Genomic DNA, 69945 nt, shown 5'->3' on the forward strand with positions numbered 1-69945 from the left:
CATCATTCCAGGCTGCATGGCTTCCAAGTGACCCTCTAGCGTGTCCCACCCCTGCCCCCAGTGATGTGAGCCTCTACCCGTTGCCTTTGGTGCAGATCCGCCTGGTTCCTCTTGTCTCTAAGCGCTCTGTGTGCCCAGGAGCAGGGAGAGACTGCGTTTGTTTATTCAAACAACGGTCCATCACATACTTCCTTTGTGCCAGGCACCGTGTCAGTCTCAATAATGTGACCTCATTCGTTTTGGCTTCCATGAATTGCTAAAAAAAAATCCTCCCACAAACCCTGGAATGAAAAAAGTGTCTCTCAAGGAAGGAAAAGGTTACCCCTCACTTTCTGATTCACTCCGGTCTGGGAAGAGAACAGAGCTCGGTGTCCGGAAGGGCGGCCAGCCGCCACCCACGCAGTCTCGGCCCACGGGGGCCCCTGCCTATTTCTGGCCACAGGTAACTCTGGGTCTGGCTCCCTCCTCGACACCCTCGAGGTTTGTGACCGGCGGCATTTAGGACGATGGTGCCTATTTATAGGGCGAGAACAACAGGACATGCTTGCTCACTGTCACCCTGACGAGGGGGCTGGTCCCTTCCTCAGCCCCAGAGCACCCTTCCCCCACATCTCTGGAATGCTTTTGTGAGCCATCAAAACACACAGAGATCCACTTCTCCTTGGCAGGGTGACAAAGGAAGAGCCCAGAGGGAAGGCTCTGTTTCCCCAGGGGGCACGGAGGGGCCTCTGCCCCTGAGGTGGCCTCTGCCCCCCGCCCCCCGCCCCCGTGCTCTCCCACAGACCCTCGGGAATCCAGGCTCCCACTGTGCCCGCCCCGGAGCCCAAGGCGGGGGGCGTCCTCTTGCCCATCTCCTTCCTGCCTCTCCCAAGCGGCCTTTCTCAGAGAGTGCTGGGTGCCCCGTGGGGACTGGGTGCCCCGCACCGTCGTCAGCTCCCGCTCTCCCTGGGCAGGTCTCTTCCCTTCTCTTGACAATTCTAATGTCACTTAGCTCACAGGGCTGTGAGGAGGCGGCCACGTGAGTCCTCTCCCGCCTCGGAAGGGCACAGAATGGGAAGGGGCTCTTAACCTTGACCATGAGAAGGCAGGGGCCAGCCCTACCAGGCTCTGTGAGCCTTGGGCCAGCTCACGGAGCACAGCCGGCCTCGGTGAGTGTTTGATGGACAGATGGACAGATAAGTGAGATGTCTGCGGAAGCCACAAGGCTAATGGAAAAGGTGCCGATTGAGAGTCGGACAGCAACGGGGTTCGCGGCCATCTGCAGCCGTCCTTCATCCATTCAGCGAGCGCTTATTGAGCACCAAGTGTGTGCCTGCCTGTGGGCTCGCGGAGGGTGTACACGTGGCCCCGGCCCTCGTGGAATGACAAGTTCACAACGGACATAGAAGACAGAAAGGGGACAAATGCACAGCATCGCAGATGGCGGGTGTCGCGCAAGCCCCCAGGTGACACAGATAACGGGCTGGGCAGAGGTACCTTCTTAGCCAGGATGGCTAAGTCCCCGAGGAGGACTCACTGAGGCCGTGACTGGGGGAGCAGAGGAGCTGGCTGTGGGCGCGGGGGGAAGACCCCTCCCAGGGGAGACGGCCTGCAGCCGGGTTGGATGTTAGACACGGGAGAAACTGCAGAGGGCGGTTTGCCGTCTTAAAAACCCCTCCAGACAGAAAACAGATCGGTAGTTGCCGGGAGAGGGGCGACCAGGGAGGCTCGACCGCAAAAGGGGTACACTGCGCCGTGCGGGGTGCCGAACTACTCTGTGACACTGGGGTGTCGGATGCACAGTCCGGCACCTGTCAAAACCCACAAGGGTGAGCTTCACTGCGTGCAAATTTTGTTAATTAAAAAACAGGATCCCTCAGGCAGCAGTGAGGAGGGGCTGGGAGGGGAAAGGGGCGTCGGAAGGCAGCTGGGGCCACCGTGACGCCCTCGGTGAGAGAGGTCGGGTCTGGTTGGGTGGTGGCCGCGGGGACATGTGCGTGAGCTCGGGTTGCTGACCTCCGGGAGCCTCGGTTCCCTTCCTAGGGACGCGGTGCAGCCACTCCCCTCTGTCACCTGCCGGGCAGGGCCCGGCGGGAGCACGTGCTGGGCACTGAGGCGCATGCTTGGTCAGGTTGCCGGGGCGTGGCCGCGGCGGGACCTCAGCGCCTGGGCGAGCTCCGGGCCAGGGAGCCGCTGCGGGCTGCATTCGGAAAACAGACCCACAGGTAAACGGAAGGGAAATTACTCAACGATGAAGGGCACCCGCTGGAGGTCCCCAGCCTGTGGATCGAGTGAGGTCACCGTGGCAGAGGAATGCGGCCCAGAGTGTTGTGTACTTAGAGCGTTTCTCTCTCCCAGGGGGGCCCAAGCAGTTGAGTTGGGCTAAATCGGGATCTAACTGAAGCGGAGAGGGACAGAGGGCAGAGAGTAAACAGAGAAAGCCTGACTCACCCTGGCGTCCACGGGGAGGGGAGACTCCGGCTGGAACTCCACGCCATGCAGGCCGGAGCGTGGGGATCAGGAGGCCTGAATTCTACTCCAGCTCAGCCACTCTAGCTGGGTGACCTTGGGCAGGGTACTCAGTCTCTCTGCCTCGTGATAAGAGTCACATGACTAGCACCTCAGTGAATGCAAAATACTCTACGCAACGATGGTGGTGAAAAGGATGCTGATGCTGACGGTGACGATCACCCCACCGAGTGGAAGTGTCCTTCCTTCCGCTCCCCCAGCCCCATCGTGGGGCTCAGGGTGTGAACCTGAGAGTGGGAACGAGCAGGAAGGAGGGCACTGCTGGTGCAGCCGCCTTGGGAAATGGTCTGGAGGCTCCTCAGAAAGTTAAACGTAGGGTTACCACATGACCCCGCAACTCCCCTTCTGGAGCCGAATTTCAAAAGAACTGGGTAAGCTTTTAAATGGTTAATATATGTCATATGAATTTCATCTCAATTTTTTTTAAAAAGGGGGTGAAAGGAGAGTTTTCACAGTCCAGACTGCCGAGAAGAGAGAATTAGTCTTGGGGGGATTAAGTGTCCCATGCATTCCCACTCAGCCATCCCCGCAGCTGGCCCTCTGGTGATGTGTTACTGTCCCTATTTTACCACGGGGGACCCAGGACTCCTGCCCGAGCTCTTGGAGCTGGTGGTGGCAGCTCTGAGCTGAAAGTCAAGGTCAGCACCTCTATTACTGACCCCTACTTTGTGCCCGTTGCTCTGCTAGTCACCACATATCGGCCATCTTCCCTGAGCCTCGCAACCCACAAGGCAGGAGTTATCACCTCTGTGTTTCATGCAGAAATTGGTGAACAAAGCAGTTACGGTTGTATGCATGGAGCCACCCCTGTGATAAGTGCGGGGGATATTCAGGAGGACCCTGGCCCCTTGGCCCTGAGGAAGACAAGTCATGGGGCACTTGGAGAGCACAGACAGAAAGTGAGGGGCAGTAGAGACGGAGCTCAGAGAGAAAGGGGGCTTCCGGAGCAAGTGCACCGCCCCGGGCTGGGGAGCGAAGGGTCTGGGTCTGGGAGAGGAGGAGGGTGAGGAGGGGGGAGCATGGCAGGGGAGGGGAGAGACCTGGGCACGGTGCCAGCCTGATGGGCTCCAGGCCGGTCAGTCAGGCCAGCGCCGACGCTGCGGGAGAGGGTCCCAGGTTTGGTGGGAGGTACAAGGACCCTGGAGGTTGAGCTGGCTCCCTGTCTCACTGGTCAGTCCTAGGAGAAGAGGGGTTGAGGGGTGCCAGGAAATGAGCCGTCACTCCTCACCCTGAGGATTTCCCAGCCTCCGGAGCCCCCAGCCGGCGCCCCACTAGCAGGAAGTGAGTAATCAGCTCTCAAGACCTACCGGAGGCCACAGCCCCAGAGCCAAGGTCAGAGTGAGGAAGGGTGGCCGGGCTGACTGGCTGACAGGCTGACCAAGGGCTCCTTCCTCCTAACCTGGGTGATGGATAATCTGCCATCCTTAACCGGTCTGACCCAGCCGTCCACCTCCCAGGGCGGCAGGGAGTCAGACAGAGGGACCAAGGAAGGACCGACCTCGCTGTGCCACCCCTCACCTCCCCCCGAGTCCCTCTCCCACCTTGCCTCTTCGCCAGGTGGCAAGGACTTCGTTCCCTCCCCGAATCCGAGGAAGGGGGTGGGAAAACCCAAGTGGGACGGGAATTGTGGGGGGAACCCTCATATCGAGAAGTTAGATAAAAACAGATGGGTTTGCTCCGTGCAGCGTCTCCACTGTTCCGGTGAGCATGGGATGCGCACGCAGTGCAGGCCGTGGAACGTCGATGGCATCGTCCCAGTGATTGCACGTGGGAGATGAGTGCACAGATGTTTGCACTTAAAACGCACCGAGTGATAGAAGGATGGATGGTAAGATGCATACCAATAAATCAAATTTTCAGTTTTTCTTTATGCAGAAAGATATTAAGTAGCCAATAGCTTATCACTGGGCAGTGGGCAGCCGCGGGGGATCGGAGCTGGGAAATGAGAGACGGCCTGTGCCCAAGGGCGATGCCTGCAGCAGGGCTGAGGTGCGGGGGTCTTCGGGATGGGGGTGGGGGCAGGAACGCAGAGGGCTGCACTTCAGCTGGGATGAGCTTGTGGGGTTCATGGCTGTGGGCCATGGAGCCAACCAATCAAAGCTTCAGGCCTTGCGCGTGCTTTGCTGTGAATCGGTCAGAGCTTGCCTTCCGGTGCCACCTTCCAGTTTTCCAAGACAGGTCTGTCTGAGGCGTGCGTAACAGATTTACCCTTGGCTGGGCGTCCCCAGATCAACAGGGAGTGGGTTGGGCTCTCTTGTCAGGACCGTAGGATTCTGGACAAGCACAGCCCACTCCCGGAGGCAGATGGAAAATGGCCTTCCTGGGGCGGGGGTCTGAGGACCTCGGTCTCACACACGGCCATTTAGAGAGAATGTTCTGGAACACTGGAATGGAGGAGCCGACATTCTTAAACACACATGTGTACATACGTGTCTACGGCCTTTACATTTTGCACGGTCTTTTCTTCACTCCGACAAGGTTGGGTTGGGGGGCTCTTCCCCAAAGACAGGATCGTGTCTTCATGCCATCAGCAGGTGTTCACGGGGTGCCTGTTCTGTGGGAGACCATAAACAGGAATAAATGAGACAGGAGTCCCTGACTGGTGGAGTTCACATCCAACGGGGCACGGAGGAAACCCCAGGGGCTGGTGGGAGACGGTCGGGCTGCTGAGCGCAGCCAGGATGCAGCAAATCCAAACCAGGCACATCCAGAAATACTGCGGAACAGCCTCCTGAGAGAAAGGCGGGAGCCACCAAGTGAGCCAAAGGCGGGGCGCTCCAGGCAGAGACGACAGCACAGGCAAAGGTCTGGAGTCAAGTGCCACCCTGCCACATTCGGAGCCTTAGGTGGTTGGTTCTGCGGGGCTAAAGTTTCGGGGCTGGATGTGAGGCCGGAGAGGCCGAGGGGCGGAGGGCAGGAGGGTAGGCTCTTAGCACGCCACACAAAAGGGCCCTGGCTTGGTGGGGAGCTTGTCACAGTTCTGTAGGAATAACTTGATCCCCCCCTCTGTCCTCTCTGAGCGCAGCTGGGCTGGCTGGAGCCGCAGGCCTGAGCCCCTGCAGGCCCCAGCGAGCAGACTGAATGGCAAGGGCTGTAAGTCAGTGGCTGCAGAGATTTGGGGGAAAAAAAGTTGAGCCGATTTTCCTCATAGCAATAATAAAGTATAAAAGGCGTGTTGATCCAGACATAAACCAGCGTGGGTTGTTACCAAGTCCATAAGGAGCTCCTTTGGAAATTATTCCCCACCCACACTCTGCCCCAAACAGGGAACCAGCCTCAGAGGTGGGCTCCCCGCAGTGGGAGTGTGCCTGATTCATTCATGTCTCCCTAACGATGCACAGCCTGCTATGTGGATGTCCAATAAAAGACTGAATGAATGGGTAGCTGAGTAGATGGGCGGGTAGGCGGGTAGGTGGAGGATGGATGGGTGGATGGATGGATGGATGGATGGATAAATGGGTAGATACGAGTGTAGGTGAATGGAAGAGTGCGTATTTTTTATAAGATTTCAAGATTCTTTGGATGGCAGGACACAACACAATGGCAGTTGGATGGAAGAAAAGCAGAGCTTTTTGTTACTATCGTTCCAAATGAGAGGAGTCCAGGCAGAGCCACAGGGCGCTGCACCCAAGGACAGGGTAAGAGCGAGCTGGGGCTGTAGGGCACAGCTCAGACACAGCTGCCCAGATTTCTCAGGCTCCCTGTGGATCGGCCAATCTGAATAATTTTGCAAGATCCAAGGCACAGAGACAATCCACAGTTGTTTGTAGCTGACTCCGAGGTCATCAGGGCCAGTGCCTAAAGGTCCAAAGTATGAGAGCCCAATAAAGAAGTGACTGGAGCGTGAACATGGCTGCTCAAGACCTGACTGGCCGCCAACCAGAACATCAAAACGGGGTCGAGGCATTTTCTAAACTATATTAGGCTGGTGGATGGAGAAATGTGTGTAGCTGGACGGACGCCTTTGGGGCTCTCTCAGTCGATAGAATTCACAGAAGTGTCAGCATGGGATCCAGCTCATAGATGTGGAACCCCAGAATGTGTGAGATGAAAGGGGCTTCACGAGGCCCATCTGTCCTGAGGGGTCTCAACACACATTGGATCACAGAAGACCCCCTTGGTGATTTGACGAAGGCTCCAGATCCTCTCTCCCAGAGAAAGCACATACGCACAGATCTGGGTACCACTTTAGAGGGCTGTGGACTCTGGGCAGCCTGTCTACAGAGCCCTGTCCCCCCCTGAGAAGACAGGACCCCCAGGTTAAGGAGCCGCAATGTGGCCGAACAGCCAGTGTGCAGAGCAGCTGAGCCAGGCACCCAGGACAGAAAAGCACTTGGCTCCAGTTTATGCGGACAGCTCATCACAGCCACGCCCGGCCTCGATCCCAGGCCTCCCCATCAACTCTCTGGGACTCAGTCTCCCCACCCACATGATGGAGTCGGACTGGTTCACTGGGTTCGTACTTGGTTCAGAGAAGTTACAGGGGAAGGGGAGATGGCAGGCGGGGTCTGACCCTCTTGCGTATTCCCCAGCTCGAGCTTTGTCTTCTCTCTGTTGAGGAAATCTTTGAAAGTTTATTTTTCAAAAAGTTCGAAAGCCCCTGCCCTTTCCAGCTCCTAAGCTTCCGGTAGTGTTAATGGATATGAATCGCTAATGAGTCTCCAGAGGGAAGCTGAGAAGTCAATCAGGGTAGAAATGAGAGGGAACCACAGCCAAACGTCCCAGAAGAAATGGCTGCGTCTCAGGGGACGCAGACCCTTAAGTGTCACCAGGAAACAGGACAGGGAAAGGGGTTCAGTCTCTGAAAACGCTTCTGATTTTCTGCTGTCATTGTCCCTTGAGAGACATCCATGGCATTCCCAAAAAAAAAAAAAGAACTCCCCCTGCCCACCTGGCCACGCTCTGTTTACACCTTCTGTGCAAACACCTAAACTCAGAAGCAAAACAAGCCCATAGAGTAAACAAATAATGATAAAGAACAAATGTTATGTTGGAAAAATCTATTCACTTATGGAGCGTGCCAGCCATCTACCTCAACGCCGGAAGGAAGAAAACTAATCTTTCAGGGTCACCTGCTGCGCTGTCAATATTCAAATCCATTATTTCGTGGAACTGAGAAAGGAGGTGGATCACAGACTGGGGAGCCAGGCAGCCCGGGTTCCCGAAAGAGCGAGCAGACGCGTTACTGCGTCTGTGTGCTCGGAGGAGAGCCTGGCAGCGTAGCGGTTACACACGTGTCAGGATCGTGTTGAATGGACTCGGAAGGAGCCTGGAGGCGGTGGCGAGAAGTCAGTGGCGAAGACCGATTCAAGGGTCTTCGGCCCTCGAGCCGCAGGCGCAGCGAGGCGACACCCAGCGTGCTCTGAAGAAGAGCGGACGGCGAAGAGTTCGGCGGGTGACCAGCCCGTCCTTGAGAAGACGCGGTCCTGCGTCCTTAGCCTCCGGGCGGGTGCGAGACGGTCACCCTCCGGACGCGCGGCGGTCTGCGTCCTGGACATCAGCGGGTCTGGACACGTGACCGTTCTTTCCTTAGCCCCTCAGGGGGTGACCGGAGGATGTTCTGGGGGCTGCTACGTGTCGGGGCGTGAGCACAGACAGGAGAGTTCAGACGTTTAAGTCCCCGGCTCATTAGAACAGGAGCAGAACCGGTCCCTCGGGCCTCGACCCACTTGCTTTGGGTCATTTAGCAGCTAGATTAGAGTGACACCCTTTCATTTCTTCACTGTATGCCTTAACTGTCACTAATCCTCAGCCCCGCCCCCTGAGATTTGTCTCCATCAGCTCCATTTCACAGGTTAGAGAGGTTAAGTCACTTGTCCCAGGCCCTTAGCCAGGGAAGTGACAAAGCTGGGACTGAAATCCAGGACGCGGCCGCGTCCGACACTCCCAGGCCCTACAGAGCGGCGGTCTACACAATAGAACATTCCCTGGGCCAATCTGGAAATCCTCTGTGAAACTTGCCGAGCTCTCGAAGCTTGGAGGTGCAGACAGAGACCTGGACAGTGGCAGCCGTCCCGCCCGGCCTCTGGGGTCCTGGGTTTTAGACACTGTAGCCAGCCTGGCTCAGAGTACTGGGCAGGAGCTGAGGACTAGGCTGGAGGTGGAGGGAGGAAGTGCCCAGGAGGGTGATGACATCACGGCCCAGCCCTTGAAAGATGAGCTGTTCCCGCCAGCACTCCAGCTCAGCTCAGCCAGCGGCTGCTCAGAGGGGAGGGGACCTCAGGCAGCCCTGCCAGACGCTGGATCCTGGAGGAGGGAGCAACAGAGGTGCCCGTGCAGCCACTCCGGTCAAGGTAGGTGCCGGGCAGGGGCTGGTCCTGCTCCCTCACCTGTGCTGGGAGGACAGGTGAGCCCAGCATGGAGCGAGGGCGGCAGGTGGGTGTCGCAGGGTTCCCTCGGGTCCCGGAGAGTTTGGGGAAAGTTCTCTTCCTTCCCTGGTCGTGACAAGTGACAGGAAGGGCTCCCAGCAGGAGGAATTGTTTGTTCTGGTTTGTTTTCTCACTGAATCAGGGCGACATACAGGCGTGCGTGTATTTGTGTGAGCCATTTAGTGATTTGTTTTCTATAGACTCTGGGTGGGCGCCCGGGACTAAAGCATCGAGGAGAGAGCAGGGTGTAGCAGGGGTGGGTGTGGGGTTTAGACTCCAGAATCTGGCTTTTCACTCAGCTACGCCGCTGCTCATGGGCCCCATGTGACCTTGGACATGCGACCTAACCTCTCTGAGCCTCAGTTTATCTGCAAAATAGCCTGCTGGGCTGCTCGCCGGGTAGCAGGGGTTAAATCAGGTCGCGGATGGAAGGGGCTTTGTAAACGCTGGCTGACGGGCACCGAGGTGGTGGCGATTTTAACTCAGATGGGCTTCTTGTCCTCCCAGCCCCAGTCTAAGACAGAGGGATAAAAGGGAGCCGTAGCTCAGAGCATGGGCTTCGCATCCAGTCCCAGCTCCGTTTCCATTCCCTGGGCGACACCGTTAACCAAATTTTTTCCCCCATTTCTCGAGCTGACCTGGCGGGGTGGTTGCAAAGACAAAAATGGACGCATGCCTGTGCAGTGCCACATATGCAGTTGGTGCTCAATAAATGGTAGCCATTATTAGAGCTGCTGAGGGCAGGTAGTTTCCTGAGCCGGGGTGGGGGAGGACAATGGGCGTCGCTCTGCTGGGCAGGTCAGAATGTGCCTCCCTGAGTCACGGGCCGCCTGTGGCTCCCGCCAGCCCACAGGAAGTGGGAGCTCTGGCACAGGTGTGGGGCAGCGGGAGACCCTGAGCCAACCCCACCCCTGAGCGACACTGCCCACCCCCCTTTCTCTGGAGGTAAACCATCTGTGTCCTTCTGGGCCCTGGTAGCCATGGAGGTGATGGGAACATTTTGTAATTGGGAGCCCCACAAGCTCGAAGAATTTACTATTTTCCTCCTGTCTGGGGAAATAATTGTGCCATGCGGTCTCTGCTAACACGGTGACTTAAAAGTTCAGAGGGGGTTGGACCTGTGCCACCACCCGGTCAGGGAGGGACACACCCGGGGCAGGGGAGAGTGCCCTGCGGACCCACCGGGGGACTCTGGTTTTCAGAATGAAAGCAGAGATCTTGTCTGTCCGTTCGCGGCTACTGAGAACTATGTCTAGCATAAAGCGGGCTCGGTCAGTCCTTGGTGAGTGACAGAATGTTTAAATGGGTGAGTGGATGGGGGGATACATGAGCATTGGTCACATAGCAGGCACTAAAAACACACGGAACATATTACCAAGTCAAAGAAGCCAAACCGAAAAGGCTGCATACCATAAGACTCCAACGATACAACATTCTGGAAAAGGAAAGGCTAAAAAGCCCGAGCTGGGCAGAGAGAGGGATGAGTAGCAGAGCGCAGAGGGTTTCGAAGGCACTGAAACTGCTCTGCACGATGCCATCATGATCATTACACATTTGTCCAAACTCACAGCATGTATGACACCGAGAGTGAATCCCAGTATCCACCGCAGACTCTGGCTGATGATGATGTAGGTTCGTCGATTGAAACGAACGTCGCACTCTGGTGGGGCATGTTGGTGTTCGGGGAGGCTGCGCTTGTGTGTGGGCAGGGGGCTTATGGGAAATCTCTGCACTTTCCACTCAATTTTTCTGTGAACCTAAAAGTGTTCTAAACAGTAAAGCCCGTATTTAAAAAAGAAAAAGGGAAAAGCACGCAGAGCCGGCCTGTGTGTCACTTTGAGGGTTCGGAGGCACGTGGAGTATCTCAGGGCCGTGAGTCAGAGGGTCAGAACGCGCGAAGACTGGGTCCTGGGGCGCTTCGCTTCCAAAGCCCACCCAGCCCAGTCCTTCCCCTGCAGCCAAAACCCTCTCCCACTGAGCAATGGTCCACTGTCTGTTTCTTAGATTTGGACTGATAATGCTGGTCTGTAACCTCTCTGAGCTAAATGTGCACAACTCCTATGTCAAAATACGCTTTCCGGAACAAACTCGAGGAGTCGGGTCTTTCTTTGGCTCTGTCATCAGAGTGGGATCTGTACAGTTCTGGAGGCTAGAAAAATGTGAACCCCCTAAAAAAAAAATCTTCACAGTGCAAAGCAGGCTGGAACTAACTAACACAGGCTCTGGGTTCAAATTCTGTTTATTGGCTAGAGACGCTCTCTGAGCCTCAGCTTTCTCAACTGTGCAAAGGGGCCAATCCTTCTTATTTCTGAGGACCGTGATGAGGGCTAACTGAGATGGTGCCGTCTGTGCCAGCAGGTGCCAGCCTCACTGCAGGGATGGCCTGCGGGGCCAGAAACAAGAGCCTGGGACTATGAAAGGTGTTGTCTTTGCCCTGCAGTGGCTTGGGGGTTCCCCAGGAAAAGGGCCCCCCAGCATGTGCACACTCACGTTCCTAGCTTATGCGTCTGTGGGCAGACCCGCTGGAGCCCTGACACACCTCCCCACCCCACCCCCAATACCTTGGGCCTCTCTGACCTCTGTGGCCAGTGGCACGCTAGGAGGTGGGGCACAGAGAACTGGCTTCCAGACCCTGATTTAAATTCACTAGCTGGCTGAGCGACCTCAAGCAAGTCTCTTTGCTTCTCTGAGCCCTACGGGTCCACATCTGAAAAGCAGCAGAACCTTTGTCAGGTAGCTCATGGGGAGCTGTAAACAGGAGCGCACCAGGCGCTGGCACCGCCCGTCGCTTCTGTGTTTGTTACTGTGCTGACTCGTACCCATGACGCCACATCCCCTCCTCTTTCCCGCGGGTTCCCAAGCGACCATGCTCCAGGCGGTGTAGCCCGTCAGGGAAGGACCAGCCATTTTCAAACTCTGTTGTGCATCAGAGTCACCCGAAGCTTGGTCCCCAGCGTAGATGCTAGGGCCCTCCCCTGGGACTGGGACTTGACGGTCCAGGTGCCCACGAACTTGCTCGCATCTCCAGGGACTTCGAAGCAAGTGGGCCTTCGTCCACCCTTTGAGACAAAGTATCTAAGCATTCCTGAGGGGAACAAACTCGAGAGGAGCTCAGACCCTGTCCTGCCCTGAAGCGTGAAACCACCCTCCCCACACCCCTGTCAGTCCCCACAGCCAAGCGATTTGGGGTCCCCAAAACCCTGGCACTGGGACTTCATCATTGCCCCCTCCCACTTCATCTCAGGACTGACAGATACCCTCTCCCTGAGAGCTCGGGGCACCTCCCAGCCCAGCTCCCCTGGAGATGGATTGGGGCTTCAGCGTTCTGGGGAGCATCAAGCTGTGTCCCACCTCCCCCACCCAGCTGGAAGCCCTTCGAGGGAAAAAACTGAACCCAGCCCAGCGTGTGGCACCCACTGTGCGCCTAGAACACGCCTGTGGGGGCAACCTCCTGACGTGGATGGGAAGCTGTCCAGGGTCTTCCGGAGCCTCTGAGATTACATCCCCCAGCCAAATGGAAAATCTGTCCCATCAAATAACAAGAAAAGTAAAGACGCGTTACAGAAAAAAAATCGTGTGGTCACAAAAACCAGTAAAATTCTGAGGTTCTCTGGCTAACAGACTGGTCTAATATGATTATGAAGCTTAATAACTGTTGAGAGAGGATGCTTAAAATAGAAAAGACATAAAAAATTAGGTAATAATCTGGAACTGAAATTTCTCATTATTAGACTTAAATCTGAAAGTGGAAAGGGGAAGGGAGGAGAGAAGAAAAAATGTGCTAAAGATTTTATCTTACACGGAAGAATAGTTGTTTTTCTACTCCTGAGGCTAATAGAAAGATATGAGTTTTAATGTTTGTTAAAGATTTAAAGAAAACCGTTAAAAGAGTAGAAGAGTATACATGTATATAACAATATGTTATATTTATTGTAAATTATAATAAGTTACATTATTTGTATTCTACAAAGAGTATACCTTCCAAGGAATATTTACAGAAATCGATTATGTCCTAGGCCCTAAAGAAAACCTCGACATAGCCTCAGAGGTAGAAGTCCAACAGGCTGCATTACCTACCTGATCATCCTATAGAAATTAACGTCAAACAGAGAAACTAAACATCACAAACCACTTGAAAATTTTTGAAAACACTCTTCCTCAGAACTCTTCCATCACAGGTCCTCAGGAATTAAATTATAGCTATTTGAGAAGTGACCAGCTGTGAGAACCCCGCTAATCAAATTGATGGGAGGCAGCCAAACCATACTCATAGGAGAACGCATCGATTCACTTTTATTAGTATTAAGCAATAAAGATTGCCGGTAAATGAATAGAGTGTTCAATTTAAGAAGCTAGATAATGGACCAAAAAATAGAAGAAAGAACAAAAGAAAGGAAAAAGGAGGTAGAAGAAAGAACGATGATGATAAAATAAAATAATTAATTAGAGAGAAAAAAGGCATCGACGTCAGTAATCCATCTACGGAAAAGCCAAGAGCTGGATCTTCGATGGGAGGGGAGGAGAAAGCGACATGTGTTATGCAGAGGATGAAGATAAGATGCCAAGATGCCGCGACAGAGTGATGAGCCGCTGCTTGACTTCTGGTCAAGTTCAGCCTGTGGCCACAGGATCTGCCTGGCTGAGAATTTCCATCTGCCCCAGAAAAGTCTCCTTTCCTCCTGGGTCCGTTCTTGGGCAGGGGCGGAGGAGGCGGAGGGGGGGTGGTCCTTCACCTTTGAGCAGAAGACATACATAAAGGTGGGGTACTGCGGAGCCAAAGGCCAGCCCAGGCCACGGCCTATCCTGGGGCTCCACCACGTCCGCTCCCACGCTCACCCAAGGTCTTGGTCAGAGCCTGCGAACAAACAGGCTCACGGATGTGCTACGTATTTGGCTATCGGTATTTTTAGAGTCAATATTTTAAAATCAGGATGTTTCATGTAAAAATGGAAATTCCTAGCTTCTCTGGAACTACAAGTGGCTCTGGCAAGGCTGAACCTGAACCCCCCCCAACCTGGTCACGTACAGTCCTTTAGGTGAGGCCTCGGCTGGCCGGGTGCGCATGGCATCCACCCCTCGCACAGCCCCAGCGTCCGTTCTTACCTCCAGCCCCTCTGCCTGCACAGGCCCTGTGGGCATTTGCATCTGAGGCCCTGCTCTGCAGCTGGAGGCCTCGAGAAGTGTGTGCCCGCGGACGAGCCGCCAAGGCAGAACTGGGCTGGTTGCAAGGGGGAGGAAGAACTCTCAGAGTGGACGTACGAGGGCTCGGAGAGGGCAGGGGGCACCCGTTTCCCCACACACCCACGTAAGGGAAGGAAAGGCAGCCCCCTCCCCAGCCTGGACTCTGGGGTTGGACTATAAAATGGGTCTATGGTAATGCCTTAAAGATGCAGCAGCTCCCCGGTCTGAAGCGGGAACACCCAACTGTGCATTGGAACCAGACTGAAGGGCCTGATGCGCCCGAATAAACAGGGGAGAAGCTGGCCTGACACTGAGGACAAACTGCACGGCCTGGGATGCCGGGATCACTGGGCCCTCTGGCGCCTCGGGCTCGTTCACGCTGGGCCCACGCCACAGAGCTTCCCTCACGCTCCGCCAGCCTCTTCACCGGCCTTATTCCTACTCGTCTCTTAAGATGAACCGGCCTCCCCTCCAGGAACCCTTCTATGCCCCTCGGTGCCCCCACAACTGCCTGTGGCCCCTCAGAGGCAGCACTAGTCATGCTGTGTTGTGGTCGTCTGTGTGTGTGTCCGTCTCTCCTGCCAGCCTGTGAGCCACCCCAACCCCCGCCCCGAAGGCCGGGGCCTCGTCTTAGCTGTCTGTCCATCCCCAGCCCCCAGCTCAGGGCCTATATAGACACATCCTATTGGTTCCGTTTCTCTGGGGAACCCCAATTCTCACACACACGCACGCACGCACGCACTGCCTCTCTGCCGCCTGCGTGTCCCCACGACCATCTTGCGACACGTCTAGAATGCCTGAGTTGTCTTTGTGAGCAGGTTTCAAGTTCTTTCTCTGGAGAGTCCTAGAGCCAGCTACAGTGGGGGGCGTGTCCAGATGGGGGTCAGGGACGCAGTGGGGTAGACAGGCCCGGAGACCGCCCATGACACATGGGAGTATGCGCCAGCCCCACCTCCAGGCACCTGTGCCACCCAATGAACCTGCTAGGCCGGTATGGCATCCCCACTCGAGAGTCAGGGAAATCGTCTCCAGAGGTGAGACAGCTGGTCAGGGGCTGAGCCGGGTGGGGACCTGGTCTGAGTCTTCCCGCGGGGGCCCTGTGCCTCCCTGGATGGGTAGAGGTGTCCAGATAGAAGCTCATGAGGGATGCTCAGGCCAGTGACGAAACCAGCCCTGTTGCTGCTGGGGAGGGAGAAGGGGGTCCAGAGCCGGAGACGCTGGTGGGAGCCTGAGCCCCCGCCTGGGCCCCCGCCTGGGCCCTAACTGCCCTGACCAGGATGCCCCGCACGCCCCCGGCAGCTGACACGTGTGTTTCCTGTGAGGGTAAATAGCATGGGGGTGCTCCCTGCCACCGGCCTGGGGAGTGTCTTCCAAGAGCCTATTTGCACTGAGGCAGCTGTGGCAGAAGGAGTGGAGCGGGGTGGCCGCGGCCGCCACAGCACAGAACAATCCGTGGGTTTGGGGACGGTGGAGGTGACTGCTAGTCCTGAGGCAGGAAAGGGAGCGAAGGGCTAATGAGATCCTGAGGGCCAGGGGTGACCTCTCTGGGTCCTCGCCACAACCTGCACACTGCAGATAATGCTCCGTGTCCTACAAGCAGGGGAGCCCAGGCTCAGAGAGGTGCCGCTCACTTAAAGTAACACTGTTAATAAATGGCAGAGTTGGAATCTGAATGCCACCAGCGTGACTCTATCACCCAGGCTCTTTTGTTGTTACACAGCAGGTTTGCTTCGCATGCCAGAGCCAGCCTTACAGGGCGGGGAGGTGAGGCAGCCAGATAGATCGGAGGTGGAGGACAGGAGAAAAGAGCGGATAACAAACAAAGGAAGAAAAATCAGGCTGCCTTCCGGTTTTCTGCAGCAGCGAATACATCAGATCCCAACAGAAAGGCATCTACAGACTTAGGAGAGGTACCAGGTGTGACACTGAATGGTCCTTCATGAGCGAGGGCAACAGAAACACGCTCACAGGTGAAAGGGCTCAGACACGCCACCCTTGCAACCATCAGGAGAAAATCACTCACAGACCTAACCCAGGTGGCAGAGGCATGAATCAAAATAAAGACCAGTTAATAAATACGTAAATATTTCCTTGGAAATGAAAGCATGATGGTGCAATTATTTACCAGTTTTTATGTAAGCAAGTCCTTGTGCAATTATTTACCAGTTTTTATTATGTAAGCAAGTTCTTTCCTTAGAGCACAAGCTGGCTGGTTATCTTTCTTACATAAGCTAACCCGTAATTCGTTCCCTATTTAAAAAAAAAAAAAAATAGGAGAAAACGCTTGCCTTACTTCAATATTTTTATTACAAAAGTAATGTATGTTCTTAATTTAAAAAATTAGAGTCTACCACGAAGAATAAAGAAAACACAAAAGCAGCCCAGGGTCCCAGCCTCAAAGGTGACCAATAATAGTAATAACTTGATATTTTACCTTCTGGATTTTTCCCTACTGTGTTATATGTATATAATTTGGTACCCGGCTTTTTTTCCACTTGACGTGATATTCTCTCTTTTTTTGGCGAACTCTTCGGAGCATTATTTTTCACATATTTAACTAGTTCCCTGGTCCCAAGCATTTTGGTTTTTCTAATTTTCTTCTTCTAAAGGATGACGAGCATCTCTTTGCTTGCAACTTTTCCTGTCCTGTTGATTATTTTCAAAAAACACCCAGCAGAAAGTGAAGGGCATTGTTTAGGTCCTTGATTTGCGTCACCAAATTAACCAAAGAGTGAATTTTCTGGAAATAGGTTGGGAGCCGTTCCACACTCCCTGCCCGATCCCATTCAGATGAGACATCAAGCTACCATCTGCCTGCCTCCTTTGGTCTGTGACTAGCCCCTTAAACACTTGCAAACCAGGTTACTTTTATATTGTCTTAGCTTCACAAGTTCCTGCAGGAATCGGGGCCAGGCAGGCAGAGGAGATGGGAGCAGCTGTCACATCCGCTGCAACCTCCTACTTATACTAATCCCTAATATTGATTGAGCACTTACTAATGACCAATCCCAATTCACTGATAGGACACTGAGGTTCAGAGAAGGTAAGGGGCCTAGCAGTAAGCAGAGATGTGGCTCCCTTTCCCCTGAGCCAGGCTTTGGAGCAGAGTTTGTAGGAGGGCGAGCAGCTTAGATGGCCTCTGCCTGGACAGATGCACAGTGGGCCGAGCAGGGCACCTCAGAGGCTTTTGTCGCTGGTTCCAAACTGCGAAATGCAAGGAGACCAGGTGAGCTCATGCATGCAGAAATTCTCCTCAATGCCAGCTCAGGAAGCGGGAATTTTCCACCTGCTTTAGCACCAGAAATGATCTACCCGGGGTGTACCCCACCCCCAGGCAGGGTCTGCCAGGTTAACAGAGATAACAGCCTCTTCCGTTTGTCCACAAGAAGGCAGCCTGCGGGTGGAGTGTGGAGTACGTGCAGAAGGTTGGTGGTCTGAGTCTGAACCCTGCACTTCATAACTCGGTGGCCTTCTGGGGGTTCATATTTTTCACCCTGAAATCAGATGGGGTCGCACACGGTGTAACCAACCGTCTTACAGGGTTGCTTGGGGAATGAAGGGAGATCAGGTCTGTGCATCTGTGGACATGCAGGCAGCACCCTCAGCACCTTCACATCATATGAATTTCAATATTTGCGTCCCAAACCAGAAGGCTGAGGGGCAAGAGATGGGGAGGCGTGATGGATGGGGCAGACACACAGAGTCCTAGGGCTTGAGTCCAGAGAGTTTAAGGAATCTTGGTCCAAATACACCGGAAACATTACCCAGACTTTACTTGAACACTTCCAGTGACAGGGAACTCACTACTGCAAAGAGCAAATGCAATCCAGCAAACATTCAATAAGCAGCTACTTTGGGCCAGGACTGGGGATTCAGGGAAGCAAAGACCCTGATCTACGCTCAAGGGACTGACAATGCGGCAGTCAGGATGGGTGTAAAACAATGGTGCACGTGTGTGTGCGCGTGTGTCTGTGTATGCATGCACGTGCAGACACCAACGACTGAAATACATTGTAGAAAGTCACTGCCACGGTGAGGCCCATCCTGGCGCCAGAACGAACGGCTTTGAAAAGTGCTCAGTCTCAGGCCGTCTTAGCTGCAAGGACCTTACGAAACAATCTGCGTGGTCTCCCTCCTCCTGACCCTTCCGATGAGGAAACCGAGGCCCAGGGAAGGAAAGTCACCTGCTCAGGGCACATGCTGAGTCAGTGGCCCAGGGTAGGTCTAATGACAATAACAACAACAATAGCAACTCCGATGCCAGCTGCCGTGAGTGGACGCCAGCTCCACGCCAGCCCCGGGCCAGGCATCCGTCAGCGCTGGCTCATCTCACCCTCACGCCACCCCCACGGGGCACGCTGTGGCCTCCCCCACCTTGCAGATGAAGAAGCGGGGTTTCAGAGAGAAGTGGGGAGCTTGGGGTCCAGCCAGATCCACTTGTCACCTCCCCAGCCTTCTGGCAACCCTGGCCCCAGACTGCCATTTGGCCACTAGGCCACCTCTCTGAGACCCCTGAGAAGGGAACAGACCTTGACGGTGAGGAGAAGGCTCTGGAAAGGCAGTCCCTTAGCTGGGGTGGGGGGATCTGAGCCTTTCCTGAGCCCCAAACTCCAGGCCCTTCCAGCGGGCTCTGCCCTAAACTCTCGGCCACAATCCACTTGGCTTTTTGTTACTCTGATGGCTTTGGGAGTGATCCCACTGGTCCCACTTATGAGTCTGTGGCCTTGGTAGGATAAATCACTTTGCTGACCCTTGGTCTGTAAAACAGACATAACAGGCCCCTGGCAGAACAGTTGCTTCACCCTCTAAAATACGTCTCCCTCCCTGCAGCTCTCCCTCCCTCCATCTCCCCTTTCTTAACAGGGGAGGTTATCCCCATTTTACCTAGAGGCTAAGTCACCTGCGCTGGTCATCCAGCTGGCCAAATCACGACAGGTCCAGGTTTGCCTGGCTCCCGAGTCCAGACATGATGTGAATAGCTGTGCTGGGGACTCTAGACCAACTTTGCCCATCCTCTCTGCTTGTCTAATCTTAGCAGATTCCTATCCTTCTGCAGAACAACTCTGCAGAAACATGCTCCTCTCCCGCTCTTTTCTGAAAAAGGTATAACTTTGGCCGAACCCGAGCTCTAGAATTCTGAAGGTCGACTCCCCGTATGTCAACAGGCCCCACCTCCCACAGTAGAATTAGGCGGTGGTCACATGGTGGCTTGGGCGAGGCTTGGACTTGACTGTGGCTTTGACTTAGGCAGGCCTGACAGGGTGGGGCCAGGACCCGGTATCCTTGGAGTCTTCAAGGAGCAGGGAAGGGAGGCAGGGAGACACCCCCACTGTGCCACACTGGTGATAGGGAACCTACTGGCCACCTCATTCCACCCATCTCTATGAGAGTCTGAGTGCCAGTGAGAAAGACAAACCCCTGAAAACACAGTGCCAATTCCATTGCCTCTGCTTGCATTCTTCTCAGAGTGGGGAGCTCACTGCTTCCTCCTCAGCAGCTTATTTCTTCCTTAGGGACATGATTATGCAAAGGTCTCCAGAATCATCTATTATCACTGCTCCTTTTTCCAATAAGGAAATGAAGGCCCAGAGATGTCAAAGCATTTATCCAAAGTCACCCCTGGTACTCAGTGACAGAGGCAGGACTAGAATCCAGGGCTCCGAGGCCCAGAGCATACTCCTTTGCTGCGGAGTCTCAGACAAGGAGGGATCTCTGCTGGCTGAGAGGTCAGGGAGGGCTTCTCGGAGGAAGCAACATTTGAGACTGTCCTTGAAGGATGGCACTAGGATGTGGCTGGAGGTCTCCATTCTTTTGGTCCTGCCCACCATGTCTGTGATCTTTCCTGCTGTATCTCACACCATCACCACAAATAGGGAATAAAAGTTTATCGAATGAATAAATGAATGAATGGGCAGGAAGGCCACTCCCAGGAGGTGAATGGGCAGTGCTCTACATCCCTTCAGAGCCAAAAGCATCTTGTGCGGAGTCTGTAGACCTCAGATATTACCGTGTACAGAGAGGGACAAGATTTCACCTGCCCCAAGCTCATTGTTCCCCGCTGGTCCTCCTACACAAGCCTTGGGCAAGACCCAAACTTCTCTGTGCCCCGGAGGATTGTTTCCTCTGCAGCTGGCTCAGAGTCTCCATTTATTGTGTCTTCCTCCCCTTGTTTTGTAAACCAGGCTGCTGGCAAAAGGTCACAGCACACACACTCGTGTGTGGCGACGGAGCCGGGCCAGCAGCCAGCCGGCTTGGCGGAGACCCCGGCCAGGTCTGTGGGAGGAGTGAGCATCCTTCAGCGGGCCTGAGCCTGTGCGAGCAAGTGCTTTTCTGGAAAACACTCCCCGCTGGACCCGCAGCCTTCCTTTCTCACGCAGCCTTTCACAAGGATTTCCATTTCCTCCTGTTGTAAATGAAGTACATGCCTGTGACAGAAACCCTGGATCATGCAGGAAAGGGGGACGAGGACAGCTGTCTGTCTAATCACTCCAAGGCAGCTGCTCTGAAGGACTCGGCCCGCCACGCCCTTGCCTGGTCAGGGCGCGTGAGGGCTGCGTTTCCAACGTGTTGACGAGCAGACAGCGTTAGGGCACAGCTCTTTCTCCCCCACGGGGTGGGGGCAGCTGTGGGAGAAGAAGAAGGAGAAGGAAGCCTGGGGACCAGGATTCGGGGACCAGGATCCCGGACCGGGTCCGCGGCCGAGCTCTGCCGCTGACGGGCTGTGCGTCCTGGGGGCGGGCGTGTGGGCTCCGGGCCTTCGGTCCGCTCCTGCAGGGGATCTGAGGGAATGGTGTCGAGGAGCTCTCCCCGCCCTCCTGTTCCGGGGTCCTGTCCGCTTAACGCAGGAAGGGTTTCCAGGGGTAGAGGGAAGGAGGGAGGAGGACTGCGCCTGTGACAGGAAACCCTTTGGGCTCTGTCCCCGATAGCCCCAGACCTGGGAGAGCCTCCAGACCCCTGCTGACCTCTGGCCTGGGGGACCTCAAAGGCCACTCCGGCAGGGGACAGGCAAGGCCTTGGCTCTCCTTGCAGGCTCGCCTTTATTCGCTGTGTGGCTTTAGACATCTCGTCACCTTTTTAGACCTCAGTTTCCCCCTTCTGTAAAAGAGAGGGTGGGGGGAGGTCGAATGTGTTCTTTTTAAGCAGACTCTTCCCTCCAGTAAGACACCTGACGCAGGGAGAGAGGAAGGAGACGCTGACGTTACGGAGCATGTACAGCGTGCCGAGCATCGCTCTAAGCCCTCCCTGTTCGTTCATTCGCTTCGTGTCCTCTCAGCAACCCCTGTAGGTGCTGTTAATGTCCCCGTCTGACAGATGAAGACACTTAGGTCCTGAGCGGTTTAGCTGCTTGTCCAAGGTTATACAGAGCTAGTAAGTATTAGATCTCGGATTCTGACCCAGTTGGATCTCGGTCATGAAATAAATGCCAGGTCCCTTGTCTTTCCAATCCCTTGGGGACCTATCCAGGCACCCAACCCATGCCACACACACACACACACACACACACACGCACATGCACATGCACGCCACATGCACACATACACACACACGCAGTGGCTGCTCCTCTGCCAAGCTGCTCCAAAATAAACATGGCTGCTGAGATGGAGGGACTGAGTTTTCCTGCCCGAAAACCCTCTGCACCAAAGCACCCAGTGGCCCAGAACCAGAGGGCTGGCCCCTCCCCACCTCCTCCTCCCCCGGCCACCCCCGCGTGGCCAGCGGAGACCCCATCTCAGCTGCTCTGAGCTGCTAGCTGCACAGAGCTTCTTCCCTGGTAGGATGAAATCACAGTGCCCTCTCCAGGCCAGGGACAGCCAAGCCTGCAAGCCCACTTAATCCTCAGCTATTCCACAGGACAGGCAGGGGGTAGGGCCTGGGGGGCGCAGAGCGGACAGGGGGGCAAGCAACAGGTGCTTTTTGCCAGGTGAGAGGTGGCGCTGTGCAGGAGAATGGCTTGGGGGTCGGACCCGTGCAGACTTGGGTTTGAATCCTGGCCCTGCCCCTGGCCAGCTGTGCGAGCTCCAACTCTCTCTGCTTCATTCGTACCCCTCCGCTTCCTTATCGTAAACGTGGGAATGATAACGCATCGACCACACGGCGCGGTCTTGAGGATGTGACAGGCAGGGCGCACAGTAAGTTCTTTTATTTCCCTTTGCTTCTACCCTTTAAATGTGTCTGCTGGGAAGAGAAAAAGAAATAAGGGTTTACCCTGCCTTCTGTCAGTCAGTCATCAATCACTTATTGAGCACCTGCTAGGTGTCATGCCCTCAACAGAGAAAGAAAGAAGCAACACAAGCAACTCTAATAAAAGTGCCCTAAATAAATGTCGTGGCGAAGGAAGAGCGGGGAGAGGAGGAAGAGGACTCCGCCGTTCGAGGGGCTTCGACCAGAGAAAAAGAACCAGTCGGGGCTGTGTGTTATGAGGTTTATTGCGAAGAACACGTGACTGCAGGGCTGACTAGGCAAGTCCGAAATCCACCAGGAAGGCCACCAGGCAGGGCGGCACTCTCGGGCATGGACTGAAGCTGCTGCTGACAGGTGTGATTTCTTCTGGGAAACCAGGGCTCTTAAGGCCTTTCAACTGATTGGACCAGGCCCACCGAAGTCACCGAAGCTCGTCTCCCTCACTCAAAGTCGACTGGTTATGGACTTTAATCACATCTACAAAATGCACCCATAGCAACACCCTGATCGATGTCAGATTTAATAAGTGGGGGCTGCAGCCAAGGTGACACATAAAACTGACTGTCGCACGGCTCTTAGAAGGGTTATCGTCGAGCTGGTCTCAGCTTCAACAGGCAGAAGGTGGGGAGCGCATTCAGGCAGAAGGCACAGCGGGGACACAGGAAATGTCTCCGGGGAGTGGGCGTGGGCCAGTGTGGCTGGGGCGCCATGGAAGTGTATCACGTGCAGAGTGATCGGAACAAGGGGACGGTTTCATAAATAACGATAAACAAATATAAGGTCTTTTTCAAAGGTATCACTACAACAACCGTGGGACAACATGGAAAAGTCCCCCGGACGCGCTATTCCGTGTCAAACCACAGGGGACGAAAGAATGGACAACTGTGGATACAAAAAGAGCTGTGTTTGGGGACAGAACCCTGGGAGATTTTAATATTTTTAAATGTTCTTTTACTGTGGTTATGTTATCTTTAAAAGCGAAAAGGGAGTGGTGTCAGGATGTCAGATGAAGCTGTTTATTCATTAAAACTAGAAAACCCAACGTGGGGACAAGAAACAAAACACTCTGAACAGAGCAACCTGCGCACAAGGAGCAGGAAGAAGACGCAGACTGGCATGCACACGGGTACCCGAGGGTGAGCAGAGCCCTGGAAACTGCCCTGTCCTCTGCTGAAAGCGGAAAGTGGGTGGGGAAGGGGCGCTGCTCCCCAACGCCCCGCCCCTCACCCTGCCTCCCTCTGTAAATGTTTCCCAAACCCTCCAGGCCTGCGAAGTGTCCAGATGCTGGCGGGGCCTCCGTGTGTATGTCTAAGGTTGAACTGGATCCTCTGATTCAGCTCTGTCTGGGAGTTCCTGGAATGGAGCTTAGCTTCCCAGAACCCCATCCTTCCCCCACAGACAGCGTTGGCTGTTTCTCAGGGGAAAACAGAAAAGGGCTCCTAGGGAGCTCTGTGCTCAGGGCCACACCCCTTCTCCCTGGTACTGAGGCTGGGGTGGTACCTGAGCCAGCCCGCGCCCCCCAACCCCCAGTATTTGCTCTGGCCTGAAGTTTACCTCTGTGGCCATCTATAAACAGCATCCTTACTCAGTAATCACGTAAGTCAGATTTTAGAGGAAATCATCTACTCTGGGGAGGAGTCCTGAGCTGTGAAGCAGACCTCGGTTCTTTCTAGCTGTGGCCTTGACTCTGGCTTGCCGGGTGGTCTGAGGGATTTTACTTATTTATGGAGCGAATGTTTCTTAAGAGGCTGGGATGCACAGAACGCAGTGGGGGCACACACAGCGGAGAGCGGGGAGGTGAGCGAAGCAGGGCGCTCCCCTCCACGGACACGTGGAGACGCCTCACACACTCACACACTCACACACTCACACACAGCTGTCGCTGCGAGAGGAGACGCAAAATGCACAGGGAGCACGCACACCCTGGGACTGAGGATAGAACTGGGGGGTCTCAAGGGTTCCCCTGAACTGAGAGGTAGGTGTCCTTGGCTCCATATCCGGCTGTGGGATCGGCGTCTGAAACCTCAGCCGGGTGTGAGCAGGAGGGCGGGCCGTGCGGAAGGGACCCTCCCCAGTCCCCGGGGGCAGCTGAGGCTGCGTCTCAGGTGCGGCAGGAAGGGAAACACTTCCAGACACGTTCGCCGCACGCTTTGTGCACTGGACACGTGCTGGCTCGTCTGCCCCACACCGCGGCCCTAGGAGTTGGGGCCATTTTTACAGTAACCCCCAAATAAGAGCCTGATGGAGGGACCTCAAGTCCCTGTCTGGCCCCGGATCCCGTCAGCCTCCCTGCCAGGCCGTGCCTCCCCATTTGTGACACAAGTCATTCCACAGGCGCAGTTTCTGCCATCTCTGTGTCACCTCTACCACTGTTTCTTTAACGGTGACTTACCTTTTGAACTGTAACGTCACATCGTCAGCATAAATAGAAAACGGGTATCATTTGTCATTAAAAAAAATCTGTAAAAAATAAATACACTGGACTATTTAGTGTTGATTATCAACAACGCGACTAGAGCCTACCCAGATTGGGGGGCCAGCTCAGGCACTGGAAGTGGCCTACAAACACCAGAGAGGGGCTGAAGGCACACCGGCCACCCAAGGCTTCCGCCCCGGTGGCCTGGAAGGAGGAGTGGCTATGACTCGGGATTTGGGGTTCGGGCCACCCAGTCCACAGCCTTCGCTTTGAGAAACACCCCCAGGGTCTAACAGGCAGCCACGCGGGGCCGACTGCGCGTGGCCACAAGGTCAGGGGCTCCGTCCCAGGCAAAACCTGGCCCTCGAAAGGGACACTGTGCATTCTGCGGTGGCCACAGCCTCCAAGTCCCCGGGACCTGGGTTCTTGGGAAACCAGACGAAGGGCTCCCTCTCGCACCAAAGTGGCATTTGCCCCTGATGGCATTGAGATCCAGTGTTTATGTGACTCAACGGAGGCGAACGTTTCTGAGGCAGCTCTTGGACAGAATTCCGAGGGAGACGGACCGCGAGTGAGGCAGAGCGTGTCGGGAGCTCCTCCTGAAGCATCGGCTTGAACAATGACGGCAAGCACTGGCTCAGAGTCCTCTCCTCCCCCATGCCCACCCCCGCCACGAGGATCGGTCTGGGGGGCCCCGGGTCCACCCGCCTGGCCCTGGCCCGTGGATGAGGAAAGCAAGGCCCATGGGGACGAGGGGCCCTGCTCAAGGTCGCACGCAGGGTGCCGCCTTTCTGACGCTTCCCCCACCACCCCCGACCTGTCCCCACACCCTCCGCTCTGCCGAGGTGCCCACCACGCTACTCTCCTGCCCCTCACCCCTTTCAGTGGCTCTCGGACAGCTGGTTTTATAATCTCAGGGTGTATTAGTCAGGGTCCCGGAAGGAAAGAGAGGACACGTTCAAACTGGGTAACAGGAAGAGAATGTAAACAGAGGGTCTTTTTACAGGGTGTAGACGGCGAGCGGGCACAGCAAAGGTCCCGCTACCCGCTCCCTCCCTCCCGGCTTGAGGCCTGAGCTGGCAAGAGGAGGTGGTAGTTAGCAGTGTGGCCAAGGACCCCTGGGAGGAGCTGCAAGGTCCTGCCCAGGCCCTGCCAGCCCCTGGAGGCCCCCCGGGGAGGGAGCCATGAGCTAGCCACCCCCGCACTCCCCCACACCCCCCCCCCCAGCCGCCTCTCTCAGCCTCCTGGCCCCCTGATGGTGCCCCCACCAGCCAAACCCAGTGGGTGGGAAGTCAGTTGGCAGGGAACACAAGTGCGGTCCACGCAGGGGGCTGCCGGGAAGTGACCCAGAGCCCCTGGCAGTGCCCACACAGAGGGCCTGTCCCAGAGCGTGCGGCCATCCAAACAGATCAGAGAAACGAGGGTAGCCCTCGGACTCCTGCTTCTCCCAGGTCCTTAAACTGCCTGCTCTGTGGACAGAGAGAAGCCCTCAACTTTGTTTTGAACTGAGAACAATGTTGACAGTCATTAGCAAAGAGTTAGGATCCAGCTGGGCTCAAGTGGCCAGATCTGGGGACACTCAGCCAGATTGACCCGGAGAGGAAAGGCTAGGCTCCTTTGCAGAGCGACACACTGGAGGCCCTGAGTTACCTGTGTGGCTATCACGTTCCAGATGGAAATGAGACGCCTCAGCAGCAGGCTGAGGTCCCTCCACCTGAGGGAGGGAGCCCCAATGCGGAGGGGAGCTCTTCTCTCTTCCCCATTGCATCTCGGCACCCCCAAAACACTCAGTAATTGTTGAGAAATGTATGATTCGAGCCCATGACCTCTGACCTCCAACTGAGTTTTCTTCCAGGGGCCAGGCAGTCCCCCCGCCCCCCAGAAAGGCGATCTACGAGGTCTTTCTTCCCTTCTCCTGAGCCCCCTCCTACTGGGATCAGAGGACGTAGCTGCTCACGGCATCCGTGCGAGTTCCAGATCTTGGCCTCAGCTCTGCCCGGGGGGTTCCTGTAACCTCCGATGGCGTTCATTGAATATGTTCCCCTTCATTTCCTGCTTAGCAACTCAGGCTTTTCTTTTTCTAACGTTCAGATTTCCTGCACGAATGTCCAGTGCCTTATCTCCATCTCCCACAACTGAATCAGGAGAGCTGGGCTTCTGGAGCCCCGTGCAGGCGCTGGCTGGGGCGTGGCTGCAAGCAGGGGCAGGCAGCCCGCGGCCGTACCTGGACACACGCATGCACGCCTACGCTCCTCACACCTCCCCGGGCAGTAGCGAGTGGTTACACGGGATGCTGGAGAGGGCTCCAGGTCTGGTGCCAGGAAGCGGGGTTTAAGCCCATCTTCTAGCAATGACACTTGGACAAGCCGCTGCACCTCTGCACCCCATTTCCTCCTCTGCAAGGCTAGCGTACAACCGATGCCTACCTCTCAGGGGGGTGCAGTTAACATAAGGAGGGGCAGAGGAAGGCTTCGTTCATGGAAGCCCCGCTGGGCTTTCTTTCAAAAGCGCCCCAAACTCATCAGGTTCCAGTGTTACCGTGTACGTGATCCTGTATCTCCAAGACAGCCCTTCCGTTTCTTCCGCTCGTGGGAGATGGCAGCATCTCCCATGCCGAGCCGGGGGTGTCCTTGACACCTTCCCCGCTCTCATTCCCAGCGCCTCCATTTCAAATCGTTCACCGGGCAGATCAGTGTTCCTCTCCAATCACCTCTGGAAAGGTGGAGAGATTGCTCTGATGGAGATTGCTCTCCAATCTCCATCATCCTGTGCCTGGAATAATGAGAAGCACCTGCTAACTGGGCTTCCTGCTTCTGCTCTGGCCCCTCCCCGCACCCGCCACGGTCCCATCCTCCCCAGCAGCCACCAGGGCTGCCACGCGTTCACACCAAGGGCCTCCCTGTCTCGGGGCCTTTGCACCTGCCGCTTCTCCTGCCCGGACGTCCTCCTCTCCCCGCCACCCTTATGCCCAGTTCACTGCCGCTCACCCCTCCCCAGGCTACACCTCCTGGGGAGCAGACGCTGTGCCCGTCCTCGCTACTATGTCCCTAGCACCCCGTCCACAGTAGACGCTTGATAAATATTTGTGAAGGGAAGGACTCCGTTTCCCTTGCCTGGTGGAGAGTACATGCGTGTCATGGTCCCCAGCCTGCCGTCTAACCATCTGATCATCTTCCTACTCTTCCGGTCAGCCCAGGTGGGGCCTCGCTCACGTCTAAATGTTCTCTGCCTGGAAGAGACCGATGTTCCTGTCTGTTCATGAGGACCCTGTGCCCACCATGGCCTCTTTCAGGTGAGTCAAAGAGATTCCTCGATTTACCTTTCGTAAGGGGGCGGGGCAGACAGCCTGGCGAACACCCGGGAGAGAGCCAAACTCATCCCTTGGACAACAGCTGAAGCAACAGGCAATGCTAAGCCCGAGGACAATCCCTCTCAAGGGCCAGTGAGGCCAGGGCTCAAATCCTAGATGCCTGCGGGGCAGAGGGAGTGGACTGGTGGATAAGGCTGTGGTGGGGGCGGATGCAGGAAGAGAGGGAATCATCGCTGGTGGTCCTATGTGAGCTATCCTGGACGAACCTGGGAACGAAGAGCGTGAAACTCTGAAGTCGACACCCAGGAAATCAGACAGCCCTGTGCCAGGTCGCCTTGGAGACAGGACATCACCAACCCATGGCTGACACCCGGTGAAAGGCCGGGGCACTCTAAGGAGAGAACGTGGGGGGCATTGATGCCTAGCGGAAGCAGGGGAAAGGGAGAGTCAGTCCTGAGGAAAGCAGTGTCACCAAGCCTGGCCTCTTGGTCCTGTGGTAAGTGTGGCCCATGATGGAGATGACCAAATGGCCAGCTCAGCTGGGGCCTCGGAGCTCAGGCCCTGTGAACTGCAGTCACGCACTCCCCAGGCCACTTTCTGACAATCCTGTAACTTATCAGAGCCAGCTCTGGGCCTAGTGCCATTGTTGGCTAGGGACCATCCTGCTGGGAAGTTAACGAGTAGCCTCTGGTGCAATACTTCAGTGTCTGGAGAGGCAGACCCCGAGAGGACACCCCGCCCCAGGCCTGGGGCACTGAGGAAACAGGTTTCTGTAGCTGCAGAAATGGGGCGAAAGGCTGGACCGAGGGGCCCATCCAGGGGAGGCCTCACCTTCAGAGGGCTCTGCCGAGAAGCCTGCCAGTTTGCATAGGTCGGGAACTGAGGGTCCAGTGGGGTCGGCTTGTCCCTGCTCCACAGTGTCTGGGGCCTCAGCTGGAAGATTCAGAGGCTGGGATACCAGAATCAGCAAAGCGGCAAGCTGGTTCCTCTCCAAGAGGCTGCTTGCGTGTCCTCACACCATCGTGGCTGGCCTCCCCCAGAGCGAGCAAGCCAGGAGTCCGAGGATGAAGATGCAATGCCATGACCTGGTCTTAGAAGTCACACACCGTCACTGCCTCCGTGGGTGGGAAGCAAGTCGCCAAGTCTGGCTACGTTCAAGAGGAATTAGACTCCGCCTTCTAAAAAGAAGTGTCAACACATTCGGGCCGTGTTAAAACCTCCCGTCCACCGGGAGAATCTTTTCAGAGCATATTTTCTATCCACGGGGCAAAGTCTTGCCCTCTTAGCACCCAGGGATGGCTGTCCTTAGCCCCTGATTCAACCCCATCTCTTGCCACTCCCCACCTCCCAGTCCAAAGGCTGATCTGCCCTCTGGAACGTGCCAGTGGCTTCCCCACTTCTGTGCCTCTGCTCAGGCTGCTCCCTCTGCCTGGTCCGTCCTCTCCTTCTTGTCCCTTGTTGGCATCTTCCTCATCCTTCAGCTCTAGAGTCACCTCCAACCTTCTCTGCCTCCCCCGATTCTGCATCCCCCTGTCCCTTCTCTGCCTCCCCCGATTCTGCATCCCCCTGTCCCTCACACACTACCCCTCGGCACTCATCACGCACTGAACCACAGTTGTTGGGAGCTTGGACAAGATGGGGGACCCGTGGTACCCCCCTCTGGGTCCCTACCGCCAGGGCGGAGCTCAGCACAGAGAAAATCCTCAAGATACCCTTAAAGGGTAAATGCGTGGATGAGTGAGCTCATCACAGGCCCCGGGTCTGACCCCTCAAAGTGGGCCAGCTGCCACGGAAAGCAGAGGGGCTTTTTCTGGGAAATCCCAGACAATCAGCAGATTTTTTTCCCGTCATTTCTTGCTCAGCTCCTTCCCCGTGAGCCTACCCGACCATCGACCCAGGAAGAACTCCTCTACGCCCGCTTTCCCTCGCCCACCCGGAGGGGCACTAGAAAGATGCCAAGTAGTCCTGCTGTCTGGGCTGTCTTCAGCTGTCCCACGTGTCTTCACGCTCACTCTTCGACGTGGACCTTGCAACAGCCACGCAGGGCAGAGGAAACAAAACGAAGGGGTCCACGTCGTAAATTCCGTGAATGTCTAACCGCTGTGCAGTGCTCCTGAAACTGCCCTAAAATAAGAGTGAATGTCGACCCTGATTGAAAAAGAAAAATGGAAAAGAAAAGAAAAAAGAAAACAAAGAAAAAAGAAATCGAAGCTCAGAAAGGCCAAGCCATTTGCCCGGGACCGCACAGAACCCACGTCTGTTTGAGGCCGTGCCGTTCGCCGAAGATAGAGATGAATCAGCCTCGACAGCAGCACTTCTGGAAAGTGAACTGCTCCGTGGTCTGCGTGTCACCTGAAAAGTGAAAAGGAGCTCGTGGGTCCGTGGTGAAGTCAGCAATGCAGGAGGAAGAACGTGCCAACAGCGGGGCTCGCTCGGGTTTAACCTTGGTTGCTTTCATGGGTTCGCCGAAAAAAGGTAACTGTGAAGGTTTCTTGAACCAAGTTCAGTGCTGGGAGCTTTGTGCCCGTTGTCTTAGATCCCCGCCATGACCCTGAGAAGCAGATTTTGTTTTTCCTATTTTACAAGGTAGGTAGGTCACCGAGGTCCAGAGAGGTTGATTAACTTACCCGAGGTCACACAGCGAATGAATGAGCTGGGATTTGAACCCAGGAAGACGATCTGGCTCCAAAATCCCTGCCCTCCTTCTCTACGATGCAACCTCTGATCATTAGCAACATTTCTCTGATGGAGGGTACACTGCCCTCCATCCCGACACTGCCTTCTGCCAGAAAGAGAGAGGGCATGAACAGACGGGCTGTGGTCTTGGATGCAGGCTAGATTCTCCCTGTCTGGTATGATATCATTTTTCCTTTTCTAATAAATTAATCGCCTATGGCCAGGCCACGAGAGGCTAAACGATGACCAGCCCTTGGGAGGGGCCCAGGCGATAAGGAAGGAATGTGCTGTGTATCCTCCTATCGTGAAAGCTTCAAGGAGGAGGTCCAGAGTCCAAGACTGGTGAGGGTTAGTGCTGGCGATGGTCGCCAGCCAAGGAGACATCCCAGTGGAGCCGCGAGGCGGGGAACCATAGCCCTCGGCGTAGGCCCAAGGAGCAGAGGTGCCTCCCTGAGGCCCCGGGAGTCAGGTGGCCCGAGCAGAGTCTCTGAGCGCGGTCTCAGAAAGGGCTGAGTCCCACCCCGGCTTCGCCTTCTGGAAGCTGTGGCTGACACACACCCCTTCTCCTTCTGCACCCGTCATTCGCCTGCCTCTGGCGACCTGGAGGTGTAACGGCCTCTTTCACACTTTCTTTCAGCGCCGAGATGCTCAACATCACCTCGCAAGTCCTTTCGCCTGCTCTCAACGGGACCCCTTCCCAGAGCAGCAGCTGCTTCGACTTCGACTTGTGGAACTGGCTCAACGCCATCCAGGCCCCCTTCCTCTGGGTCCTGTTCACGCTGGCGGCGCTGGAGAACGTCTTCGTCCTCAGCGTCTTCTGCCTGCACAAGAGCAGCTGCACGGTGGCGGAGATCTACCTGGGCAACCTGGCCGTGGCCGACCTGATCTTGGCCTGTGGGCTGCCCTTCTGGGCCGTCACCATCGCCAAGAACTTCGACTGGCTCTTCGGGGAGGTCCTCTGCCGCGTGGTGAACACCGTGCTCTACATGAACCTGTACAGCAGCATCTGCTTCCTGATGCTGGTGAGCATCGACCGCTACCTGGCCCTGGTGAAAACCATGTCCATGGGCCGGATGCGCGGCGTGCGCTGGGCCAAACTCTACAGCCTGGTGATCTGGGGCTGCTCGCTGCTCCTGAGCACGCCCATGCTGGCCTTCCGGACCATGAGAGAGTACAGAGACGAGGGCCACAACGTCACCGCCTGCCTCATCGTCTACCCATCCTACACCTGGGAGGTGTTCACCAACACCCTCCTGAACTTCGTGGGCTTCCTCCTGCCCCTGAGCATCATCAGCTTCTGCACGGTGCGCATCATGCAGGTGCTGCGCAACAACGAGATGCAGAAGTTCAAGGAGATCCAGACGGAGAAGAAGGCTACGGTGCTGGTGCTGGCCGTGCTGCTGCTGTTCATCATCTGCTGGCTGCCCTTCCAGATCAGCACCTTCCTGGACACGCTGCTGCGCCTCGGCATCCTCTCCAGCTGCTGGGCCGAGTATGTCATCGACATCTTCACGCAGATCTCCTCCTACGTGGCCTACAGCAACAGCTGCCTCAACCCGCTGGTGTACGTGATCGTAGGCAAGCGCTTCCGCAAGAAGTCGCGGGAGGTGTACTGGGGACTGTGCCAGAGAGGCGGCTGCAGGCCGCAGCCCAACCAGCTGGAGAGCTCCATGGGCACGCTGCGGACCTCCATGTCGGTGGAGCGCCAGATCCACAAACTGCCAAAGTGGGCGGGGAGCAGCCAGTGAGAGATGTCACCAGGACTACTGCTGACATGTGTGCCGGTTGGCAGACAGCTGCTCCTCGGGGTGTGCCCAACAAGGAAGGGAAGGCATCCGACGTGTAACCTTGGACAATGAGTCCAGGACACACTGGAGCGTGATTCCTGCCCTGCTCGGTTGCCGTGAGCACAGCGGTGAGGATGGGGTGACGCCGCGCACCGGTGAGGGCTCCATAAACACGACAGCATTATTGTTCTTATTTGCTGCCAGCCCTGGGATAGTCCGCTCCTTCCCAGGAGTGGAGGGAGCCTGGGGGAAGGAACAGGGCGACTGAGCTTGGTGTCCCGCCCTGCCCCAGCATGACAGCTTGGGTGCAGTGGCTGAGTGCACACGCGATGCCTAGTTGAATTTTTGCCTTGGATTTCTTTAACGGACTCAGCTAGGACTTCGGAGGATGACTTGTCAGATTAACGAAGGTGAAGCTCTGGGGGCCGCTGGTAAGAACCCAAGGATCGGGATTCTGCCGCTGCCCTCGCCGACGGACAGGCTGGTCTGTGCCGACGGGGAAGGCAATGCGCACGCCTCCGGTGCTTGCCGTACACGCAGCGTTGAGCGCAGGGGGCGAGAGGAGGAGGAAAGAGGGTGCGAGGTCTCCGCCGTGAAGGAACTCGCGAGCTGGTGTGGAGATGACCCAGCACTTGCAACCACCAGAGGCTGGTCTACGAGGCGGTCGGGCAAAGCCTGTGTGCGCTCCGAGCAGCGGGGCGGGGAGCCTGGCGCCCCCAACTCCACCGTAACCGCTTGCTCGTGCCTGCCCCCTGCCCCGGTTTCTTCCTCTGCCACAGGAGGCTGTGAGGATTAAAGGATGCAACCGGCACAGAAGTATTTTGAAAAACAGAACGTGCTATGTGGACGTGAGGCATTAGGGTGGAACCTGGAGGACCCGGAGGATCTGGATGGTAAAGAGCCCAGAACTCCTGACAATCCAGCGCCAGATTTTAAAACAAACGCTCCAAAGCGGTTCCCTCCGCATCCCAGCCTTTTATTCACCAGTCACACTCTCTGCCCCAATAAACATGCTCTCTGGTAGCTGGAGAAAGAAAACGGGGTAAATCAGAAGGGGCCGCTTCCTGTTAAAATGGAGCTGGGGCGCACAGGCCGGGAGTCGGGGAGAACGGGGACTGTGCGGTGACGTGTGAGACCCTCACTCGCCAGCGGTGTGCGGTGCTCCGAAGACCTACGAGCAGGGCCTTGCCACAGCCCTGGGCTCCTAATGGTCGCTTAAGGGTCCGCCCACGTCTGAGGAGGAGTCCGTCTGCGGGACGGGAGCGTCCCTGGGGGTCGTGTCCATGCGTAAAGACCCTCTATCGTGGGAAAGCCCCAGACAGCTATTACGCTGTTAAGAGGGAGCGTTTCTCGAACAACGAGACATGGACGGAGGCGTCCACACGTGTCTTTTCTGAGCAGCATAATAAACGGATGAGGAGTTTTCACATGGCTCTTTCTTTTGTTACAACTCCTGAAACCCTGAGCTTCCTCGGGGACGGACACAGCCATGCATGGGCTGTCAACGTCTTGGGGGTTTCCACTTACTTCTGCTGAACCTACTTGAGGGCTTCTGTCCTGTAGGCCAGTGGTGTCCACGCTCCTGTGATTGCATATCACTCTAAGTAAAAGAATTTTGACTATATGTACCTAATATGTATGCTTATTAACATGCATAACGTTAACATGTATTAATGGACACTCTAAAATACACTGAAATCGAAATTTAAGAAAATTCAATAGGGGTTGAAGATTTCCCCCATCCTGCATTCCTGCAAGCTCCCACCGGGTGCCTGTGAGGCCCTGTGTGGCCCTAGAGCAATAAGGATGGCTGAGATGCCATGGCTCGTGCATGCAACGTGTCCCATTGAGTGCCTCCCATTCGACTTCCCCTTCAAATCAGGAGCATCCTCTACAATGTCCAGGTTAAACAGTTATCTAGCCACTGCTTGCATACTCCCAGGGATGGGGAACTTATTATCTACTCCATTTCGGGACCCCCTTGTCATTCGTGTATTCATTCATTCACTCATTCATTAAACAAAACTTGCATTCTGCGTCTACAGAAATGGCACTGCTCCATCTACAAATCCTTCGATTCGTGCCAGAAACCTGGGGCTCATCCTGAAATGCACCCTCTCCTTCCTCCCTTCCGCCTCGGTGTTTCCTGGGGCTCGTTTCTTTTCCTGTGTCTAACCATCATCTCTTATTGGTCTTCCCACATCCAGTATCAGCCACCACCACCTCCCAATTCTGAATGTTCACTCTGAAACCAATGACATCTTCAATTCTCAGGAGGCTATAAAGATAAAAAAAAATAGTGTTTAGGAATCAAGGCTTGGGGACCAGGCAGACCTGGATTCCAGTTCTGGTTTGGGCTCAGGCTCTTATTTTTTTCTGTGGTCTTGGGAATCACACTCATCCTTTCCAAGTCTACATTTATACCTGTAAACTGGGACTAATAATGGCATTTACCTCGAAAAAGTGTGAACAGGGTTAGTGTATGGAAGAGGGCTAGCACAGTGCTTGGCGCAGAGTTGCACTCGACACGTGTGAGCTGCCGTGAGGGCGATGTCATCGATGGTGACGACGACGTTGATGTCGGTGGTGATGATGATGCCTGTGATGGAGATGCTGGTGCTGATGTGATGATGGCTGAGCCGATGACCGCGCCCTCTAACAGGAGACCCTTCGGCAGTGTTCCGCCACTCTTGGGATAAAGATTCAGCTCCGTAACATAGTCTGCAAGACCCTTCATGAGCCGGCCCCCGCCTTGTCTCTTTCCTTCTCCCTACTTCCTGGCTCATTCTCTACCCTCTAGCCGTACCGAGCACAAACGCCTGGACAGAGTCCAGCAGATATTCCAATCCTCTTCCAGTGCCCACACTTCCTACTCAGACTGCACCTATTACCAATGGCCCTGAGCTCAGACAAAGTTGCCCACGAGCGCCCCAGGGAGCTCACTCATCTGAGAGGCTTTGTTCATAGATGTGAGCATGACTCAAGGAAGTTTTCAGTCCAGAGAGAAGCCACCTGGCCGGAAATTTGAGCGGAGATCTCAGCAGGTAGAAACAAGCTGGGAGAGCCTCCTTCCCACCTCCCCTCATCCCAGCCAGGCCCGTCGACTCCTTGGACCCTGCAATGGGGAGAGGCCCGGGTGGACCTCTGGTGGCCTAGGAACGAGGAATGGACCCAGCTCCTGCCCTGGCTGGAGCCAGTGAAGGCCGGGTGCAGAGGTGTGAACTGAATGCGGGTGACCCAGTGGGAACTAACTAGCGATGAAAGCTTGAGCGCAGTCTCTATGGTTTGGAAGGTGAAGTCTCTACTTGTAACCCCGGTGATGCGCAGCCCCGTCTCCCCGTTACTCACTCCCTGAGCCATCGCAGATCCTCGCAGATCCTCACGCAGCTCTGGCCTGTCGCCAGGCCCCCGGAGGATGTGGGGGGTCAGGGATGAGCAAGTGGGTCGTGGTTTAGCAACGGCAATGACTGACAGTTCAGTGGTGAGTTTGTGGTTTCTTGGCTGAGGTCAAGGGGCCCGTCAGTCTGTCTCGCTCTCCCGAGTGCTTTTAGACTCGAGCCTCACAGCCACCGGGTGGCCAGGAGCTCGCATCGTCACCGGTTTGTGGGTGAAACGGAGGCCCCCGTGCGGGGTGGGGAGTAGCGAAGGCCACACGGCTCCTCTCCTCGGAAGGGCATTCTGGAAGCCTGCCTCTTCTGGGTGAGTCCGAGCCTCGACAGAGGGATGGGAATCCTGTCACGGAGGAAGCCCTGGAGGTGCCTTCCTGCCTGAGCCTGGGCTGTTTCTGCTCCAGCGAGCGCACTTTGCACTTCCCAGGCACCCCCAGTGCCTGCTTCCTGAAGAACCGCCTCTGGGTGACACCTTACTCTGACGTTTTTGTAAATAACCACTTCATTGAGATAAAATTCACATGCCACGCAGTCCATCCATTCCGGGGGCTTTTAGCGTATTCACAGAGCTGTGCGGCCATCACTGCTGCATACTTCCAGAACACATGCATCACCCCAGAACGAAATCCCACAGCCCTCAGCGGTCACTGCTCGTTCCTCCCCACGCCCCGGTCTCTGGTAGCCACTAACCTTTCTGCCTCTACATATGCCTATTCTGGGCGTTTCATTACAGATGGCATCGGACAATGTGTGTCTTTCGGGGTCTGGCTTCTCACACCTACCTTATACTGAGATATAATATTTAACTGTTCGGGGAAGACTTTGGGGACCAGGCCTTGAGTCCCTGCCATGTCACTTACCACGTGATCTCAGTCAACCACTTTACTCACCCTGCCCCCCATCCCTCGCCTCTGGCCTCGGTTTCTTCATCTGTAAAATGGGCAGATGATACAGTCAGTTCGCCTCGCTCACCCAGAGCTAACGACTCCGGAGAGGGGGCTTTGTGAACTCTGAAGGGCAGGGGCAGCCCTGGGCTGGGAGCCAGGTTCCTGTTTTACCTCCCAGCTCTGCTGCTTCCTGGCGGCGGGAACTTGGACGAGGTCAGTTAACTTCTCCCAGTAGCTGGTGTTTTGCCTATAAAATGAGGATCCAGGAATCGTGAAAATTAGGTGGGATAAAGGTGTTCCCCCCCGACCACCACCACCCACATGGTACCTCAGAAGGTGGTTCCTTATTTACGAATAGGGTCTTTGCAGAAGTAAAGTTAAGATGAGGTCCTACTGGATGAGGTGGGCGCTAAGTCCAATGACTGGGGTCCTTTTAAGAAGAGGAGAGGACACACAGAGACACAGGACGCAGAGACTGGGCGATGCCCGGAGCCACCAGAAGCCAGGACAGAGGCATGGAGGAGATTCCCTCTCAGAGCCTTTGGGGGAGCCGGCCCTGCCCACACCTTGAGTTTGGACCTCTGGGGTCCCGAACTATGAGAGGATAAACATCTGCTGTCTTAAGCCACCGTGTCCTCAGTACTTTGATATGGCGGCCCCGGGGGATGGAGCCAGGTGTTTTCAGTTTTCAGCGCACATGCGACTTCGAGATCACCCCTCACCGTCCACACACAGCGCTTCCTTTCCCCCAACAAGGGGAAGAGTGACTCGGGTGCTTTTTCAGGTCCCCTGAGAACTAGAGATACTAGTTGGTGATAGAAGACTTCCTAAGAAAGGATAGAATGCACCAACTTACAGAATTGTAGAGATTTGTTTCAAAAGGAGGGTGCTGAGGCCTTTCTGAAGCCCATGTAGCATGCTAGGGGCCGCGTCAGCCCCCCGAGTGTGCGCCAAGGCCCGGTGGTTCTGGGTTAAACAGCCTGTCTCTGCTGACTTGGGACCGGGGCTGCCCAGTTTCTCTCCTCCTCCCTCAAGCTCAAAGGCTGGGCTGAATCAGGGAGTGTCAGACGAGGTTAAGCAGTGGCCATAGGGGCCAGCTCCTGGCTGCCAGACAGCCTGGGCAACAGCCCACCTATGTGGGAGGTTGTTTATAGAGAGCTCAAGACGGGGCTCCAAGGCTCCTCCAGACGCCTTCCTCCACGCTGAGTCACTCGCACGGCCCACTCAGTGGGCCAGCAGTGTCCGCCTGATTCCCCCTCAGATCCTGGCCAACACGGGGGACAGCTATGCAGCCACTCCTTGTGCTGACACCACCACTGTCACTGGCTGCTGACCGAGGGTCAGCTTCATCATCGCGTCGCCTCGACTCCGAGAGGAGGCCCACTTTACAGATTAGGAAACCGAGGCTCCACGAGATGGTATAGCAAATGGCCCAAGTTCATGGTTATGGAGCTGGAATTTACATCCTGGTGACGTGGCTCCGTGGCCCAGACCAGACCACTGTGACTTCCAGACAAGACCATAAGGACCTGGGCCTAACTTTGGAATCAGTTTTTTTCTAAACATTACCTGTCCACCTGGCGGAAGATAAAGCAATGAGACATCCTGACCATGGCATGACCTTTTAGGGTCATGTGACCCCTCATCCTCATGCTCTATCATGGAACAGAACGGCTTATTCCGAGAACTGGGGATCTCCCATCAGCACCCCAACCCCATTAGTTGCCCAATTTCTTTCTCTTCAAATCAATCCTGACATCATTTTCTTCTAGATCTCACCTTCCAATTTTTAAGCTATTTTGGTGTTATTATTTACTTTGTAGAGTTTCTTAAAGTTTCTCAAAAAAAATTTTTTTTTTAAAAAAAGAAAGTAAAGAAACAAGGGCTCCCAAATGGTGAGACGCAACCACTGCATCTGCCTCGCGGGCTGCACCTTGTACAGACACACATTAAAGGCTCTGAGAAGTCCTGCAGGAAAGAGGCCTGCTCCGCTGTGCTTTGTGTAACTCGGAGTCTCCCGGACTTGGTTGGCGCAGACCTGTTTTTCACTGGCTGCATCTCCATGACCTCCTTGCCCAGCACCTCCTTCTCTGCCCGAAGTTGACATGTTGAAGTTCCTCAGTCTTCTGTACTAAACTCTCTTCTCGTGTCTCTATGTGGTCCCTCTGACGAATCCCAGCCAGGAGCATAACTCTTACCATCTGTGATGTTTAGTCGCATGTGTCAATTTGGCTGGGCTCCAGTTCCCAGTTATTTAATCAAACAGAAATCTAGGTGTTGCTGTGAAGGTCTTTTGTAGATGTGGTGAGCATCTACGATCACCTGAGTCACCATGGATAATGTGAGCGAGCTTCATCCAATCACTTGAAAGGCCTGAAGAGCCAAAACTGAGTTTTCCTGGAGAAGAAGAAGGAAACTGTTCTATCAACCCCTGACTGAGTTTCCAACCTGCTCTACAGATTTTGGACCTGTCAGCCCCCATAGTCACATGAGCCAATTCCTTGAAATAGGTATCTGACAGGTAGATAGGTATATAGACAGATATAAATGAGGTAGAGATAGAGATAAAGATAGAGATAGAAATGGATATAGAGATAAGTAGAGATAGATAGATGATAGATGATAGATAGATAGATAGATAGATAGATAGATAGATAGATAGATAGATAGATAATAAATGATAGATAGGTGATAGATAGATGATAGATAGTAGAGATAGGTAGATATAGATAGATAGATAGATAGATAGATAGATAATAAATGATAGATAGGTGATAGATAGATGATAGATAGTAGAGATAGGTAGATATCCTATCGGTTCTGTTTCTCTGGAGAACCCTGACTAACACACTTCTAGGCCAACAACTCTGAAGAATCTTCTCTGATCCAAATGCCTACTAGAGAACCCCATCTAGGAATTTCACACGCTCGCCAATGTAAGTGCAGACCCAGCCTTTCTGATCCTCTCCTTAAGAGACCTAGTCCCTTTCCATCTTCCCTTCTCAGCTATGGCCCGGGTGCTGGGGACGAAGGAAGCCTAGAACACTCCGGTTCCTCCCTGCCCCCCTCTTCCCGCGTGGCACGCACAACGGGCACTCCTGGCTCTGCGTCCAGAGGACATCTCAATTCATTCCGTCTCCATCTCCTCCCCCGGGCTTGAACTCTTCCAATCCTCTTGCCGCACAAGACTTAGGGTGATCTTTGGTGGCTCCCCATTTCCGGTGGGTGCAGCGATGCGCTGCCCAGACGCTCCTCCAGGAATGAAGGCCTTACCGCCCCAGCTGCTGGTGGACGGCGCTCAGCTGGGAGCTCTGCTTCATCCAAGGTCACGTCCCTTGCAAGGGCATCTGTATCCGATGACTGAAGGAAGGAGGGGCGCCCCGCCCTCTTGTCTCCAACCCAGACAGCTTCGAAGGGTCCCCCCACAGGAGAATATTTACAGGTCGGCCTGGGCCTCTCCTAAGACTGCCCTGCAGCTGAGACTGTCCCTTTGCTTTCACAGGAACTGCCCCTTAGGCCTCCTGCAGCCTGCAGTGCCACTGGACCTAGAAAACACCAGAACACCAGACTGCTTCAGCTGCCCTCCTGCCTCCTGGGCTGGAGCTGCCCCACCCCGCCACTTCTCCAGCTGCCCGCACCCCCCCCCCGCATTCCTCCCCCCACCTCCTGCCCCCTCCCCCCACCTGCTTCTCCCGTCCCTTTCTCAGGTCCTCAGCATGCCCAAGCTCTGGCAGCCTCAGGACCTTTGCTCACGCTCTTCCCTGTCTGCGTTCCGCTCCTACTCTACGATTAGCTCCTTCTCACACTCCAGATGTTCCATCTGCCTCCGGGCCCTGAGTGCGAATCCTCACACCTGCTCTGTTTCTTCATAGAACTCGCCACAATTACATTTATATGTGGTTTTCTCTGTTTGATTGTCTGACCCTGTCACATGTCTGTAGCCTCCACGAGGGCTTGGGACAGTCAAGGGTGACCCCAAGTCTTTAAGAAAAGGTGAAAATTATCTTCAGCATTCTCAGTGGCCCTGTAAATGCAAATAGTCGATACTGTATTAAATGTGTGCACTCGGGAGTGTGTGCTTTGCTTGTACAGTTGTAAATAATCAGAGCATATTTCACGGCTCACAGAAGCACGCCTGATCCCGGGAGCAACGTGATTCGTGTTAAAGGTAAATGCCCATGGCACCGGCTCCATCTGTACACTACTGGTTTCTAAGGAAAACTAATTTTGTTCCACGCCCCCATTTTTAGCTGGACACATGGGCTAGTTCGGCATTTAGGCTGACTGAAAAATGAAGAGGTTTTCCATATGGCACTTTTTGGCAGATTATACAGAGAAAGACCGTAAAACTGGGGAAAGTTATATCCACACACGTATCCATCTTGTCCCGCAAACCTCTGTATGACACGAGATTGATGTTTTCCACACATTTATTTGCTTTTCACGCCAGCTCTCAGAGAAGGCAGGGCCCGCTCCCAGGTGAGGGAACCGAGGGTCGGAGCGGTCCCGGGATGGCCTGTGCCCCCGGCTCTCTCCCTGGCTACCTCAGAGGCGGGACCTCCCTGTCTCGGTCCCCAGGGCCCTCAGAGAACTCCTCGCTTTGGGCTGAAACTGTTTGATTCTCTTTCCTGCGCCAAGCCGACGGCCTTTGGGGACACCCTGTGCGGGGCCTGCCAAGGGCCGGGCTGAGCGGGGCTCATAGGAGGAACACATGAGCGGGGACGAGGGCTTGGACCCGGGCTGTCTGATTGCGAGTTCCGACTGGGCCTCTTTCCACAACACACTTGCATGTGTGTGTGTCTGCAGCACGCACCCTGGCCCGTCCACCTACGATGGTTTCTCGGCTTGCTTTTGAACTCCTATTCATCTCTCAAAACCCAGTTCAAATATTCTGGTACCGTGAATTCTTAGCAGAATCTAATCCTTTTGTTCTCCCTGCTCAGACAGAGCCGTGGCACTAAGGTGCCACTTCTCATTCCAGCACGATAGTCGCTGTATGTCTGCCTGTCTGTGTCCCCAGCCAGACCCCAAGCTCCTCGAGAGGAAGACGGGACTACAGAGGGCTTCGTTCATCCCTGTCCCTCCCCCCAACAAGAGAGCACACAGGACCTGGCACCCACAAAAAGTTCGGGTCCTGTGTGTTGATATCAAGACAAACTATTGATATTCTTATATGTAAATAAATCGGGTTATGAATTAATTCAACCATTATCTACCGAGTGTGTCAGCCCTGATGAAGGGCTGGGAATCTGACTTGAATCAGAAGAGACACGCCCCTTGCCCCGTGAGCTCAGGTTCTGGTGCGGAGGCAGGAAGTGGAAATTAAACGAGCGAGTGCATCCGGGTGATGCTGCGGGCCACGCTGAACGCCAGAGCCCGCTGGGGCCGCGCGGTTATTCAGGGAAGGGCTGTCTGATAAGGGGGGTTTGTGGGGACCAGGAGGAGCCAAGGCAGCAAGCATGTGGCTCTCTGTAGGAAGGGTGTTCCAGGCAGCGGGGTGGCCAGTGCAAAGGCCCTGAGGTGGGACAGGACCCGGCATGTTCAGAACAGAGCAAGGAGGCCAGGGGAGCAGCGGGGAAGGTGAGAGGGATGCTCAGGGAGGCAGCAGGGCCGGGCGTGCGTCCTTGCGGCCACGGTCAGATCTGAGTGTTTTCTTGTCCTGAGTCAGGTGCCGTGGAGGGCTTCGAGCAAGGACGCGTGGTCTGACTTAGGCTTCAGAACACAGGAATGCAGGCGACCATCTGTTACAGGTCCCTTCCTGGGACTGCCCGGAGAGGGTTGTAAGTGTGTGCCACGCCCCGGGCTTGTTCGCTCATGGGGTTCTCACTACTCCCCTAAGAGGAGGGTCTGCTGAGCCCCGCTGCCCAGGTGAGAAAGCCTTCCTCTCCCAAAGCAAGGCTAACATGGAGACAGAGTTTTACATGGAGTTTTTACTGTCTCCTGATCTGTGGAACCCCTGGCACTTTTTCTGCTGAGTGGCCAGTGACCAGAGCCCTTCTCTTTAGTCTAAGTGGCCACCGACTCAGGTCAGGGCAGCGCCCGCAGCTGCCTGAATGCCCAAGACACACTCAAGTCGGCACCTGTAATCCTGTGGACTCGCAGGCGTTTGTGCTTCGTTAAACCTGCCTTTAGGATTTTATTTTTACCCCCCTTACATCTTGGCACCTTGCCCTCACCCTACGCATTCCCGCCCCTTTCATGGGGCACGGCGCATACTCTGTACGGTGGAGTTTGCACACTTGGCTGCAAACGTCTGCTTGCTCACCTGCCTCGTCCAACTAGAGCATGAGCAGCGCCGAGGGTGGACACTGCGCCTCCTCCTCTGGCCCCGGCACCCGGCACTCACCTGGCACCACACAGGTCCTCCCTACACGTTCGCAGGACAGAAGGACGAACACTCAGACCCGCGCTCATGGAGGAGCAGAGGGTCCCAGTGGGACTCGCATGATGGGTGGGCGGGCAGTAAGCAGGGGACAGAAACGGGGAGGCCGTTTCTAGCAAACACAAGAAGGCACAGCCAGATGCGCTCAGAGCCCATGAGCGGAAGACCAGAGTGAAGCCTGGCTCCGGGTATTACGGCAGGACCTAGGAGGAGTCTGTGAATTCCAAAGGATTGTTCCTGTGAAGTGACGACACCCAAGAGCTTCTGGAACGTTGATCTAGCTCAAGGATAGACTGAAGGAAGAAAATCGGTAAGCGAGGAGATAGGTTGGGAGCTCTCGGTCGCTGACTTCCTGGCTGAGTGAGTGTCTGGGACCTTAGATAGGCAGGAAGCTTTGAATAGGGGCACAGGGTACACGCTGGGCCACCCGGGAATACTGCCTGTGATCCCGGTGAAGCCGCCCCCCTCCGGTCCTTCCCTGCAGCCACAGGTGGAGACCGTGGCAGACGCCACGCGCGGCAAGGACTAGCGAGAGTCCAGAAGATGGTTAGCGTCCGATGTTATTTGCAGGATGTGCTGGATGAAATATTCTAGAGTCTTCCGCCTTGAGCATCCTGCTGGATGCGGCTAGAAAGGAGAGGGGCAGCTGGAGAAGAGGAAAGGGACTCTGTACGTCGCTGTGGGACTCTGCCCCATGTGTCCCCAGTTCCTCAAATTCCAGCCCACCTTTTCCTGAATACTCATCGAGCACAGTCCGGGTCCACGCCTGCCTGGGGAGATCCAGCTGCCCAGAGCCCCCTGCGTTAGCACCAGGGACCAGGGACGGTCAGGGAGGAGTTGGCCTGTCCCACCCAGCGGGCCATGCCGGCCTCTGTTTCTGAACGGCAGCCCCGGGGCCTCCCCCAGGGGCCCCTTGCACCTTATAATTGTCTCCGTGCTGTTGCGTCCTCCTCCCATGCTTTCCCCCAAGTCCCCAGGGCCCAAGGCGCTCATCGAATGCGGTCCCCACTGGACACTCCCTTCTCCCTCGGCCTCCTCGCATCTTCTCCACGTCTCGGGGGTCTGCTGTCCCTTCCTAGACTCAGGGTTCCCTCGCTCTGCCCTCAGCCCCCAGAACGCAGACTCCCCTGGCCCGAGGTCTGCTTCCCATTTCCCGTTCCGCTGAGCAGCAGTGGGAATATCCATTTTCTTAATCATCCCATCGTTTTCCGATCCTCCCACTGGCTGGGGCCCCCACGGCCTTGGCAAGGCTGCCACGGCGTCATTTCCCGAAGCCCGGCTTACTCAGCCATGGCCAGTGGCATGGGGGGCACCGGTGGTCCCGGCCACGTGGGCCTGCCTCACTCACTCTGCTTCTCCTCAATCTGCCCTCCCCAGGGGGCAAACGGAGCAGCGGGCCCAGCACTCCACCTCCCGGCACAGCTGGCCTTGGGCTCTCCCGGGAGTGAATGCGTGCTGGGCGGGAAGTCCTCTACCAACAGGCTGGGCAAACCCACACCGAAGGGAGAAAAGCCAACCAGCCACTTTCTGCAGAGGGCAGGGGCAGGTGTCCGGCTGACCATTGAGACTCGGCTCTGCGGCACTAACTAGGAAGGCCTGGGATTTGGAAACTCTCTCTGGTTAAAATCCTCCCCCAAAACGACGGCAGGCTTCTCACCTAACATCTGTGTGACTAAAAAAGTCCCAGACCTCTCCTGGTTTGAAGCGACCTCCCCCAAAGATAAATTCCAGCTTCCTCTTTAAATTGCACATCTGCTACTGAGTCTTGAAGGGTTATTTATTTTTTTTCCTGCTTCTACAATTTTAAGATGTCAGGAACAAGAAAAAACTGCTAGAAAACTGAAATATGCAATTTGAGGCATTGAGTCACAGAAAAGGGAAACACAATGAGGCCAGATTCTAAAGACAAAAGGGGACATTTTCTGCTCCGCATGTGTTAACGTTTGTGGTGACACCAGGGGGTGTGAATGGAGCACCCAAAAAGCAGGACTAGGGTGCGGGGCGGCCGGAGGGCCTGAGATTCGGGGCATCGTTTTCTCCGGAAGCCTGGTGTAGAGACATGCGCTCTCTCGCATGTACGGAGGGGGCTTGAAATCTTGTCATGCGTAGGAGCAAAGATAGAAGGTAAGCGGGATTCAGGGCGAGGACCTCGAGGCCCCCCACCCAGAGAAAGCCAGAAACGTCTCTCCGTCTGGGAGCGAGGTCTCGGGGAGTTCACCTTGATATATGCAGGCCGAGGTCCCACACGGCCTGAGAACTGCCAGGGAGGATCAGGGAAAAGTACCTCTGATCTTACTCAGCTCCGGCCGTCGCATGAGTCAGATGTTCCCTGGCTCTCTGTTTGTTTAACGGGTCCTCACTGACGGATTCTTGGCCATGTACCCTTCATGACCGAAGTTCAGAAGGGGGTGTTCGAGTCAGCTCCCACGAAAGCTGCTACGGAACCGCAAGCCGTCGGGACCCCACTGCCAACGGGCAAAGTCACGGCTCGATGTCCGCCAGTGCTCGTGGGGACTCAGTGATGCCTAAATGTGGCGTGGAGTGTTTCTTATTTTTTTGTTGTTAAATCTTTTTTTTTTTTAAGTTAAAAAAATTTTTTTCAGTTATAGTTGACATACAATATTACAATATTATATCAGTCTCAGGTGTACGACGGAGCAATGAGACATTTATGTATCTTGCGAAGTGGTTCCCCGATGAGGCCAGTACCGTACAGAATTGCTACAATATTATTGACTATATTCTCTGTGCCAAAATGTGTTTTGAGGGCATGTTGGCCAGTGGACCCGTCTTGGGCGGGCTGGCGGGCCTCCCCAGATGTCACCGAGGTGAGGAGGAAGACGGTGGCCGAACAACCTCTCGCCAACCCCAAAGCTTTCCTTTCAGAACCACAGCTTGCTTCCTCCAGCGGAAAGACTCACTTTTTAGACAACCCCTCTGATGACATCATCGGAGCGGAGGTTATGTAAGTTAAGGTGCCACATTTCACAGCACTTCCCAGAACAGAAAACACCTCCAAAAGCCACTCTCGCCGTCAGAACACCCTGCTGAAGCTGTGAGCGCCTTCTTTTTCTCTCTGAGTAAGTAAACGACCATCGTTTTTTTCTGATACAAGTGTCACGTAAGAGGATGAGCCGTGTCTCCTTAAAAAGCAAAAATGGAAAAAAAAGTTCTTCCTTTTACGACTAAATATTGGCAGAGTTTTCTGCTTTCTGGAAGTGTGGTTTTTTAATAACGGAATTTTAAACTGATTTAAGAGGCTTGTGTTCCCTGCTTTGGGTTTTCGTTGTTTTTGCCAGAAGAGAGGGAGGAGAGAGGGTTTGGAACAGCTCGTGAAGATTCCAGCAGCTCTTTATCCAGCTCGTATGACACGCGTTAGACGTTGAATACAGCCACAGAGCTATGCGTGGATTCTGGCCAGTTACAATCTACAGATTCTGATTTGTGAAAATCAAAGTGGTCCCCCCCAGAATCACGTACAAGATTTCCTAAGGCCAGCTACTGCTTGGGTTATCTGTGGCTTGAAAATAACATGTTATTATGTGGCCGGGTGGACATTCGTTGATATCCGTGTCTGTATTTCAAATGCCTTTATCATCACCTCACTGTTGACACTGGAATTAATTTGGAAAGGGCTAATTTATTGAAGAAGGTCACATTATCTCCTGAGTCTCACATGCCAGTGTTAAAAATGTGAAGAACTCAGAAATATCACATAGAAATTACAGAATTGTCTTCTCTAAAGGACTTGCCCAATGTCATCACTGAGTTTTTCAAATAGGATCGAATATTATTACTGATAGCAATAGCTGCTGTTTATTGAGCACCTCCTATGTGCCAGGCAAATATTGGAGCTAAAATAAGAACCAGTGAAGGACGATGTCTCCTCTCTGGCCAACTTTGTATAAACACAGGCAGCAGCTGGTAAGGAAAACCACTTTATGAATAAGTCCAGCTGGAGTAGGCACAGCGGGTCCTGTGGGATGCAGGGCAGCATCTGCCACCCAATCCAGCCGAGGTCAGAGGTCTCTGCCAGTGGCATAGGCGGCAGTCCCTGATTTCCTAGGCAGGACGAAGCCTTGCCCACTATATTCGTTTCTTGTGGCTGCTGTGACAAATTAGCACAAACTTAGTGGCTTAAAATGGCACGAATTTATTATCTTACAGTTCTGGAGGTCAGAAATCCAAAATCGGTGGCACTGGCATTGGCAGAGTTGTGTTTCCTCTGCAGGGTTTAGGGGAGAATCTATTTCTTGCTTTTTTGAGCTTCCAGAGGCTGCCATGTTCCTTGGCTCGTGGCCTCTTCCTGCATCTGCAAAGCCCGTGGCGTAGGATCCTCTAATCTCTCTCTGACTCTGACCCTCCTGCCTTCCTCTTTCACTTAGAAATTAAACCACCTTCGTTCCTGGCGACATTAAGTTCACTTCCATAATCCAGGATCACCTACCTCCCTGTCTCATGATCCTAACTGAATCAAATCCACAGAGTTCCTTTTGCCATGTAAGATGACATATTTACAGGTCCTAGGGACTAGAACATAGATGTGTTTGGGGGCCATCATTCTGCTGATCTTTCAGCCCCGTACCCCAATCCCATGGCCCATCTCTTGGTCTGGTGGTGCCTGGGCAGCGCCTGCTTCTCACTGACCTGTGGTCTCTCAGGATGACACAGGAGCCAGGCCCCCTCCACCGACCCTGAGAGCTGTCCTTTCCTGCCCAGGCACCCACACTTCAGAGGGGATGTGGACCAACCCCACCCCCGCCCCCTGGCATGTCCAAGGATACCTGGACAAGGAAAGGGAGGGAAGCAAAGGAGGCCATGTGCGTGGATGAGCTCAGCCTCCCCTCTTCCAGCCCCTGCTCAGACTCCTGGCTGTTAAAGCTCCAGGGCCGGAGACAAATGAGAATCCCACGGCCAAGCGCCAGGCCCGCTGGGAACCCAGCCTCCAGAATTCCGTGCCTTAGCTTCCTAGTGAGCTGGGTCCCAGGTCCTCCCTGGACTGTTCCGTGGCCCAGGAAGAGCAGAGAAGGGTCTCACAGTGCTTCCCAATCTCACGTCCCACGTGGAGGAGAGGTTGTGTCCCCTCAGAGGGACCAGGACACGGTATCATCATCACCACTGCTCAGTCATTGTCATCCTTGTGGTGGTGGCGGTCGTCCTTAAAGCCTTGGATTCGATGCTCTACGACCTACGAGGCATTTCACCTGCAGGATCTCTTTCCAGCCTCATGACAACTCTTTGCCACAGCCGCCATATTTCCTGCTTTACGGAGGAGGAAACCGAGGCTCAGAGACGTTACTTGACCTCCCCGGAATCACAGTTGGTGACTCCGGGACCCAAGCCCAGGGTCCCCGACTCCAGGCCCACTCTCTTTATAGTCACAGCATTATAGGTCAAAGAGGCCAGGACTCTGCGCTGGGCCGGGAAGAAAGGCCGTGGACAAACGGCCTGGCTCATTGCCACACGAACTTGGGCAGGTCGTTTTTACTTTTTCTTACCTCAGTTTGTTCCTCTGCACGAAGGCAATGGGTATTTATGAGAATTTGAAGGGGAACAATTGCATCGATACTACTGCAGATTACGTAACATAGTGACGTTTATTCTAAAGAATGTTTTTAATTTTCAGTCCCGTAGCCAGCAGTTTGGTAGTCAAAATATCTGCTTTCTTGTTATCTTTGCAAACGTTTCTTTGGGGCATGAGGTTGCTTTAGGCCCAGCCCAAAGGTTATTTTGCCCGGTTTTAACATTCGAAAAGTTTGAAGCTTAGGACATGCAAGGCGGCCTCCCCTGGCTCCATGTTAAAGCCACTCCATCTATATTCTTCTGCCGGAGTTATGGAGTAGTTTTGGTCAAAAAATTGTTTTCAAAAAAAAATTACGTCTTTAAAAATATATACACACCCACATATATTAAAGCAAAATACAACCTTTTCTCTATGTTGATTAACCGAACATTGAAAAATAACAGAAGCGAAATAATTGTCCTTGGTACACACCCAGGTGCCACACTTAGTTTCTTAGGCTGGTGCCTGACTCTGATGTCACTGGCATTCTCCCGAAGAATTCATTTTCCTTTCAGCGTGACCTTATTATTTTCAATTGTTTTATATAATTGCTGAAATCTTTTTCCTCAAATTTTATGGTTAATAAATTTAAATTAACACCTTCGATGGACCTTCTCTTGGACCAGATATATTTAATTAAGAAAACGTTCAACTAATAGGATATTAGTTGTAATCCGAAAATAAAAAATATATATATTTTTAAAAAGAAAGAAAGAAAATGTTCTTTCTGCAGGAGCTGAGGTACCTGATTGAGCTCTGAGGCCATTTGAAAGTCCAGTTCTTTGCATTTGGAATTATGTAAATATTTCAGCCCAGATATGTTCACAGGTGCTGCCTCTATGCCTCAGTTCAGAGTTTCTTTCTTTAATAAATATTCATACTAGATTAAACTCTTTAAATAAGTTGAAGCTATTTATCATTTTTGAATGTTTTGTCAGTTTAGATGCCGCAAATCATAGACTTTCTCAATTTTATCTCTTTTCTGTACAGAATATGAATTTATCCAATTAAAAAAATTCTCCCTACAAATTAAAATATTCTAAAGCTCATGATGAAATTTTACCATAGAATTTGAAAATTCAATCTCGTGTTCCAATCTGAGCTCTTAACACTTAATTTGATCATTTCCTTTCTTGCTCTTTCAGCAAAACGATTTTAATTATTTTCTACAAAAAGCTTTGTTTTCAATAATTATAATCCGCTAAAAGCTTTAAAAGTTGATGTTTTGGTGCTCCAGCTGTTGTTCCAAACCTTGATTAAACATTTCCAATTGATTTGGAACAAAATTCAGCAATTTAGAGATTTTCTGTAACAAAGAGTTTAATAACATTTTCGGGCTCTTAGACTCAATCCACTGATAGGCAGCCGAGAAAGAAAACTCATGTTAAAGTTGGGGGGTTTTTTTCAAATTCATCAACTTCTCATAAAGAGTTTGTAGTTCATTAACTATGTTTTTAAACTTTGTAAATCTTTTCAACTACGACCTCCGTTTCAATTGGTAGACTATTGAAACTTACTTATATGCAATTACAAATCGTGTGCATCGTGACCTATTTGAAGCACATTTCTGTGACTCGGTCTCTTATTTTAGTAAGAACACTGTTGTCACTATGACACTATGCCCACCAAAGCGTGCGTGTGTACCATCACAGAACGCGGCAGCTTTATTTCCAACGTGAACAATTGAAACTGCAATTGGAATAGCAGTCACGAAAAGTCGGCTTACTGTTTCACTTCGGGAGAATGAATGTGTGAAGGCTTCGCTTCGATTCCACGAACTGGATGAAAGATTTGACTCATGATTGGAATCGACCGATTTTCCAGATTGAAGAATCTGAGGATACTGGTACCAAACTGGCACATTTCGCTGTCTGTGCCTTTTCTCCGGAGCTGACACATACTCAGCCAACATTTCCACCGTCGTATGTGCACATGATGAGTTGGAACTGAAAAGGATCTGAATTAACTTTAAGGCCAGTCAGTTGATCTAAGTGAAAAGTCATGGTTTGCAGAGCGACAATAACAGCATCCTCTGCCACTATGTGGGTGAAATCGATGTATGAGGGCGTGATCTTTTAAAATTATTAACTTCTCAAGTAGCAGCTCTGTGTCTTTCCACGTGCTCAGCTGCCACAGCCATGCAAATGTCAACAAACATTTTGTGCAACTTATACATCCATCGACTTCTTTGAGAAACAGGAGTCTGAGACTTGAACTTTCATTAAACATTCATTTTTTTAGCTCCTCGCTGCCAGAAGGGCTTATTGCAAAATTTTAAAGTATTGCCAAATAACAGAATAAACAGTTGTGGATTTATGCCCTGCGATAAATTAAAAAACAAGACTACCCCACTGCCCCACGTGCTCTGAGTCAGAACGCTAAATGCCGCAGACACTTCACAGCCACCTAACCCACAATTTCCCCTCTTTCCCACTGCCCTGTCCACTGGCAGCCCAGCAGCTTGTCTCTTCTCTGCCTACACTCTCCCTTGGCGGTTTCGCCCAGTCCTGTGGCTTTAAATACGATCTACATGATTACAGCTCCCAATTACGTACCATTATCTCAGACCTGGGCTCTGAACACTGGTCTCGTATATCCAGTCACCCACTGGACACCCCCACTCGACGTCCAACAGACACCTCAGCCTTAACACGTCCAAAAGTCAGCTTCTGCTCTTCACCTGGAAAAACCTGCTCCATCTTCACTCTGCCATCTCCATTTCAGTTGATGGCAACTTCATATTTCCAAGCACTCGGGCTAAAAATCTGGGCATCACCCAATTCCTCCTTTCTGATCCCACTGAAAATCATGGTGGTACCACCTTCAAAATATATCTAGAACCTGATCACGTCTCACCATCGCCCCTGCTAACATGTTTGCTCAGCAGGTTTGTTGTTACTGGCTCTCTCCTCCCACTAGGCTAGAAGCACCTGGAGGACAGGGGATTTGCCTATTTGATTCTCCTGTGTCCCAAACACCTAGAGCAGTACATGGCACAGAGTAGGTGCTTCGCAGATGCCTGTTCAGTGGATAAATGAATGGAGGAGCCTGTGCGTTACACCCCAGTGCGGGCGGCAGTGTGTGAGTGACAGTGTCGCAGATAGAAGGCCATCACGTCCTCCCCAGATGAGGAAAGCCAGGCTCTGAGACATAAAGTGACTCGCCCAAGATCACATAGCCAAAAAGTGTCTTCTGAGATTGGTTCTCTCATACAATATCTTGCCTTGGTGCTGTGAGGCTTTGCTCGGCCCAAGGAGTCTCAAGCGTCACTAGTAATAAGAATAGTGAACATTTAGCAAGTGCTTATGAAGAGTCAGGAGCCATTTTAAGCACTTGGTGTAAATTAACTTATCCGGGTGGGGGAAGGATGTTTAGGTGTGGAGCCCCAGAAATCCCACAGGGCAGGCAGTGGCTCACTGTGTGTATGGGATTGTGTGGGTCCCCTGGGTCGGCCATGGCCACCTTTGCTGACAGGTACCCCCAAATTCACAAGTACAGGATGCGATCCTGTCTCTCTACGAATCACAGACGGCTGGGAGACATGATCCGTTTCCTTCCTGCTGTGGCCATCTCTCACTGAAACAGCGCGGGCACGTAGGAGGAAGGCTAGCTGTGTGACCTTGAGTGTGAACTTTGGGGCCAGAGCAAACTGAGGTCCACGGCCTGGTGCCATCGCTCACCAGCTAGGTCTCCTTGGACAAGTCGTTAACTTTTGAGCCTGAACGCATTTACCAAGTGGGGACAAAACGTGGGGCATAATAGAACAGAGAGAAGCACCGGCTCTGGAGTAGGGCTGCCTGGGTCCGAATCCAGGCTTTGCAACTGACCCTCTGTATGACCATGGACGAGTGACTCAGCCTCCCTGTGATCCATTTTCTATGAGTTACATAGAAGTGACAATGGTCCTACTTTACAGGGCTGTTGGGAAGGTTAAATGAGAAAATACTTCAACGTAAAACTCTTTGAATGGTGCCTGGTACATAGAGATCATGCAATAAATGTTTGTTAAACTGTTAAAAATAATAACATGATCGTTAATAAGACTAATAAGCACTGCTGAGTGCTTCCTCTATGCCAGGCAACCATGCCAAGCACTTCATAGATACTATCCCGTCTTTGCCACGATTCCATAAAAGGGATACGATTAGCTACAATTTTCAAAAAGAAAAAGAAGAAAAGTCAGTGGGTCTAAGTGGCCCACAGCAAGTGGTTGTGCCAGGATTTGGACTCAGGTTTCAAAGCCCAGGTCCTTTCCTTCATGCCAGGACTTTCCCTCTAAGGGGACAGCTCTGCTGCTGTAACACCAAAGCAGCCGATATCTAAGTCAATGGTTGTGGCCGTGTGCCCAGGAAATGCTGTTTCCCCAAACCGCGGCCAACTGGATCTGGCCCATGGGCCTCCCGTGTAATGCTACCTGCCGTTCGTTGCAGGTCGCTGTGGATGGCATCCCAGACCCTCTTGGAGTTCCAGTCCTCCAACCAGAGCCAGCTCTCACCTCCGAATGCCACGTCCTGCGACATCGCCCAGGAAGCCTGGGACCTGCTGCACAGGGCATTGCCGGTGTTCATCGTGGCCGTCTGCTTCTGCGGCCTGCTGGGGAACCTCTTCGTGCTGTCCGTCTTCCTGCTGCCCCGGCGGCGTCTCAATGTGGCAGAAATCTACGTGGCCAACCTGGCGGCTTCGGATCTGGTGTTCGTCTTGGGCTTGCCCTTCTGGGCACAGAACATCTGGAACCAATTCAGGTGGCCTTTCGGAGCCTTCCTCTGCCGCGCCGTCAATGGGGTCATAAAGGCCAATTTATTCGTCAGCATCTTCCTGGTGGTGGCCATCAGCCAGGACCGCTACTGCGTGCTGGTGTACCCCATGGCCAGCCGGAGGCGGCGGCGGCGGCGGCTGGCCCAGGCCACCTGCGTGCTCATCTGGGTCTTGGGGGGCCTCCTGAGTGTCCCCACATTCGTGCTCCGCGCGGTCAAAGCCGTCCCGGAACTGAACATCTCCGCCTGCGTGCTGCTGTTCCCCCACGAGGCCTGGCACTTCATGAGGATCGTGGAGCTGAATGTGCTGGGTTTCCTCCTACCGCTGGCCGCGATTGTCTTCTTCAACTACCACATCCTGGCCTCCCTGCGAGGGCGGACGGAGGTCAGGAGGACGAGCTGCGGGGGCCCCAGAGACGGCAAGACCACGGCGCTGATCCTCACGCTCGTGGCCGCCTTCCTGGTCTGCTGGGCCCCCTACCACTTCTTTGCCTTTCTGGAATTCTTGTTGGAGGTGCGGGTCATCCAAAGTTGCTTCTGGGAGAACCTCACAGACCTGGGCCTCCAGTGGGCCAACTTCTTCGCTTTCATCAACAGCTGCCTGAATCCAGTGATCTATGTCTTTGTGGGCCGGCTTTTCAGGACCAAGGTGTGGGAACTTTATAAACAGTGCATCCCTAGAAGTCTCCCTCCAATATCCTCGTCACGTAGGAAAGAAATCCTCCAACTTTTCTGGTAGAATTAAAACAGCGGTGAGCCAAGAAGCTTAGCTTCCTTATCACTTATTTCTGACATAATAATACTATTGTAGGCGGCTGACGATGGCCCTCAGGATAACCGGGACGTAGTCCCTGCAGACCGTAAATGTTTTTATGACAACGGGGACTTTGTAGATGCATCTAAAGACTTTGAGATGCGAAGATGGTCCTGGATTATCTGGATGGGCCTTGTAATCACAGAGGTCCTGAGGAACCAGAAACAGAGGAGTGAGAGTCAGAGAAGGCAGTATGACACCCGAAGCGAGAGGTTGAGGTGATTCGAGGAAGGAGCCGCAAGCCGAGGATCATTGGCGCCCTCTAGGGGCTGCCCAAGGCAAGGAAATGGATTCTCCTGGGAGCCTCTAGAAGGAGCCAGCCCTGCTGACATCCTGACTTCAGCCCAGTGAGACCGATTCTGGATGTACGGCCTCCAGAAACATTAGATAATAAATCTGTGCTGTTCGAAGTCACCAAGTCTGTGGTAATTTGTTGCAGCAGCAACAGGCAACTAATACAAGTTTCTCGCTGCATTTCCGCTCGCCCGTCCAAAATTTTCTAGGCTAACTGCTAGGAAGACAGAGCTAGAGATCCTATCCACAAGGAACGTACATAGATCTAAAAATTTATAGTATTTAAAAAGGAAGTGAGAAACCTCATGATCATTCGGAGGGAAAGGGGATGGGTTTGGGTTTACTCTACGGTTTCCAGGATGGAAGTTAGGAGGGGAGCAAACCATGAGCTGAGCGGAGAGGGCGGGGAAGGGCCGGGGGAGGCGTGACCGGGGCACACGGGCAGAAACACACGAAGAGCATTTATCAAAGTCCCAGTGCCTCAGCGCTCTTCTCCCGACCAGGGGCGGAAAGTCTGCCTTCGAGGAGCTCGTGCGACAGGGACAAGAATTAGGGGAGTGTCACCATCAGGGTGAGAGCAGAGAAGGTGCATCCGGCCCCGGTTCCAGGGAGGGGATGTGAGAGAGGGCTTCCTGGAGGAAGGGACATATAAGCTGAAAAGGAGTGTTCTGGAGAGAAGAAACACACCAGACCCAGAGGCAGGCGGGTTCAGGGGTTAGGAGGGAGAAGGACGGTGAAGTACGAGGCGGCCGTGGAAGAGTTTGAGGTTTGAAGTGAATGGAGATGGTGGGGGCATCCATGATGGTCAAGGCCATGGAGGGGAGGAGGGGGTGTTCCAGGCGCTGAGGGCCCAGCTGAGGCTGGACGGCACGAATTTGGAGTGTGAAATGCTCAGCTGCTCTAGCAGTGGCCAGCAGGCCCCCAAAAGGCTGAGTACTGGACTGCTCCAGGGCTGGGGTTTTGCCACATAGACAGCCATAGTTCAGGGCATTGAGGGTACTGGGCCGACCAAAAGGAATAGCTGAATTAAGGAAGGAAATGAACATAGGAGGTGAGGGAAGCAGAGTGACATTGAAATGTGTGAAAACAGGTATAATAGGGCACCTAGGTGGTAGAGCGAGAAAAATAGGGACTGTGGCCACAGAGTCAGAATGAGGTGGAGCCATCCCAGGAGATGACAAGGACCACGTGTGGCCATGGCATTGGATGGCTGGAAGAGAGGGAAGGAGAAAGTCACTGGAGACGAGACAGGTAAGGAACGGGAAGGTGGGGAACGGGCTGTCCGCTGGGGCCCTGCAGGCAGACAGGATCCTGGAAGGACCGAGGGAGGAGAGAGCCGGTGGGCCAGCTGCCAAGGCTGGCCTCCGTGGAGTGGTGGGGGAGGGGGCGAGCAGCCTCTAGTGCTGCGTGGGAAGGGCCTGTCCTCATGGGACAGCAGCAAAGACCCAGATTCGTCCGGGAAATGGAAAGGAGGCCAGTGTTTCTGGAGCCTGTTGATAGAGTGTGAGGGGCTGGCAGGGGTTGGGCCACCAGGCCCTCATAGGCCATCCGTGACAATCTTTTGGTCAGCCCCATAGAATTCCTGGAGAGCAGAGAGTAGTTCAGGCAGCTTGGAGTTAGGTCAACGAGCTGGATCCAGTGTTTAATTTTGACCACATGGTGCTTAAAAAATGTTTTTGAGCTGGTTATCCATGTTAAAATTCCACATACAAATTCCGCAGGCTTCAGGCTTCCTTTGAACATTGGAAAGTTCCAGCAACCCTGAGTCTGCCCTCCTCCGTTCAGCTGATATTTATTGAGCACCTACTTTGTGCCAAGCACCGTTGCAGGCACTGAGAACACAGCAAGGGACAAGGCAAACAACCCGGTCCTCTCGGAGGTGACCTCCTGGGGCTCTGCCAGGCACCGGTTCTTTGGCAATGAGCAGCGACACCCCTGCAGGCAGGACAGGCCCCCTCCCCAGGGGCAGGGGCAGGAGCCGCAGGGCTTACTTTCCTCCAGCACCAATGCAATGTCTGAGCCCCTGGGGAAGAAACCCAGTGAGCGATGGTCCCATAGGGAGGTAGCAAGAGCAGTGGGAACCGCGCTGGAAGGAGACAGGAATGCGGGTCTCTGCTCTGTGGGAACTGACCCGAACATGCCCTCCGTCTCAGCCCCTGCATTCGGCCTGTGGCTTACAAAAACCCTTTCTAGGGGCTGCAAAAGAACAATCCCGCACTCTAGAAGAGTGCGTTGTCTGAGAAATCAGGACAGTGCTCACAGGCGTGCAGGTCAGTGGTCGGCTCTCCTCTCGGTCTCGTAAGTCTGATTTATGGGATGCGCTTCCATTTACCACAGCACGGCACGCAGCCCCACGGCAGGAGAGAGGGTGGCAAACGTCGTAAGGATCCTGCTGCCCTTCTGTTGGAAAGTCAGGCATTCATTTGCACAGGGAGGAATGCCTGCCTTGGTTATAAGGCTGTGGGAAACATGAATACTTGGAGTTCCCACGGATCCACCGACGTGCTCGGCTGGAGATTTCAGACCCAGGTCCAGGCCCGGGCCCCACCTCTTAGGGCTAACACCTGGCATGGGGGAAGGAGTCAACAGACGGCCTTCCGGCACCCCGGCCCTGGCACCCACGTGGGTTCCCACTTCCTGTCGAGAAGGGCCAAGCAGAGATGTGGATCTGCTTCTTCCACCCACTCCCAGCTTCGTGCCTGTCACGTGAGCCCACGGCCACCCACCTCCTTCCCACCACACCCATCACCCCATCCATCACAGACCCTGAGGAGCCCTGAGCCCCCCGAGTGTCCCAGCCTGGGGACACTCCCAGGTGTTGCGATGGACACAGGCAGTTTCTCGTTCACTGGAGACGAGTCACGGGCTCGATGAGAAGCAGGTGGGAAGTCTATGCGCTGGAAGAGGCTCAAAATAGCATCGAAATGAGTGTGTCAAACCGATGCGATCTACACCAAATCTGAAAAATTATACCAATGTCAATTGTTCCACTCACGCAAGGTGTTTCCCTTGGGGGAAACTGAGTAAAGAGTGCAAAGGCTCTCTCTGTGAAGCCAATAAAAAGTTTCATGAAGAAAATATCATGAAGTTCAATCCCTCCCTTCTGCGGGCCATGAGATGGACAGAGCTTGCCCGCGGTCACTCGCCAAGCCGGACTGCTGGGCAGGGCTCTAAGCCCGGGGATGCTCACTAGGCTGTGAGGTCAGAGGAAAGGCCTAAGCGCCAGGGAATCCCACCATGTGAGTCTCCTTAATGCTGGCGGAGACTCTCTGTAGCTAGGGTTGGAGTTTCAGTCAGCAGGGATCTCAGGGTGCTGTGGCTGCCAAAATAATTGCTGGCTCTCGGGCTGCATTAATAGGAGTATAGCATCTAAAATGAGGGAGGTGAGATCTCCTTTAGCTTAGCGTTGCCCAGGGTACATGAAGAGTATCATGTCCAACTCTTGGCTGATTCAGAAGAAAGGAATCAGATCGGTGAAGGGGCTCAATATCATACCCTCTGTGATACAGTTAGGGCCTTAGAGGGCTTACCTGAAGAAGGTAAGACTTATGGGGAGAGGGGAACAAGTGTATTTAGTGTGACCCCAGTAGCACCAAAGAAAGAAAATTCCTGAGAAACACATTCCAGCTTAATGTGAGGAAGAGCTCTCTGATACTCAAAGCTGTCCTGTGATAGTTGTCCCATGAGAGAACTTGGAGAACAGTGGGTTCCCTGCCCCTGGAGGTGTCCCAGCAAAGCTGCAGGGTCTCTTGGCCGAATGTTGCAACAAGAATTCCAGAAACATCTTCAGCATACCCACCTGGAACTTACTGCAAGCAGGGGTGGCAGGTAAGAAACATGTAATTATGGGATGACAGAGAGCACCTGGGAGGAGTTCACGATGGAAGGGGCAACAGACAAGGTGGCCCTGAGCTGGGTCTTGAGGTTAAATAGGACAGTGAGGGTGTTGACCACCTGCCTCACCCAAGTTTTCAGCCAGCGAAATCAAGGGCTGGAAGAATTATGCCATACACTTAGTGACATCGTCCAATGTAGCCCTTTCTCCGTAATAAAGATGCCATGGGGCCCCCATGTGCAGACTCCTGTCTGCCTCATTTAGTTCAGAACTCAGGCGGGAAAACGGGAGTATCCTCGAACCACTGGTCCTATCATCTTGCCCATCCCTTACTCCGAGGGAGTCAAATTGCAAGTATCTGTCAAAATCCACCCCCAACCCCAAGTGAGAACCACATTTAGCTCATCTGATCCAATTAATAAATAGTGGCCTCCAGGTAAGGTTGGTAGTCTGGGGAGACTTCCTGGGGGTGGTGGGACTCAGCCCTGAAGGACTGAACTTAACAAAGCGAAGGGAGAAGCCGGGGTGCTGGGGAAGCACGAGCAAAGGCAGGCTTGGGGGCGGGCACGTTCCGTAATGGCGACAGAGCAAGAAGGCTGCTCAAACAACAGGTGGAATGATTAATTAGCCAAACACAGAAAATCACTCAGAACCGTCTCCGGCATGCATTGCACGCACAATAAACGTTTGCTAATATCAGCAGAATCTCTCTTCAAGTCCAGATGGTGACATTAGTTTATAGCAACTCGCCACTATTGATTTTGGCATCATTCCCGGTGTTTAACAATAATCCTTCCAGCGCCAACACCTCGTGGCTTCCCCCGATATTATTTCCCTTCATTGTCCTATTGCCAACCTTGTGATGAGAGGTCGGGGCGGGAGGGTAAGATTGAAAAAGGGTGAGCAAAGGAACGGAAGAATGAGACTCAATCATAATGAACAAAACATCGACACTGTAAGTTAAGATCAGACCCCCAAGACCTGGACGAGAGTGAGTGACTGGAAAGAGAGAGTGAGCATGGAGGTGCATGCAGGTCGATCCAGACTTTATTTAAAATGTTGACGTTGCATTTATCTTGGGTGTTTTTACATTAATTTTGCTTTTTAAAAACGTCGCATTAAATTTTTGTCTGTCTAGATCACTGATGTGCCTCTGTGTCCACCTCTCTTTAAATTTTGTGCCCAAAGCCAGTGCCCCACCTCCCTCACCCTAGTCCCGAGCCCTGAACGGCAGGATTATGGGGCTGGGCTGCATTTCCAGAAGAGAATTGAATCTATCAGAGAAGCTCAAATGGGCTTTTGTTTCAGATTCACCTTTTCCCCCCCAACAGGGAAAACACAACAAAAGAAATCGTTTTCTGAATATAAAGCACATTTTTATCATCCCATGCCCCAAATAGTCCCACATCGACCAGTTGTGAAAACTCCACCAGGGGAGACTTTCACGAGCCTGAGGGATTGAGAGAAGGGCCTGGCGTGCATTACCGCCCAGCCCAGCATGTACACGAAGAAATTAATCGTGAACTAAATATGGCCTTTTTATTTTGAATTTAAGCAGTGACTTCGATCAGGAGGAAGCTGCCACAGACAAGCCTTGTGAAAAGGCTGGGATAGTTAGAATTTTTCAAAGCCTTCCCATGGTTGCTGGGGTCAAGTTCAGATGCGCTGCCGGGCTTTGCAGGGGGCCAAAGCTAAACCACCCAAGTTGCGCTCGGAAAGGCAGCGGGCGCCCCCTGCTGACTCCGCAGAGGTCTTTCCCCAGAAGTGATTCTGCACAAATTTTCAAATCAAGCCCTTTAAACGGGTTACAAAAGATCTGTTCCAAAGAGTAACAGAGGATGCGAAGAGGCAACGATTCCTTGTCGGTGGGTGTGTCAGTACTTCTACAAGAGGGCAAACGGCAACAGACACCCAAATTTTAAATGGGCGTCACACGTCATTGACTCAGTGTTCGGTGTCGCCCCTTGTAACGATCTATAAAAACTGGCCTGCTGCCAAGTTAAGTGACTTGCTGAACGTCAGTCTTTGGGGTAGAGACTCTGCTAAAACTCCAATTCAGCAAATAGGACATGAAAGGGAAGAAGATGACTTTCAAAATGAAAGCTGGTGTGAAGGAATAAGGATGGTTTTGAAGAAAATAGCATGTCCTGAAGGGGTATGGGAAGAAAGTAAAATTACAGTTCGAACCGAAATGGAGAAGAGAGGACGGTATTTATTTGGCCTTAGACGTGTGTATTATAAACGAAAAGAGGATTTCTGACTGTGGAGCTGTGACATTGTGAAAATTAATAAAAGAAATCTCAACGAAGATTGGAGTCGAGAGGGGCCGTAGAGGGCGCTCTCACACCCGACCGCTCATCCGCCACTGGTTGCTCTAGACAGGAAGAGACATGGCTTACGTCCCAAGAGGAAGGTGTTTTCCGCTGTACTGTCCCTCAGGAGGAAGAAAGATTTTCTCTTCCCCCAGCAACAGCCCAGCCCAAGAGAGACTGTCACAACCCAGCCAATGAAAAGCCACTACATGCTGACTGCCAGTTTCCTCCAATGAACTCTGTTATGACAGCCCCTCCCAACTGCCCTCTTCCCGCTATAAAAGAACATTCCTCTCCTTTGTTCTCCAGACTTGCCCTTGGCTTTGTCATAGCTTGCATGTCCCAAATCGCAATTCTCTGCTATTCCTGAATGAATCCAATTTTCCCGGTAAAGCAGCAAACTTTTATTTTTAAGGTCAACAATATTGATACCGACTTGAAAATAGTATAAGTTGGAGGGGTGGTTGTGTTTAACTTTTATTAAATGTTAAACAATTTTGTGGAGTTATGCCCTTGAGTTCTCCATCTCTCTAAAAATAATTGGGCCACATCTGGGCTAACGAAATGCTCATATTAATTAGGGTTTTGGAAGCAGAGTTGTACTTTACACCGAGCAGTCATGTTTTCCTTTATACCTCGGTGAAATCTAAATTTAAAAGAATGTTTTTGCCCTCTCCCGATTAGCCATAGAAATGTTTGCGGTAAGGATGTGCTAGTGTTCATTTTTCTCAGCTACCCCCAAACCCCAAAAGCTTTGCCTCCAACCCTCTTTTTGCCTTTTCTTTCCAAACGCTACCCAAGATGCACCAAGTCAAATTTCCTTGTAACGAGGCAATCCTGAACGTCAGGCTAGGAAGGGAGCTGGCTCCCTCGCTCTCCCAAGGCTGCCCCTATTTGTGTTAAAGCCAGGGAAGCAGAGGTCCATATGGCCTTGCAAGAGACTAGGCGGCGCCTTCAAAACCAGGAATTCCCCCTCTAAAACTGCTCTGAGTGGTTTTTCTGCCTCTTTCCTTGGCTGCCTGAAATGCCACTCGATTTTTCAGAAGCAAAACAAGTCGGTTTCCATTTATAAGGAACAAACAGCGGGAATGATGAGCTGTAATATCTTTCCACTGGGTTCAGAGCTTCCAGAGGACAAGGACTGTATCTTTCATCCCTAGCCCAGGGCATTGCACACAGTAGGCTTTCAGGAGACAGTATCTACCACTTATATGGTACTTACTATGTGTCAGACACTATTCTAAGCACTTTACATGTATTAACTCATGCAATCTTCATAAGAAACCTATATTTCTACTTTGTAAAGAAAGAAACCGAAGCACAGAGAAGTTAAGAAACTTTCCCAGGGCCACACAGCTACCAAGTAGTGGAGCCGAGGTTCAGCCCCAGGCAGGCTGACTCTAAAATCTATATTCCTAGCCATTATACTGGTGGTTCCCAAACTTGTCTGCACATTAGAGTCACCTGGGGAGTTTCAAAAATACACCCCAGGGACTGTGATTTAATTCGTCTCAGGTGTGGTCTGAGTTTTGGAATCATTGAGCGATCCGCCAGAGCTTCTTATATGCAGACACGTTTTGAGGACCACTAGATTATGCTCTCTTTCCCCATGACCCAGTAAACGTTTCCTGGATTTAACTTGCTCCACATGAAACTGCTTTCAGGAATATGAAGAAACAAGTCCAAGGAAAAAAAAAACCTAACTCTGATAGTGGTAAATTATCTTGCAATGCAACTAATTTTAATTCTAATAGAGTTTGGAGTCAAACATTCCCGGATTCAAATTCTAAATCATGAGCTGCACTGCTCACCAACCCTTCCATCTGAGGGTGATCGTGGGGCAGAATTCTGACAAAAGAATGTGAGCAAAAGTCTGCAGCACTAAGCCGGATTCTGAAGTTGCAGGGGAGGTACAGCCACAAGACAGAAGGGACCTGGGCTCCTCCATCCCTGTTTGGAGAAGTCCAGGAGTGCCAGCTGAGCTTGATGAGACTAAGGAAGAAATTTCTTAAGCTGCTGGGAATCTGGGGGTTTATCTGTCATTAGTGACTAGTGTTCCTCAACAAGTACCCTGTGTGGCTTCGAGAAGGTCACTTATCCTAAGCCTTTTGTCACCTGCACAGTGAAGATAAAAGGACAAGTACAGATAATGTTCGAGAGCTGGATGACTTACTTCCATTTGCCCTCCAGACTCGCTCTCCACCTGCTCTCTGCCCGTGGAGCTGCGCCTCTCACACCGTCCAGAAGCTGGGTCCGACCTGGGGGAGGCTCCAGCAAGAGATGAGAGGGCGGGGGCCAAGGATGAGGCCTCTCCGGCCCCTCTGGCTACTCCGCTCCACCAGAGGCCACCGCGGCTGTCAGGCAGCCCCTCTCCTTCAGCCACGGGCTATGTGATCCACTCTCTCCCTTTGTCCCTTTGGGCCGAGATGAAGCTCAGGTTGCTTCCGGCTCATGATAGATAGGATGGAGGAGGGGGAAGGGCACGTGTTCCTGTTGCCAAGTAGAGCAGGAAGAGGCAAGAAATCAGCACTGACACACGTGACTGAGGCCAAGGACAGCGCAGAGCCAGAAGTGGGAGGCGCCAAGTCTCTCCAGGGCCGTCGCGGGGCCCAGGTGCGCGTGGGCCTCCCTTGCTGCTTGCTGGTCAGCTATGCTAAGTAGTCCCTTCCTGACATCCTCGGCCTCCCGTTCGGCCGTCAGCTTCCCACCAGGACTCTGGCTGACACTGAATGCGAATGCCACGTTATTGAGCGCTGAACAAAGTAGTAGTTATGTAGTGAATGCCCAACAAATGTTGAATTTTCATTTTATTTTATATATTTTTTATTATTCCTTAGATTGCTAAAACCAAGAAAAAGTGAAATTGCATTAAATGAAGGACATCTTCAAGCACTAATCATGTGATCTTGGGCAATCAATTCCCCTCCTTGGACTTGGGGCCATCTGGGCATATCTAGTGACACTTTGGGTTTTTACAATTGGGGAGGGGATGCAACTTGTACCTAGTGAGTAGAGGCCAAGGATGCTACTAAACACCCTACAGCACACAGGACGGCCCCCAGCATAGACTTCTCCAGCCCCAAATGCCAAGGCTGCTGAGGTGGAGATTCTAATTTAGCCCCGTTCTCAGATTTTTATTTAATTGGTGTCACGTGGGGCCTCGGCTTCAGCATTAAAAATAATTAAAAAAAAAAAAAGATCTCCAGGTGCCTCTAGTCCCTAAGCACAGAGTGTGGCAGAGAGAAAGGACTGGAGCGGTGGACTGCAGCCAGGGGACGGGGAGGGGCGGGGCAAGCAGGTGACAGGATGCTGAGCAAGTCTGTTCTTATCTTAGGCTCCAGTATTCCAAGAGCCTTTAATCTCAACCTTCTAGCAAAAGCCCTTAGTGCCCTAATCAGTGGTTTTCAGATGTAGACAACTGTGCAAGTTCCTTGTGAAGCCTCCAATGAGCAAGGGGTTTGGGAGTCAAACCACGTGATTGTGAGCAAGTGCCTTGACCTCTGTGACCCCCAGTGTCCTCCGCTGGAAAATGAGAACTATGATAACTGCCTCTAGAGCGGCCGGAGGTTATAAAGAGCACACTGCAAAACCTGGCAGACTATGCGCTCACAAAGGTCCCCCGCCCTCTTTCACACGAGCCACGTGTGAAGTGCAACTTGTCATTTTTTCCCGATTCCTCAAAGTGAATGATTATATACGACATTTATCATACCAAAACCTCTTTTAAAGTACTTCTTTAAAAGTAAGTATTTCTTGGGAGCCCTTGAGTGAGATCTTGTTCTCTGGCGTTCATCTTCATGTTTGGCTCAAATAAACTTATAAAAATAAACTTAAAAAAAAAGTAAAAGTATTTCTCTTAAATATTCTTTCTCTAAGTAAAAATATTCCTCCAGATAAAACAGATTTATCAAGTATTTATCTAGGTCCGTCTGATCAAACCTACAAGATGTTCGCCACATGTCTACGCTGGCAGGATAATTTTGTGATTCATATCCAAAAGGGAGTATAGAGCATAAATTTAACATTAATGCTCTATACATCTCAGAAACGGGGCAGGTAGACACCAGACATGCCGTCGGAAGGACCAGGATCGTAGGAAGAGCATTTCCCACCCCTCGCCCCGCACCCCTACAAGCAGCGTGTACAGGCTGTGGGAACAGTTCTTGGCCAAAGAAAATAGTGTGAAAGCAAATCCAAAGAGTAAATATTTTAATTTTCTTCAAGAGTATTCTTAACTTCATAATATTTTAAATAGTCACACTAACAAGTTACATTTTCACAAAAATACGTGTATAACATCAGTATTCTTAAAGTATTCACATCCATAATTACATTAGGAAAATTAAGAAACAGTAATGATCCATCGTCAATCGACATAGACAACGTAGGTTCTTTCACTTGTGGCGAGATCAAGTCGACATCAAAGACAGTCGGGACAGCGTGACTGTGCGTGGGACATGGCACCCTACCCTATTTCTCAATGAAAAGTCCTGTGTGACCGGCTCGCTATATAAACAATGTGAGACCAATCCAACGAGAAACCGGAAGCTGCCATTTCATGTACACGAGACCCACTGAAACAGCAAAGTAAACACACTATTTAAAGGCGGGGCTGCCATTTCAACCACACTGGGCATCGGAGGTGTCACCGTGTCGCCAACGGCACATTCACAGCCTCTTGAATCTCTGGGGCTTCCTCTGAAGCAGCTTGCTTGGAACCAAGGGGTTGTTAAGGAGGCGAAAATATCTAACACCTATGGTTTTAAAAAATGCTGACATTTCAAAATGTGAATTGTCGAAATGCTCTTAAATTTCTCATCCCAAAAGAAGCCTGTCAGGGTGGTGTGTTAAGAATGCCTTTTCTACCTCCGATTCGCAGACACTACAGTAAAAGGAAAATACTGCTGATTAAAACGGTTGAGATAAAGATAAACTGGCATTAAAGCACTCCATTATTCTTATATGAAATAACTGACTAATATCTTCCAGGAAACAGAAATAAGATTTTTTGGTAATGGAAAAATGTTTTTGCCCTTCATTATCTACACACTATAAAACATCCTTCCTTTTTAACCTAAGACTCACGAATGTATATTTGGTTTCTTCTCTACGATACCACTTGGTACGTCCAGTTGGTGTTCTTGCGATACAAGAATGCCACTCTGTGCTTGCACAGTCCCTTAGGTCCAAGAAGTTTCAAGAATCTATACACATTCTCTGTCTTAAGTAGGTAAGAGAGCGTGAGGGAAAACGGAGTAAGACTGCTCGGCACGGGACACCAGTCCTGCCAACTCCCCCGCCTCCCTCCGCAACAATTCTGAGGAATGGTACCCACTGCAGGTGTAAGACGGACATGAAGTTAAATTTCACTTAAATCCTCAGCTTTTTACGTACACAAAATTTAGGTTAATGCTGACAACTGCTAATCCTGAAGCCACCTGGTGTGAGTCTGGATCCAAATGGCGTAAGCTCGGCCCTGCCTGCCGTCCCTAGACTGGTGAGCACACGCAGTGCCGAGAAGCTAAGTCACACGCCGTGAGACGAGGCGGGCACCCCCGCGACCCGCAGCCCCCTGCCAGAGTGACAGACTCGTCTGGACTGTTCTGAAACTGAACAAAGGCACCAAACCTGCAGAACTCAGTTTTTAAAGGAGATGCTTAAAGAAATAATTCCCTTAAAAGCTGGAAATATTTTAATAGTATTTATAAGTGACACATAGCAGGAGGGAAGACACACTGGTTTTTAGTATTGTTGCCATTTTAGGCACACTGCTACTTGGGAAGTTTTTTCCTTAAAGTGAATTTTGCACTATAAAACTATTGATGTTAAATATATGTCTTAAGTGGGACTCCAAATTGGACCCAAACTTTATTAAAATGAAAGTTCAATGCTACAATGTCTAGTTGAAACACTGTATCATCTCTACCCTATAGGGCAAATGTTGAGTGGACATTCTACTGGAAACCTGCTAACGGCTGTGGCGCAGACTTGCTCACCTGGACACCTACAGGGACTTGGAGCGACAAGTGGGCACACGCAGGCTACTCCATTCGGAAAGATCACATCGAAAGGCAGCTGTGAAGGCACTGTGGCCATTCAGAAGTGTAAAACTCAGAGATCCAAGATCTAAAGGAGCCCATCGCTCCTCTGTGATGTGACCTAGTCCTCTCACTTGACAATGGCTCCAGGGTGAGGTGTCACAGGTCTGGGGCACTCTACTGGCATTACATCCCGTCCCTCCACTCACACTAGGCACGCATGCACATGCCCGCACACGCATACACACGTGGGCCCTAATCATCTGAAAATCTGTTGGGCTTTGTCATAAGAAACTCCTTTGTTCAGAGAGGGACACAGAGGCTTAGAGAAATTAAGGTCATCTACTTGGTAAGTCACAGATCTGACAACCCAAGGATCCTCCCCAACACCTTTTTTACTGTGCCATCATAACATAAAAGTTTGAAGAGACACTTTTAAAATAAGAAAAACTAAAGGATACTTAATAATGCAGAAGTGTTCATATACAGATACATAAATATCTTAAGAGCATCTTGGTTAAACTGACAATGAATAGACCCTTTACGCTGAATCTTTCTAAGACATAAGGTTTCCGTTCCCACACACAGTCTCTCAACGGCAGGTGAATGAGGGCAGAACAGGGAAAGATCCACGGAGACTGCGGTATAAAGATATGTTTAAATGGGATTTATAAAGCTCATTTGTCAAAAGACAGATTCTTTGAGGCTCACGGTGCAGAGGGTGACCATTTGCCCCTATACGATGTCTATTTGAACTTAGTGTAACTATGAGAAATACATTTAGAAGTCAGAGATTTCATATTTTTAAGCATGACCGAGTGTCTTCCAGATTAACCATCACAGATAAATACGCAGCATGTCCCGTCGTAAGGGAAAACGGAGCACCAGGGACAGAGCGGCGGTGGGAACGCACCAGCAGCAGGCTGCACCCTCGCGACGGCCAGCGAGTCCCTCGAGCCCACATTCCACATGGGCTCCGCTGAGTTAGGACAGCGCAGCCAACAGCTCCTCTGAGCAACGGGTGGTCACTCTGAGCAGGGCCCTTTAAAGCGTTTCAACAAAATCAATGTCATTCAGTATAATTTTTATAAACTCTAAATGTTCAGATTTTGGTTTACATTACTTTGTTAGAGAATTTAGAGAATGAAATTGAACCCCAAACTGAAATGTGGTTCTGAAATACCAAATTCGCCTCGATATTCCCCCACTTCCAAACGTGACAACTCTCACCAGGCAACTTTCAACAGCGGATGCCAAGTCCTCATCTCCTTTCTGCCAGATCAATCTAAAGGCAGAGGCTGAGGTCCTGCGAACAACTTCCCTCCGACTCCTAGGGAATGGCTTACTTGGTATTAACCAGAGTCCATTCTGAGATGGTATTCCCAAGTATCTCGGAAAAAATCATAGTACTGCATCTATGAATATGCTCTAAGAAAAGCAAAATATTCATGGAAGCATAAAACAATTTTACCTTTAAATAAAAATACTTTATTCATCATTCCTGACAGGTTATCAAAATGTACATTGTTAACCAAGTAAAAACGGTACTTCAAAATAACTGACTAGGGCATGTTCGGAGGATTTTTGGTTAATTTTAAAAGAGTAAAAACCACTTCCAATCTCCCTTTCCACACATTCCTCACAAGCTTGCACTACACCTGCTTAAAATCGAACATATAAACAATTATATGGGCCCCAGTTCATTATAGAATGCACATTTTCATTTATAATTAAAATAAATGGAAGTTACTACGTGGGAGTTACCTTCGTCAAAAACTTTCAGACTTACTCTATTTTGTGTAACTTTGTAAATCACATAAAGACAGCACATGACATGTATTAATCTAAACACACACACACACACACACGCACACACACATCACACACACACAATAAAGTGCAACACAACAGCAGAACATGTCTACAACGCTCACGTCCTCCAACTCCCCCAGGAGGATTTTCCGGGTAACCGGAAATAATGCTGTTCCCAGGTGCGTGACACTCAATCCAACAGACTGGGTGACTTATTCGTCACTGATATTTATTTTGAAAATCCTATTTGCTTTGCTTCCCCTGTGGCTTCTATCTCTCATTTTCCATGAAAGTTTCGAAGCTGTGATTCTTTTTGAACCTTGAGAAAAAGTGACTCCTCGGAGCAACATAAATGATGCTTTCGAAGTGCTCGGATGATTCTGAGCACGCCGTACTGTAAAAGGTTTCCAACGATATCTCATCTGTAACAGGAAGAACTATAGTCATTTCAATAAAAGCAAGAATTCCGCTAATGTGGCAGCAAACGCTATAGGGATTTCTGACACCAGCCACTAAACCTTTCTACAGGCAAGTGCCAAACTAGCCCTGAAACATTAGAAGTTTGGTTGCACATTGTTGTGATATTAAATTATTTAACTAAGAAATGCTTTTGTTCCTGAGATGAGCACAACAGGATTAAATGAGTTCCCCCTAACGCTGCCCACGGGACACTCCACTGCTCAGTCCCAGCCTCACTAGCTTCGGAAGAGTCGTGTCTCGAGTATCAGTCAGTCTTCCCCACGGCGCCATTTCTGGGACTCGTCTTGCCGAACATCTGGTCTAATCTGGTTTCTCATGCCACCTAAAACGTTTGCAGTCGCTTCGGTGGCGACGATCAGAGGTTTCACCACCGCCGGGGGGATCTGGCGCAAGACTTCACCCACGGCACCGGTGACCCCTCTGCTCTCGTGCTCTCGAGCTGCGGTCTCGTAGAGGGTGTGAGCCGTGTCTGTGATGCCCTGGAAGCGGGGACGGGAGACAGGGAGTGAATTCCTGGTCAGAAAACCCCTAAATGATTCTGTAACGCGCACGTCGGTGGACTAACATTATGTTTGCGACTAGACCAAAAAGAAACTGCTTTGGAGATAGCCCAGGAAAATCGTTTTTCTGAAAAAATTCTAATTACAAGGACGAGAGGCGATTATTATGATTTCGTATTTTGTTGTCACACATGCAGAAAATGTGGCTAAACCACGATTTCACAAGGAAAAGCTTACAGAAGGATTTAATGATCGAAGAGTAGCTTTCCTGGCACTATTTACCATTCTAGTTAAATCAAACTTAGCAAACAAAGCTTCTGGAGTAAATATAATCACTAAAGGCATATGGTGACAGTTCCTCTGATTCAACTGTAACAAGAAAAGCTAATTCTATTAAGCTCTAGAATATTATTTAATTAGTTTTAAGTTACTGGCTACGTACGAGAAAAGATAACTGT

General features: G+C 52.6%; 3 protein-coding genes across 10 annotated transcripts in view; 2 read left to right on the forward strand and 1 right to left on the reverse strand.

Annotated features, from left to right (window-relative positions):
- The first annotated feature begins 3569 nt into the window (after positions 1-3569).
- On the forward strand, positions 3570-33854 carry BDKRB2 (bradykinin receptor B2). 5 transcript variants are annotated; one of them, XM_039884153.1, is made up of 4 exons: positions 3570-3840; positions 4194-4336; positions 27842-27946; positions 31278-33854. In XM_039884153.1, the coding sequence occupies exons 3-4, from the start codon at positions 27873-27875 to the stop codon at positions 32386-32388; spliced, it is 1185 nt and encodes a 394-aa protein (XP_039740087.1). In that variant the 5' UTR covers positions 3570-3840; positions 4194-4336; positions 27842-27872; the 3' UTR covers positions 32389-33854. The 5 variants fall into 5 exon arrangements, with proteins under 5 accessions (XP_039740087.1, XP_039740088.1, XP_039740089.1 ...); XM_039884154.1 differs by having other exon boundaries at positions 27846-27946; XM_039884155.1 differs by lacking the exons at positions 3570-3840; positions 4194-4336 and adding an exon at positions 8432-8801 and having other exon boundaries at positions 27851-27946.
- Positions 33855-45747: 11893 nt separating this feature from the next.
- On the forward strand, positions 45748-54630 carry BDKRB1 (bradykinin receptor B1). Of its 3 annotated transcripts, XM_039884156.1 has the most exons (3): positions 45748-46165; positions 50240-50690; positions 53079-54630. In XM_039884156.1, exons 2-3 carry the CDS (start codon positions 50650-50652, stop codon positions 54139-54141), a joined length of 1104 nt encoding a protein of 367 aa, XP_039740090.1. In that variant the 5' UTR covers positions 45748-46165; positions 50240-50649; the 3' UTR covers positions 54142-54630. The 3 variants fall into 3 exon arrangements, with proteins under 3 accessions (XP_039740090.1, XP_039740091.1, XP_039740092.1); XM_039884157.1 differs by lacking the exon at positions 50240-50690 and having other exon boundaries at positions 45753-46165; XM_039884158.1 differs by lacking the exons at positions 45748-46165; positions 50240-50690 and adding an exon at positions 50780-51535.
- A 13530-nt stretch (positions 54631-68160) lies between these two features.
- Positions 68161-69945, reverse strand: part of ATG2B (autophagy related 2B) — a 56976-nt gene continuing 55191 nt past the window's right edge. For both annotated transcript variants that reach the window (XM_039884161.1, XM_039884159.1), the window contains exon 42: positions 68161-69466. In XM_039884161.1, the coding sequence (XP_039740095.1) occupies positions 69236-69466 (231 nt within the window). In that variant the 3' untranslated portion in view covers positions 68161-69235. The remainder of the gene's footprint in view (positions 69467-69945) is intronic.

The sequence above is a fragment of the Pteropus medius genome, unplaced genomic scaffold (genome assembly GCF_902729225.1).
Source record: "Pteropus medius unplaced genomic scaffold, Ma_sr-lr_union100, whole genome shotgun sequence".
Taxonomy (NCBI): domain Eukaryota; kingdom Metazoa; phylum Chordata; class Mammalia; order Chiroptera; family Pteropodidae; genus Pteropus; species Pteropus medius.

Excerpts from the sequence above, each read along its gene's own strand:
- BDKRB2 (XM_039884153.1), top strand. The coding sequence starts at position 27,873 with ATGTTCTCTGCCTGGAAGAGACCGATGTTCCTGTCTGTTCATGAGGAC. Across the intron at positions 27,947-31,277 it reads CCCACCATGGCCTCTTTCAG|CGCCGAGATGCTCAACATCA; the intron begins GTGAGTCAAAGA and ends ACTTTCTTTCAG.
- BDKRB1 (XM_039884156.1), top strand. The coding sequence starts at position 50,650 with ATGGTTTGCAGAGCGACAATAACAGCATCCTCTGCCACTAT. Across the intron at positions 50,691-53,078 it reads ACAGCATCCTCTGCCACTAT|GTCGCTGTGGATGGCATCCC; the intron begins GTGGGTGAAATC and ends CGTTCGTTGCAG.